This window comes from Odontesthes bonariensis, chromosome 5, assembly GCF_027942865.1.
Source record: "Odontesthes bonariensis isolate fOdoBon6 chromosome 5, fOdoBon6.hap1, whole genome shotgun sequence".
NCBI classification, from domain to species: Eukaryota; Metazoa; Chordata; class Actinopteri; order Atheriniformes; family Atherinopsidae; genus Odontesthes; species Odontesthes bonariensis.
The window spans coordinates 33,849,755-33,921,843 of record NC_134510.1 but is presented as its reverse complement, the minus strand read 5'-3'; the positions used below and the strand labels follow the sequence as shown (position 1 = coordinate 33,921,843).

The 72,089-nt window shown below is 40.8% G+C and overlaps 2 protein-coding genes across 2 annotated transcripts in view; both read right to left on the bottom strand.

Moving 5' to 3' along the window:
* Positions 1-15,929: 15,929 nt before the first annotated feature.
* Positions 15,930-70,204, bottom strand: crppa (CDP-L-ribitol pyrophosphorylase A). The gene is made up of 10 exons (XM_075466200.1): positions 69,809-70,204; positions 63,920-64,193; positions 60,361-60,510; positions 55,353-55,457; positions 54,360-54,405; positions 52,357-52,454; positions 45,376-45,453; positions 45,175-45,267; positions 38,595-38,726; positions 15,930-17,852 (listed from the first exon to the last, which is right to left on the bottom strand). Exons 1-10 carry the CDS (start codon positions 70,057-70,059, stop codon positions 17,748-17,750), a joined length of 1,332 nt encoding a protein of 443 aa, XP_075322315.1. The 5' UTR covers positions 70,060-70,204; the 3' UTR covers positions 15,930-17,747.
* Positions 70,205-71,190: 986 nt separating this feature from the next.
* Positions 71,191-72,089, bottom strand: part of sostdc1a (sclerostin domain containing 1a) — a 2,725-nt gene continuing 1,826 nt past the window's right edge. The window contains exon 2 of the mRNA XM_075466816.1: positions 71,191-72,089. This exon is cut by the window's right edge and continues 73 nt beyond it. Within this exon, the coding sequence (XP_075322931.1) occupies positions 71,717-72,089 (373 nt within the window). The 3' untranslated portion in view covers positions 71,191-71,716.

Sequence of the window (72,089 nt, the reverse complement as noted above, 5' to 3'; positions counted from 1 at the left end):
TGCTGTTGTTGTGTTTGAGGTTTTCGTTGTGGAGAAAATAGTTACAATCCTTCACCATGGTCCAGGGGGAGAAATGGCTTAGAACTCATGGCTAGCCATAGAGAATAGGGGGGGGGGTTGTCCTGGGGGGTCCTGAGTCGGAGAAACATGTTCATGGGAAAGATCAAGTGGGAATTTGTCTCCACGGTGTACTTAGTCTGTGAATGTGTTTGTGTGAGACAGACAGTGCAGCTGAGTTTGGAAATATTTTCACAGTAATTCCGATAACTTTAAAAAATCACTTTGGTTTTGACATCCATTCACACAGAACTGTCCTTTTTAACCCTGATGCCTTTGAAAGATGCTCTTCAGTTGAAGGGTCTTTGTTTTGTTTTGCTTTTAAAACAAATGGCAACTCATGCAGGCCATAAATCCTCTATGAAAAATGTGCCGAAAACAAAAATAAATATCAGTGGTGATGCAATGATGTTCACGCAAAATAGAGGGTCAAGATCCATATTTTACAGAAAAACGGTAAAAGAATAAATAAATGATAAGGAGAAAAATCAGCTGAGGTGCACAGAATTTAAATATAATATAATATAATATAATAAAGACTCAATTGGAAGGAGGTGAGTACACAGTAGGGCTAACAGCATTTCTGATTTCCACTACATGATTGTCATGGCCAATAGCATTCATGATACTGATATTATCTGGATATCACTTGGAAATATGTTACTATTAAATTAAATCATCAATTCAATTCTATTTTATTTATATAACGAGAAAACTACAACTAATTTCATCTCACAGCACTTTGAAGATACAATCCAATTAATTGCAATGCAATCATATCCATCCATTTTCTATACCCGCTGTATCTGTCGGTCAGGTCGCGGGGGGGCAGTCATTGGGCGAGAGACGGGTGACAGGCCGCCTGTCCATCCAGGGCCACACAGAGACAAACAACCAGACACACTCACACTCATTCCTAAGGACAATTTTTTAGAGACACCAATTAACCTAACATGCATGTTTTCAGACAGTGGGAGAAAGCCAGAGAGAACATGCGAACTCCACACAGAAAGGCCAGCTGGGAGTTGAACCTGGAACCTTCTTGCTGTGAGGCAACAGTGCTAACCACCACACCACCGTGCAGCCCACAATTAAATCCAATTACTTAACTTCCAAATCAGTCCACTTACATTTAAAGTCATAAAAATGTTTGGATTTTATCAATTGACCATGTGTGTATTATCAACAGAATACTGATATTACATTATTTTGATGTCACATTGATTGTCAATATCAGTTTATGGCAACATCATTTGCAAAGGTTTGAAAGATTGCAGGAAAGCAGGACAGGTGGGAGTATCGTTTTTTTTGGGGGGGGGCTTTTTATCCCTTTAATGATAGGACAGTTGGAGAGAGACAGGAATGCAAGGGACAGAGAGAGAGGGGAGACATGCAGCAAAGGGCTGTTTGGAGCAGGACTTGAACCGGGGCCAGCTGCAGCGAGGACTATAACCTCTGGACATGGGGCGGCTGCTTAACCTACTACGCCACCGACCACCCCGGGTGGGAGTATCTTGTCTGACGTGACAAAACACGAGAGCCACATGCAGACTGCAAACCTGAGAGAAAATATGTGTTGTTCAAAGCACTGATGGGCAGTTGGTGTCGTACCTGCAGCAGATGGCAGTCAGTGCAGTCTCTGTTTGGGGAGACTCAGGATCTGTGCAGGGTGAACCAAGTTGAAGAGCTAATTCCAGCCACATGAATTAAAAATTTAACCATGAGGACCAGAGTGGTTCGAGCAAATGCTTTTACCGTAAATTTTTTAACAATGGTTAACTTTTGCATGAGAAGGTTGTTTTCTTTGGCTTCGTTTCCTCCACCGAAGAACATAACTGCACCAATATAGTGGCTGCGCATGACTGACCGGAGAATATGACGACACGTTTTCAGTCAAACCCACAAAAGCCTACTTTCCACTAATTTTGAAGTAGCAGTTTTAAATAAGTTAGCTAACAATGAGAACAGAAAATCAAATCATATTGACAGGATGTCTGAGATGATAAAGTTTCTGTCCTGAAGAGCAATATCACCAGAAAATTCAGCCACAAAAGGTAAAAATTGGCTTACGTTTAGCATTTTGTCAGCTTGTCTTCACAGATGTTCTGCAGGTAAATAAGATCATATGATGTCATAATATATGTTACATTGTCAATTCCATTATTAACGTTTGACCCTGTTTACAGAAGGACAGGTGAAAGTCTGATCACCAGATTATCCACAGTCTAAGTGGCTGCACCTAGTTCCAATCCTATGGCACTCCTTTGAAAATCAAAGAATTTTTGTATACAACGCCACGTAACAACGTTCATTTCTTTGGGGAATAGAAATAATACCTCCCATTTACAAGCAAACAGGACGTCCCTGCAGTAAAGGGCAACAGCAGCCCTATTGGAGGCTCAGCACATAAATCAGGAATCTCTGCAGCAGGACCAGACTTCTTTGTGTACGGCAAAAGCAAGCGTAAAAGTTGGGTTGGGTTGGTTATATCCGTAACCAATCAGATTAGAGCAAGAAATAAACAGTAGCCTCCGATGTCGAATGTTTCATTGACTCATCCACCCCCCACCCCACCCCACCCGCTTCCGGCTATGATGGATTTTGTAGCTCATTAACTGTCCCCTGAGTCGCTCCTTTCTTTCCAGACACCAATATGATCTATTACAGTTGCTGTTGGAGCTTTTGGTTGAATGACTGATGCTAGAGTTTGACAATAAAATGTAACAATACTTTCTATCAATCTGCCTGTACCAAAAACACCTGTTGGGCCATTTTTCTTAGTGTCTTCAATCATATTTAGTTGATTCTGGCACATCCTCTCAAGGAAAGATTGTCCCTCACTGATTAAAAAAAGATAATTGGACAATAAGAAACTGGAGTTATTGATTATTATTTGATGGTATGAATGAGGGTCGCTGGCCAGTTTGCGACGTCCTTACAGAAGCTTGTGTTCCCATGTCTGCATACGTAGGAGTGATCTGTTATGGATGGACTTCCTGTCTCGCCCACTGAAGGTGGGCTTGATGGAAATCTTTCAGCTGAGTTGATGAGCAAAGGAAGCAGCCAGGAGATGGATGCAGAGAGGAGACATTGACCCTGCTGGTATTTCATCGTCTGAATCATGAGGGGAGCTGCAACATGGCTGTCAGCATGATGGAGATCCTGTCAAGGAGGGGGGTTGGCTTGCAGCACGGACGGGTCAAAGGCACAGCTGCTTCTAACTAAGTCTGCTCTCCCTCAGCCTCAGCTCAATTCACTGAACTTTATTGGCACCAAAGTAAAAAGAAATATTTTGTCATGCAAGATAGGACATCTTTTTGTACTAAATCTTATTTTACTCTTCTATCAGCAAGTTGTTCGGTAGCAGAGTTATTTCGCATCTGTTCTCTCCCCTTTCTTCTTTTCAACCCTCATTTCTATTTTTCTCTCCTTCTGTCATTTCTTTTCCACAGTTTTTCCTTTATTAATTTCTGTAATATCTCCCTGTTTCCTCCTTTCTTTGCTGAAATCTTTCATTTCCTGTTTCTTTATTCTTTCTTCCCTTGCCTTATCCCTCTTTCCTTCATCCCACCTTTCTTCCAAATTTCTTTCATTTCCTCGTGTCTTTATGTCATTCAAACTTTATTTATGTTATTATTTCTTTTTGTATGTCCTTCTTTTCCTTTTTTTGACTTTCTTTGTTTAATCTCCTGCTCACTTTCTTTAATTTATTCGTTTTCTTCTTTCTCATCTTCCCAACTTTCTTACTGCTGCCATTTTCCCATCCTTTATTCTTTTAACTTCTCCTTCCTCACATCTCTTATCTTCTTTCTTTGCCCTTGTCTATATTTGAGTCCCTATTTTCTTCCTTTTCTCTATACATTACTAACTTTTTATTTTTTCTATTGCTCCCTCCTTTTTTCCATATTTCCTTTTTTCTTTCTTTGCTTCAACTTGTTTATTTCTTCCTTGAAATTCCTCCTGTCTTTTCATCCTCTTTCCATTTTTCTATGATTTTCCCTTTTTTTCTTTGATGTTTTCTCTCAGCATCTTTTCACTCCCCCTTTCCTTCTCTCTTTTATGTGTGCTTGTTGTTCTTTTTTCTTTACATTTTGTGGTTCCTTTCATTGTTCCCCTATTCTCAAGATTTACTGCTCTTCTCCTCTAAGTCCAATTATTACCATCTTTCATTGCTTCCCTCTTGTCTTTGTTCCATCCATCCAGCCATCATGTCTCTTGTTTTTAATATTTTCTGCCCTCTCTCACATTTCCCCACAGATCTCTGGTCATGTCCTGTAAATAAACGATTTTCATATTCTATCAGCTGTGACATTTCACGTGTTTGCCATTTTGGACATCCTCTCTGACGGCAGAACCAAAAGAAAACCTCTGAGAACAGATGAGTCATTCAGTCCTGCTCTCCACCTCTGATGGAGCACCCATTAACCCACCGGCCATCTCCAAACACAAATAACCAACACTGATGTGAAATCTTGTCCTCCAAACACTATAATTGTAGATAATTGTTCAACATAATTTGGACCAATTCGCCATGTTTCTACACTCTTGTTTGGGTCTCAGTGCAGCTGACTGACAAAATCTGCAAAGATTACACAAACATGAACATTAGACAAAGAAAGTAGAAAGAAAGCTCAAATATATTATTCAGATCTGGAGCTTTAGACTTGACAAATCTGCACAATCATTACCAAAAATCAGCAGCTTTACAGAGCTTTTAAAACCTGATCTCATGACAGAATGCACAGTATTGTGTAAAAGTCTCGAACAATAGCACATCTTTATATTTTCCTTCCAAGAAGCCAGTCTTTACTGTAATCTTTTAAAGTGGTTTTGAGCAATAGTACGTTTTTCTTTGGACCGTGGCTGCTTTTTGAATCATTTTAAGTCCAGTCCTTGTACCTGCCATGTTTTGATTTTCTTGTTGGTTAAGAATGTATGGCCCAGAATTGTGCTGCCCGAGAGGCAGGCAGCCTGCTGCGGCAGCTCTGAGCATGTTGTATCTTTTTCTGTGAAAATGCAGCTTTCTGGAACATTTTTCTGTTCTGGTTTGGATGCTGTGCTGCTGGAAGGACCTCTGTTGGTAACTCTGGCCATTTTTTAAACATCTGTAATGATGCATAACCACGGCAACGGGAAAATTGTTAACCTCTTGGAGTAGCTAACTAAGCTTTCCAAAGTAATATCTGGAAAAAGACCTCAAATCACGATGAGTTGAAGAGGAGACGTCTCGAATGCAGAGCGTGAGCAGAATTCTGAAAAAGGTGGAAGAGGGTTAAACCATTTCTGTTCTTGATCACCGTGGGAAGTGTGAGTTAATTGGCAGATAAAATGAACAAGCTTGGATCCCTGATGAGGACAGGATCAGGAAGGTAATGTTAATGAAGGTGATGTTTTCATTGAGATATGGCTAGAACAACTCTAACACCTCGCTGCTCGGCTTTAAGACTACAGAGGCAGACAGAGACTGCAGACTGAGCTGTAACAGCAAAGGAGGAGGAATTACAGTTTATTGACAACAGATGGTGTAATCCTGGTCATTTCACTGAGAAGGAGCTTCTCTGCACCCCAGATGTTGAACTATTGGCTGTGAGCTCCACAGATTCACCGGTTCACCTGTGTTACCAGTCAATGTAACTTTGCTAAGATACAAAAACACCACCACAACCCACTGGTGGTGACCACACCTTCTTTTCTGCTACAACTTTCTACATGTTTACCAACTGATTTATATTTTATTTTATCTGTCTATAACAATAGCATATGTTTTATAATCAGTAATACTGCAGCAATATAATTTCCCTTTGGGGATTAATAAAGTATTATTTGATTTAACTGAATTGAATTAAACCACTTGACACTGACCTATGAACTCTTTAAGTAGAAAAAAGGCACCAAACTCAAGGGATGAACCAGTGTTTTGTCATGTTTAGATCCTTGAAAATAATTCCCAGTTTACAGGAAATGCATAAAGAAATGAGAAATTATACCCACTTATTGCAAATTCAGGGTTGCAGGGGGGCTGGAGCCAGATAAATGAGACAAACGACCATGCATACTCACATTCACTCCAATGGTTCATTATGATTCACCAACTAACCTAACATGCATGTTTTTGGACAGTGGAAGCCCGAGTACCTGGAGAGAATCCATGCATGCAACGGGACAACATGCAAACTCCAAATAGGCTCCAGCTGGGATTTGTAGCAGGAACCTTCTTACTGCGAGCTGGCAGTGTTTGGGGTAACAGGCACTATCTAAAAAGCTAAATCCTAAGAGTTGAGTTGCATCATGTTGTGAAAACAGTCATTAAAGTTTAGCTGGATAAGAAAGTACATCTCCCAGCTAAAAAAACTGCTTATTTACTCATGCGTAGGTATAAAGAGGAGGGAAGTTTGGACTTCATACACTGGACAGTCATCAACTATGGCAACATAAATACACCCTAACATGGCTGAAAGGATTATAAACCAACTAAACAACAATACTGCATTTCCAAATGCTCGGTTAGTTGTGCGTGGGTGCATATGATGTAAAGTTTTTTATCTGTGCAGCTTAACTGTGGCACACGGGGACCACCCCTGGGTGCACGCATATGGCAGTAAGTTTGCTGCTGCAAAACAAAAAACTTGTAGATGAGGCTTCAGTTCTATGGGTTCATGATTGGGGAGCTTTTCGAAGTTTTTCAACTTTTTGTGGTATTTTTCTGCCCCCTAGTGGCCAAGAAAATGTCTCATTTGCAGTTACTTAATAAAAAAACCGTAAACTGCTGTTTTTATTTCTCAATAATCTAAAATGATGACCATCAAAGAAAAAAAAATCTCATACTTTTTATGTAAACTTTCCAGCATATTTTACAGAAAATCTCTTTTTACTTTAAGTTGGAATTTTCAAAAGAAGCCTTTTTCATCATGCCGTTCCCACGTTTATCCAAGTGTGGCCTTTAAATCACTACCCAAAGAATAAATCTGTAAAATGATTCCTTTTAGGGATAACTTTCTTTGCTGCATTTGATCTGAGTCTTGTTGATCGAAAGCTTTACCTCAAAGAAAAGCCTCGACTTCAGGCTCCTGCATAAAATCCTTCTCCAATGAGCTGTGGCAGATTTCTACTCAACAACAGGTTGCTCGCTACACAGTTGTGGTTCGCCACAGCACCACCACGGGGCCCAGGGCCTGCCTAAATTTGCATATGATGGGGGGCTTGTTGGGGCTGCAGTGAACAGAGCATCAGCTTTAGATTGACTGAATCTCCATATCCAGCAGGTTGCTTCAGACAGAGCTGTCAGCGAGGGATCCTATGTCCTGCTGAGTCTCATTTTTAAGGCGAGTCTCAGCTGTGTGTGGAGCATTGACAGCTTGGAGGGGGAGAAATATGGAATTCATTTGGCCCCCAGGAGCAGCAACTCAGAGGGATGGAGAAAGCATGTGGGAGTGGGTATGGAGGCTGGAGAAGACAGCACAATAAAAGAAGTACAATAGAGTGAAATCTGCCAATTTCTGCTGTTATATAGTAATCCAACACCAACGGCCAAGACCGACTGAAAGCTCGTCCCCCACATTGTTGATTCCTATCATCAGTTTTTAATGCAGCAGCATAAAACCATTTGGTTTCCAAGACCAACATGAAAAACACACAAACTATGTTTTTCAAGTGATGTGGTAGATGACTTACCATTATGATGAAAACGCGTTAATGATATGCTCATGGATTTTATGAGGTCGCCATCAAATACACAAAGTCCAGAAAGCTAAGTGTGGGGATAACCTGGGATTTTAAAGCATCTCATCTGCTGCTATTTGATTTGAACCTAATTTGTCACTCGCTGTCTGCAGCAACGCCACTTACATGATCTACATTTTAAAAGACAGAATCCATCACTAAAATATCTCGTTTCTACGAAGCCCCTCCGGTCATTTGAGTGGCATTTTTCACTAAAAGTCAGAGCAGAAAAATGAACGTGCAGCTGTTTATTTTAAAGAAACTACCTGCTTACGTTTCTAAGCTTCACCCACAAGGTTGATACTGCATCTTCTACTAATTTAAATGTTCCTAGGGTGCATTCAAAGCTGGGCAAAGCTACTTTCACCTTTCATGCTCCTTATACATGAAATGAACTCCTCTAATGGAAACTTGTTGCTGTTTTATATAGCTTTGACTACAGGAGAAAAGTATTGGATTTAGTTGATTTTGCGGTCTTTTTTTTTACCCCTCGTAACCCTTTGTTATATTTACATTTGAAGTAGTTTTTATAATAGTTTTATTTAAAAAATTTAAAATAAATTTAGTTTAATTCTGCCAACTTGACCAGGACTTCCCTGGAAGAATATTTCTTCTACCTCAATGGAAACTTCCTGTTTAGATAAAGGGTAGAACTGAATAAAAAAAATATATGCATTCATATATATGAGCATGGAAACTTACTAACACGTCTCCAGACCACCTTAATGACTATTTAAGCAGCCAATATGATTATGAACAGATGTTTCTGTACGTTGACATGTTGTTTCCTTGTCCAACTCTTACACCTGTTTGATGACTCTTTTGCAGAAGTAAAATCCTAATTTTACAGCAATGTCACAGCATTTGTTGTAAACCTGTCTTAAAGTTTCCACCAGATGGCACTACTGTCTGAGTTCAGGCGCTGGAAATGCTGCAAAATGTTTGTTACATTTACATTCGAATTGGTCAAATTGAAGCCAAAACGGCAAAATGTACCAGTAAGATTTATTTTTTTACCTGTGGCAGCACAAACAGACGCTGAATCCAACACATCAGAGTGATTTTTATACTCAGTGATGCCAGACATCGTGTGTTTGCCGTGACTTAACGAGGCCAAATACCCGAACACCCTCCCTTCTGTGTTCATGTCTGTATTATTGCACTTGGCATTCCCATCTCATTGAGCTTCCTGACCCAACTAAACTCCTCATACTCTCAGTCTGCTCTTTTCACCTCACTCTGTTTGTTTCCCGATCTCCAGGAAGAAGAACTTTTTTGTTGGCATGTCACTTGACAGTGCACAGAGTTGGCAAATTGGATTCAATTGGACTCAGAATCTTTTAGCTGAGATGGATCTAAATTTAGGTTCCAGGTGCCCCACAATGTGATTGTATGGAAAAGCAAAGGACAAGCTCCATGTGAATACCAAGGGAGTAATCAGAGCTGCGGTGGGCTGGCTGGGTGACGGTGTGGCCTGGCAGACCTGCAGACAGTCAAACTGTTAGATCTGGCTTTGGTCTGTTTGGAGGAGCTGTCTAATAGCATTAGCCAAGGTTTGGGACTCTGTTCAGCATAAAGCTAACGGTGCTCAGACAGAATACATTACAACAGCTATGCCGACCAGGACTGAACCATCTCAGAGCTTGGTCACAGACTAAAGAAACTATGTGTTTTTCTTCTCGGTTTTAAGAAAATATGGCGAATGTTTCCAAGGAAATTTTAAAAAAGTAATTATGGGCCAACTTGTCCCCATTTTCCACTCAATGACACACTTTTTTTCTGCCTGCACGGTAAAACATTTTCTCATGATTTTAGAGAGGAAACTGTGTAAAATGACACACAAATGACTTATTTGTGTTCCCATGGTAACGTTAAGTTCTCTTGAGTAAATATCACATTGTTCTGTTATTTGCTTTATTGAAGCTTGTTCTTTTCTTTTACACAATTAAATGCATTTGACTTTTTATTACTTCTTACAAAGCTGCATTTCACTGTATTGATCCACATTTTTTCACTGGTCTGTGGTTCCCGGCTCCACTTCATAGAGAACAGTATAATGCAGAGTTAAGTCATCTTCATAATTCCATTTATTTAAGGAACACACTCATTCATCAACACAGAAAAAAAAAGTAAGAGCTAATTTAGCCAAAAAAATGCTTCATTAGAATTTTTTTCATTTGGCTGAATTTAATTTAAGATAAAAACATGTAAAAGTAAAAAGAAAAAAAAAGAAAAAAATCTAACACAGTTCGTGTTGTACATACTAATATAATGCAGTACACTGAGAGAACAATGTAAAAAACATCATTTAAAACCACCAGTAATCCATGAAATAACATTTCTTGTGGACTTTAACAAGGTCCAATTCTGCTGCAGTTGCACAAAGTGTAAAAAGCTCTTTTAGTACCTTTATAACTCCTGCTTTATCAGACTTTATCAGAAGTCAGAGTTGCAGGTACACTTATACATTATTTGTGTGGACAGAAAAACAAATCTATTTTGGCCTCCAAGAGAAGGAACTATAACCGAGCAATCACTTTGAAGCAGCTCCAAAATATAACCCATCTGTCCAGCAGATGTCATCATACACAAAGAAATGTAGCATGTTCACATCTTCAGCAGCCTTTTCCTTTGCATTCAGTCTGAACTTTCCTGTTGGTTCAGTTGAGTAATCAGCCCCATTCCACAACTATAACCTGAAAATCCCTCTTTGCATGAGTCTGCCACTGCACCGGAACCAGTTGGGCTTCTCCTTAGTTTCCTCCTGCTGTTTAAAGATTTACCTGCAAAAAGAAAGACAGAAACATCCACTTTTCCCAGCTGCTGCCCTCTAACCCTGAAGGAGTCCAAGTGAATAAAAGAATGACAGGGATGTTAGGGACACAGGACAATGAAATATTACTCATGTGTAAAGTTTGGTTGATTTGAAAAAAAATGACAAAAATTTCACTTCATTAGAAATAAAGGATTTTATCTCTGGTCAATACTCAACAAATAAGGATATTATTCTAATATCCAAAAAGTTAAGCAGCTAAATGGAAACTGTGTCACTATGTTGATTGGTCCTTGTGACTTTTTTCTTTTTTTACTCCTTTGCCTATAAATGAAGTTGAAATTCAGCCAGAATTGAAAGGTTTTTGAGCAGCAAAACCAAAATAATTAGCTAAAAGATGCCAAAAGGCCCCACAGACCTTGAGGGCATCTGCTAAATCAGGTGATAATTCTCTGCAGTTTCATTTCCATAAGCAAAACATCCTAACCTGTTGCCTTAAACTAAATGATCATTTTGAGTCAGGACAGACAAGTTCATGCCCTAAACAAAACATTTATAGATGTGAGCCAATCAGGCACAACTTTTTAACCACCAGTCTCGTGTTAAATAGGCCCCCTCTTTGCTGAGATCTGGAGTATTTGTCGGCCAGGTCAAAATCTAAAACATTGGTTTCTTAAATCCCTCTAGAACCAATTTGCTGAATAATTAGGGTGAATTATCCTGCTGAAAGAGATGACCGTTAAAATAAAGGTGTTCACTCGGTCAGTGACAATGATTAGGTAGGTAAAACGTGTTAAATTAAATTCATGTGAATGGCAGGACCCAATATTACCCAGCAGAACATTACCCTGCTGCCATGTTTTCTCCTTATGAGTGACCCGGCCATACAGACGATGTAAAAGAAAAAGGGACTTATAACACTAGGCCATTGCGGGCACTTTAAACAGAGGATACGGGTCGGCATGGCCATCCTCACCAGTCCACAGCTACAAAGCTTCATACATGACAAGATGGGGCACATTCTGACATCTTTCTACTGGAACAAACATTAGCTCCTTTATTAAAGTGGACAAACACGAACCCATCGTAGCTGCCCTCGACCCTGTTGCTACATCACCCATTTTCCTTCCTTGGACCACTTTGGTAGTTCTGGGAACATCTTACAAGAACTCAGCTCTGAAGACATCACAATTTACCATACAGATAACAGATGAGCTGTGAACTACAGATAAAAGAACAAATCTACATATTAAGTCTACAAATATAAAATAACAGAGAAAGCAAGCAAAAGCTTGAGTCTATGGTATTTATGAAGGGTTTGAATGAGCTCTAACTGTCAGAGATGGAAGAAATTGATTTTAAGAACCTTATGGCTGTTGGATGAACTCTTTCATCCTATCTTAGTCTGTGAATAAATACTCACACGAGCGAATATTTATGAAGTGACTCTTGGCCATAGAAGTACAGTTTGCCGCCATCGATAACATAAAAAGAGCGTATTCATCTTATTTGTGTGTTGCAGAGATGTTTACTGGTGCAGAAGCTCTAATCACATGAGAACGTGGGTAACAATCACCGCAGAACTCCCTGACATGTAGGTATATGTTTTGGAGAGTTCATCACATGTGAGGAAGGAGCTTTTCTCGCCTCAGGCGGCACTCCATCATCAACTGGAATTCCAACGTGCCGCGGAGGACGGAGAAACACAGGAAACTGGAGATGCCCTGGAAGTGTGAGAGGTGTTCTCGAATCGGCGAGGCCTTTGTGGCGATCTTAGGAATGTTCCGTCATCAACACTTTTAAGGACTATTAGATGTCCATGGCTGCTTTTTTTCTTCTCCCCACTCTAGTGAAAAATAGATGTGCGAAGGACAGCAGCATTAACAGCAGAATTAACAAAGAAGAAACAAAACAAGAAAGAAAGTTTGACTGCATACTTTACCTCGTTTTTAACCTTCTGTAACAGCAGGTTAGGATTTAAAAACACTCACAGGTGAAGTTACGGATACAGATTATCTTGTTATATTAGCCAGCAAGTGAAGCTTCTATTCATCAGGTACTGGAGGAAGATGAAGGGTAAGTGTTAGGATCTGAACAACTGTGACAGCGATCAAACGCTGATTTCTGTGACAGGATAACAACTCCTTCAAGGGTTGCTATTCGTGTGTCTATAAATTTGGTCACAGTAGAACAACGAGTGTGCGAGACTAATTGATGCGCAAATTCTGGTCAAGAAGTTTGATCCCAAGGAAGAGAAGAAGAGCTACTTCTGCACAAATTGCTGAGATCTTTGATAGAAAGCAGACACATGTCCACCCGGCCCAGTTTCACAGGTGAACTGGTCACAGAAAGGAGGCATTTGTGCTGATTTATTTCCCCACCACAGCCAGTATGACTTTGACAGGGACACAATTCGATTAAAGTTTTCTTTGGTGTCTCCACCAAGTTTGATGGAGTGTCAAGCAAGCAGAATTCAGGCTTCTCTCTGTGCACCAGAAAATATTTTTATGTAATAGATGCTTAAAAAGTGTGTGTTTTAATGCAAACCGCGATATTTTCTTAATCCTGCTCAATTGGTTTTATTGCCTAAACCTAACTATATAGTTTGTTCTATGTCTAAACATAACCAAACTGTGACTGAAAGCACAAGTAAAAAGGAGGTTTTAAACTACCAGAAAGCACAAGGATGGGAGATGAACTGGGATCTTCTGGTTGACAGTCATGTGGCATAGCTCGACCACGGATTCAAACATAACCTTCTTTCCTGTTAAAGCTTAGAGAATATATCTTTATTTGTTGCTGTTTTTCCACATTTTGTTACAGTCTCACAAACTTGTGCAGAGCATAAGAACTGGACTTTTTTTGTGTTTCCTTTACCTGAGAAAGAGGTGGCATGGAGGTGAACTGTGGGAAGGAGGCGAGCCACGGGAGGCAGTGGTACCTAAACACACACAACAATATTGTTGTGGCAACAATATTCCTTGATGGCAATGGACTCTTTTAGCAGAATAATATGCCCTGCTACACTGCAAAAATGGGTCAGGAATATCCTTAGGAACATGAGTCATGGGTTCATCGTGTTGACTTGGCTTCCAAAGTCTACAGATCGCAATTTGACTGAGCATCTGTGGTATGTGCCGGGAAAACAAGCCTAAAACCATGAAAGCCCCATCTCACAACTTCAAGGACTTAGAGGATCTGCAGCAAATGTTTTTGGTGGTCTTGCAGAGTCCATGGTTTTGGCAGTATTAGGGTTAGCTCCACAAATAATGGTCACTGTTTTTCATGATTTGAAAGATCACTGTAAACTCCAGAGTAATTATTTCATCTTAGATGGAATTTAAACAACCGAGAAAATAGAGCAAAAATCCAGGTAGATTTCTAAATGTTTCACAGGAAGGTCAGAAAAACATGTGCACACAGCAACAGCTTGGCAGCGCAAAGAAACGTCTGAAGAGACGGACTGAAAGCTCCCCTCTGTAGAGATGGATTCGGCCTTATAGAGTAAATCTCTTGCTGCTGCGCAGACAGGTGAGCGATCAAGGAGGGAAACTCATGCAAAACACACTGTACTTGAACTTCTAAATGATTACAACCCTGAAGCCGTGTCATGTTTGAAATAGAAAAATCACTAAAAGAGACAGAAAATGAATGCATCTGTGGGTCCCTACAAGCAGGACCTCAATCTGCCTTTGATTTGTCATGAAGTGGAGAGCTCAGTGCTCTTATTGCTGCAAGTTGAGGATACACTCATCTGTCTCAGTCAGCAGTTTTGATAAATATATACACTGCACCAAATGTAACGGTCAGTTCAGTCCAACATTCATTTCTGTTCCAGGCTTCCTGTGTCTGCCAGGTCCAACTATTTCCATGATGTGTTGATGTACAAAGTATTATGCTTTGGAGTTTTCTTATCAGCATGGTTTTCAGAAGCAGTCTGCAGCTGTTTGTATCCTGTTCAGCACCAAATCAAATCAAAATCAAATCAAATTTGATTGTATAGCACATTTCATGTACAAAACAATTCAAAGTGCTTTACATAAAATAAAAGCATTGCAGCAGGGAGTGCAAGAAGCATTAAAAATACATAAAAGAATATAAAGAGAAACAAATAAAATAATTTAAATGAATTTAAAAACAAGCAACAGTCCAGATAAATTAAAAGATACTGTGCAGATTTCATGCATAGACACATGAGAAAAGAAGAGAAGAATAGACCAGATAGACATGCATGTTACAGTCATGCATTATCACTTTGTGCTGCTGAATTTGAGCGCAGCAAAGACGTTTCCCTCCTCAGTGTCATTAAATGAGACAAACCCAACTCCTGTAGTGCAGATTTTAGACAAAACTTATCTCTTGGCTCTTTAAAAATAGTAAACAAGTTCAATAAAATCCAACTACAGTCCAGTTCAATCTTATTCAATCCAAAAAATTATATCCCTATTCAGTGTATGCCATCATAATCATGTTCATATAATGCAGAGTTTATAAAGAGTTGCCTGGCTGAGGAAAGCCTCCATCCATCCCTCATCTTCTGCTTATCTGGGGTGGGCACCAGGTTCAGGAGATAAACTCAGATATCCCTTTCCCCCTCCTGAGGGATCCTGAGACGTTCACTCGCCTCCAGCGAGTTCTGGGTCTGCCTCCAGGGTTTCCTCCGACCTGGACATGCCAGGAGACATCATAATTAGACACCCAAACCACCTCAGCTGACTCCTTTCAACAGAGGAGTAGCAGCTCTATTCCAAGTTCCCTCCGGATATCAGAGCTCACCAATGGCTCTCATCTCCTCTTCACTTCAGTTCAATCCCCAGTTCTGAGCATGATTTTGGGTTCTTCTGCACCTTTATCATCCTAAAGGTCTGAGATGCTTTAAATGGATAAAATTCACTCTTTAGTGGTCCCCTTGTAGCTTTTCGCCCCATCAGCGTTCCACTGAAGGTCAGACACCGAATGTTGAATGAATGAATGAAAACAGAACGAGCTGAAACAACAGACTGATATCATGTAAAATTAGTTGGACCCGTCCAATTAAACTGAGACCCAGCCCTGGGTCCTGGGTTATATGTTTATTATAAATATTATAATAAACATATAACATATATAATATATAAATATAAATCTGAAACAACAGAAATGCTTCATGCTGAACCATTGAAAAAAGGCGCTGGTGCTCAGACAAAGGTGTCGTGAAGACACCCGCTCTTACATCAGATCAACCGGAAAGTCGCCCAACTTTGGTTACAAACAGAGAGATCGCTGAGGAAAAGTAGATGAACTGTTCAATAGCAAATAATAAACAACCCAATGAAGTGTTTTCTGAACTCAGCACAAGCACAGCAGAGGATGAAAAAAAAAAATCACAATTATTGTTCAAACAGATTTAATTTATTACAAAAACATATCTATGATGCATGCACAAGCATTTTTCAGCAGTATTTCCGGGTTTTCAAACAGATTGTGCAGCACTTTGATACATCGGTGTGACGTAGGCGGGCCGGTGACGTGGGCCCGCTGCAATAATCACTCCTGAAGTGATTACAGATCCAAACATGCGAAGAATACAGAGTCTGACAAAAGACTGACATATCGGTCGGTACCACACAGATCTGTTGATGTCCAGAACATGTTGAAAGCACATCAGCGAGCTGCGCTGTTGCGCGGGGCGATGACAGCTTCCTTCATTACACTGAACACACACCCTTCTGCTGCATTAATTACAGACACAATTAATCAGCTGCGGAAAATAGACCTTGTAAACACAGAAGGCTCAAACTAATGCATGGTACCGGCCTTTTTGTTCTAGAACAGCGTGTGATTATGATCGATATGCTTATGGCGTCCTGTTTCTCTTCAGAAATCAATGTGATTAAAAACCTTTAAACTTGTGTTAGCAAAGGCCAGCTTTTTTTTCTTTTTATTACTAGATCCTTGTTTAAGATACAGTGCCCTCCAAAACCATTTTATGATAAAAGCAGAGCGGGACCTTGACATTACGACACTGCTATTTGACACACCGATCAGCCAAAACATTAAAACCACTGAGTAACACAGAACATTTCTGCCATTCACATGGATATCACCCTGACTCCTAATCTATGGAACAACTTAATTAATCTAAGAGTTGCTAATAAACGTTCAAGACATTATTAGGACCCACCTTTTGTTTTTAGCATTCAACTTGGATAAAGTTTGACCATTTGGTTTTACTCACTGTGGGGCTTTTTTGGGTGTTTTATGACATTTTATTCATTTAGCTAATTTATTGATTTGTTTGAATGTGTTTCCATTTCTGTTTTATTGCAACTTGGTTTGGTTGAACTTTGTACTGTACAGCACTTTGGTTCAACTCTTGCTCTTTTAAATGCGGTTTGTAAATAAAGTTTTTAATAAAGACATTTCACATTGATATATTGTGACAGCAGCAACATCCCCCAGCAGGACAACTTAGGAAGGGCTCAAAGAACACAAAAGGTCCCCAGATGCAGATGCAGATCTGATGGAATCTGTGGGATGCAAACTAAATCCACAAAGACCCCATCCTACAACCCACAGGGATCTCAGTACCACACACCCCAGGGTGCCCTCAGATGCTCTTTGACCACACCCACACTGCTAAGAGCTCTTCCAATATTAGACAACTGGTCATAATGTTATGGCTGATCCGTGTGCTTTTGATAGATTTATAAATGTCTAAAAGTATGTTGATGTCGCAGTAAAATGTCTGCTTAGCTTTTTGTCCACAAGTTGTGTTTTGGTTGCTAATCAGACTCCATAAATGAGCTAACACAACTTTCAATGAGCTGTAAAACCTTTAGAAGCTAGTTTACGCCTCTTAACCTGTTAACCTGTTAACATCAGGATCACACTTTAACAAAAAAGATCTGCAGTACAGAAGTACAACAGCAACCTCAGAATAACGATGTGGGGTTTTTGCCAGGCAGAAGAAAACCTCCAACAAACGATGCCCCTGGGGTGCATTATGGGAAATGTAGGATTGTATTAAGTACATACATTTCTTTCTTTTTCGTCCATCCATTTCATTGTAGAAATATAAAATGTCTTTAATCTGCAATCATGCGAGGTTAAAGAGATTTAGGAGAAAGAAGAAAATTACTTCCACAAACTGTCTCATCCCTGCAGCTTTCCTGAGTCATCACTGAGGATTTTCTGCTGGCGCTGGCGCTGCGTCCGCTCAGGCCTGCAGAAGCTGTCCCACCAGGGCAGGGCTCCTTTCCTGGATCAAGGCGGACGCTATCTCAGCGACCCTCAGCACTGACCTTTCCCAGCGCTCGGTGTCCTGACGGAAAGAAAAAGAGACACGAAGCGAAAGAGTTAAACAACATAAAACAACACCAACGACACCTTGCTGTTGGGAGCAGAATCTGGCAGTAATAACTGAAAATATACCCATGCAGAGTCAGCTTCATCTTTGCTTTCATGAGTCCCGTCTCCATCTGAGCTATAAAACTTATTCTTTGCCAACATTTCAGCCAGCAGCATATTGTTAGGTCAAACGAGCTGCAATTATAGTTAAAACCATGTTTCACTTTTTGTAGGAAACAGTTCCGTTGAAAGGAGTTACAACATCGAAGGCTTGGTTTCACTTAAAGCCATACCACCAACAAAATGGCATGTCTTGAATATATATTTACATTTCCCACAAGTAAAGCTTCTGGTCAGCAGTCTGAGTCAGCTGTGAGGTCGAATAAACACTGTAGTAGTCGCTCGGCATTCTCAGTTGACCCGCTTGAATTTGATAGTAAGAATCCCAAATTCTGATGGAGGACTTTCCTGACTGCAGTGTTATTTTATGGTTTGTTCAATCGACACAAGGAAACAATTTTCCAAAAGGAGCAGAAGAAAAAGGGCACAGAATTAAAGCGCTTTCTTTTTTCCCCCCAGTTTGGAGTTCATTTCAACTCTTCTGAAGCTTGTGATTCAGAATGGCCTTCTTTGAAATTTATAGTGCATGATATTGGACAGATCTACTCTAAACCGCATGTTAAGACAAAACAAGACTGCACATTTAATTTTCTTAGACGGGCTCCACTGTTGTGGTTGTTTTGCCTTTGTGATTTTTCTCTTCTGTAGCTCTTTCTTCATTTCCCTCCCCTGCGGACCGGCTGCAAAATGCACTTTTAATAGTTTTCACTCCCCTGACTTCATTCTTTAGTCTGCAGCGACTCCCTGCTTTGATTTAGTTTCTTGATGAGGCCCAACAGTGAGCTGTTTTCCATTTTTTTTTCAAAGTAAATGCAGTTCAAGGAGCTTTGCTTTGTCCCAACCACGGCCTGGTTCCACACAGATTTATGCTTCATGCTCTACCTGCAGATTTTCATGAAAGTTATGTGGATTTTAAAAAGGACTTTTGATGTAGCAGCAAGCCAAAGGGATGAAATACACATATAAAAAATATATTTTCATTGCTTTAAACTTGTAAAGATGAAATACTGAGAACACCTAGGCACTACAGAGAAGATGAAAATGAAAGATAGATTTCAGTTTGCAGTGTTTTACATGCTTTAATTATGAATTAAGTTGCCATAACATTACTATTTAATTTTATATTTGTTATTCACAAACAGGTACCGCCTCTGTAAATCACTTGCTATATGTTTCCCATTGATAAAATATCAGAAACCAATCAGAAATGCATATTTTGGCTACAATACGACATTACTTGGATGTAGTGGATTTAAAAGAGGAGTATCATCCTGTTCATGAGGATGTCTAAAGACAGAGAAGGACACCGTGGGGCAACTACATCATTTTAATGCAGGCAAGCAGCTACAGCAGAGACAGAAAAGATTGTCATCAGTTCTTTTCAGACACTCACTGACTTACAAAGTTCATCGACATGCCCCTGTGAGTCCCTCGATGGTCAGCCTACTCTTGCTTTTCCTGATCAGAGCACCTTGACGCTAATTTTGCCGCAGAGGGAAACTCGCCTTAATGTTCTGGCCTGCTGTCAGAAATAGTTAAACAAAGTATGGAGCCTGCACGTGAACAAAGCTGCACCATAACGCACGAATATAAAGCTGTTCTTACTCACAAACATGGACATCTCTCTCACCTTTGCTCACTGAACACTTGAAAAAATAAATAAATAAAAAAGGACATGTTTGGACTCAGTTTCATATATAATAAAAACCTTTGAGGGTTCATTAAATCTTAGCGTCTCATTTATAACACAAAGCAAGTAATAGTTGGCTCAGACGTGCCTTGATTTATTTATTTTGCTACTCCTGAAAAGCTTTCCCTTCTCATCTGACAAACTGGGAATCTACAGTGATGATAGTGGCCAAAATACTATTTAAATCAAGTGTTGTGTAAAAACAGTGGATGCAGCCTTAGTGTCTGTTAGCCGTCGACATGCAGACTTTCTTGAGCTACAGCTGAAGCACCAAGTGGGGATTGATCTGATTAAGAACCGGAGGACATGACGACCACTGGGAAGCAGCCACAGTGCTCCTGTCTCTCAAACTGGGTGTAAATCTTCAGTTATCACACTATTTGATCTGTCGCCAATTCCTCAAGTCAAAACAACTGAATTGGATTCTGCCTGCTGTAGAACGCCATGGGAGTCTGGTGACATTAAAGAGACTGTTTTCCTGTCCACGTCCTGCCTGCCACTCACTGAACAGACAACCCATTTAGACAAAAGTGTGACCCTTTTCCTTCTGAAATAATAATATTTGGATTTGGTTTGGTTTAAATTAAACTACCAACTAACCAGTAGACAACAAACTTCTATGCAGAGTACAGCTGTTATTATGCAGCTGTGACATACTGAATAAACAACTGACAAATCCGCCATATTTCACAGGTAAAACATTACCTGTTTTAACATGATCAGTCCTACTTGTGCTTTTCCTTCTATAAGAAGTCCAAACATCTGCAGTGAAAAAGACCTTAAACTTTGATGAGTACAATGTTGTCAGACAAAAACAATGATTAAACCAACAAAAGTGGGATTATCCTCTGGAATAGTATCAAATCTGACTTGTTTTATCGAACCAGAAGAACAACAATCCGTCTTACTTTCTCCTTCAATAAATATTATAATTATTATTATTTTTTTTTTTATAAAGCAGAGCTTTGACAAAAAAACATCGCGCTCCAATTCTTAATTGGAGGAGATTCACAATAAATCAAAAACATATAATCCTAAAAGTTTAATGTGACAGCTGGCATTTTAGCTACATCTTGGAATCAGCAGTTTTACATGTTTTTAATCAGATTTATTTATGTTATTCCAAATCATAACATTTCAAGGCACATAACATTATGAGGTCAAGATTATTCAAATTATAGAGGGAAACCTCCCAGTTCCAAACACGGAGCAGAAAATAAACCTTTGCTCTCTTCTTTGTCCTTTCTTGACTCCATCGCCTAACTCACCCAGCGGAGCCAGCCTGTAAAAGGATTGGACAGGAGTGTGACGAGGTGTGAGAGCGATGAGCGTGGAATCGGGCCTGACTGTGGTTGATGGGAGCAAGAACCCCGGGATCCAATACTCCTGGAGCACTTTTGCCTAATCAGCACCAGCAGAGGGGGAATCAGATGACAGTGATTTTCCACACTAACAGACTCGAAGGCGCTGCAGTACAGATCAGCAGGTACACAACAGCACAGATTAGCTGCTTCACTGATTAAACTTTTCCAGGTTTAATCAATATATGACAGTTTTGAATGGGCTTTGGAGGCATTCTGTACCAGTATATACTGTCATTTATTATAAAGCAGGGCTTTTAAAAAGCATGTTAACAGGTTGGGACAGAATCAGTTTCTCAAACTGGACTAACACATCCAGATAATGCAGTGGATTGAATCACTACTTTATTTACACGCTAAACTATACTCAAACGGGCCAAAACACTCCAAATATGCTCCAAAGTTGCATATTTTTGCATTTTTCTATAAAAACGCTAGAGCGTACGAGTCTATCACAGCAGCCGAGTTCCCAATAAAGCTGCTCTCATTCACAGGTTTTTCTTTCTCTTTTGTCAGACGGCTGAACAAACTGACAGAAATTGAACCCATTGAGACAAACTTATGAACTTATGGTCATTTAAAGCATTTCCAGAATGTCGCTCTGCTCTAATAAGAATGAGATTTTATAACTGCAGCATCATCAGACTAAACTTAAAGACAACATCAGTGCAGTGAATTCAGCTATAATTACGTGTAGGATGATCTCCTCTGAACCTCCTTAACTCACAAAGTCTGCAGTGTTAGGGGGTCATTCATAAGATGGTAAATAACTTTTGTATTAATAACTATTATTAATTATTATGTAAATAACCTGATTCGTCTCTCATGTATGTATACACAGTTCAATTCAATGTTGAACTGGAACTGCAGCTCGACTCAGCTGTGTATTAGGTGCTGCACAATCAATTACATTTTAATCTCAATCACGATTTTGGCTTCCCATAATTAAATGAATATGTTTGACCGACACTGAAAATGCTAATCCTCTGCTAATAAATCCAGCACTCCCTAAATCACTGTACGGCCCAAAAGTTACACTAGACTTTATTTCTGTCCATCAAAATATCCGAGATGCTTGTAAAAATTCCATGTTATTAACGGCTAATTTTCTTTTTCCATTTTCATTTTATAGGACATAGCTTAGCTGCCTAATATCAGCTCCAACAAACAACAAAACAGCTCCGTTATGACAACTATTAAAATAGGACAAACTACTCATGACCTTAACCATAAATCAGACAAGTTTTGGAGGATCTGGGAACCATTGAATTCCTTCTTACAGAAACTTTAACTGATCATCTGTCCCTGGAAGAGGAGGGCTGACTGCTTTTCACTTTGTTTCATTTTGTTTATTTCAAACACGCAATTCACTTACATATCTCCTGTCATCTTGCTGATTTTGTGTATGTATGTGTATATATTGGTGTATGCATGGATATATATATTTATATATATGTAGAGATACAAACTTACTTACATCATTAATTCTAAAGGTCACTGGAGAAATATGAACAGGGACACTAATAGTTCTCCCTCTCTCTGCCAACATGACGCGGAGCAGATGAATGAGACACGTATTAGTTTGTTCCCTGCAGTGACAGCAGAGGGTTCGACATCAGTACGGTTATTATTATGACGCTGCAAGCCCACATTTAAGCGGAAGGTGTACCTCAGCACACGAATAGTGCCTAATAACAGCTAATGGGTAACGCACACTCATCCCAAACCAGACAGGGGTCTGCTACAGGTGACCTGGGTGTGGGTGATGACATCATTACATGACACTACAGGGTCTTTCAGACGGATGAGTTTTTCTTTTTTTTTAATAAAACAATTTACATGATTAGGGATGCACTGTTTTATTTGTACTTTAACAGGAATGTGAGAGCAGTTGTACAACAGCACAATAATAAAGTTTCTTCAATCAAATAGGCCTACTGGTGGACCTGAAACATCCCATAGTTAAGCTGCTATAGGCCTAGACTGCTGGGGGAGCTCATCTGTCACACCTTTCCTCACTTTACTCTCTTTTTCCCCTGTTTAATTTATCAAATGATATTATGTACATGCGACATTATTGTGGTCATTAACTTGTGTTTCCCTGTTCCAACAGATATCCTTTGAATGGTGTTACAGTGGTCCTCCCTCCCCTTTTCTGTCTTCTCAAACCGCAGCTGGTCGAGGCGGATGGCCACCCTTCCTGAGTCTGGTTCTGGTTCTAGTTCTCCACAGTCGCCTCAGGCATGCTCAGGACGGGAGACTGGACTGAAGACAAGTTTCAGTGCAATCTGTTGGTTTCCTTAGCTAGGGAATTGTTTTTGAATTGGCTCTATATGAATGAATTGGATTATTTTGTAAATAATTATGATTACAATGAATTGAATTCCAATTTTCTTGAATTGGACTTTATTATTTAAGTGCCTTGAGATGACATTTGTTGTATTTGGCTCTATATGAATAAAAATGAATTGAATTGAATTGGTACAGGGCAGCGAGGAGATGGGCCAGTACATCTGTGAGCAGTCAACAGAATGAATCTGATGGCCCAACATTGTCCACATACCCAGTCGGGAGCTCAGAAACATAAAATCAAAGCTTCCTAGTAAATCTGATTGCATCTTTACACTGTTTATCAGATCAAAGCGTTGCCTGAGTCGTTATCTAAAAGCTGTCACATCTTCACACGGGAAGCGTTTGAAATGGTACATGTGTTTGGAGCAGCTAAAAGGCTGCTGTTATGATAAATGTGATGAGCACGGTCATCAGTCGGTTACCACCCAAGCACGCTGACGGAGAACGTGGGAAAGTCACGACAACCGCGGGTGTCTCGGGCATATTGAAGACAGGCACAGCCATTAAACCACAACTAATGACTCTAATATAGAAGCCTGTTTCCTGATAGGTAGAAGAAAGACACTGAACTTTGCACATGAAAAAAAATACGAAGCAAATCAAGATCACCAAGTAGGATCAAAGTTTTAAGCCTGTCTGAGCTCCAGCAGGGAATATTTTCCACTCCAGAAATGAAGCTTTTGATATATGAATCATGCTTCATAAAACAGCATATTAAATCAAGTAGTTGCTTGCACAGTGGAACACAAATACGACTTTAGTTCTTCATTGACTTGTGGCACAGCTTAAAGTAGTCATAACTGCCACTCAGACTTCAAATGTGGTCAAAAACAAAGCACGAGAAAAGGGTAGAATTACTTCAGAACAACAAACTGAGTCCTCAGAAACGTCTGCATTCAGGCTGAAATTTATATGACTTCAATATGAGGAACTAGCAAACTTATTAGAAAATTAACTCAAGACAGTAGATGGCCTTGACACGCTGGAGCTGGTACCGCTCATGACCCGCTGCTGTTGGCGGGGGTGTCACTGCATCCAGCTCCCGTCTCCTCTTCCTGGAGAGGACCATCCCGGATGAGTAAAGAAGCTTCCTAAGGAACGGCTCGCTGCCGCTTTGCTTTGGTCACGCAAACATCCATGAGAGGGAAACATGTGTTGGGACAAGGCATCCGAAAGAGGGAACACATGCACAGACCGCACCGACACTTGGTTGTGTGCAAACATATGCACGCACCCACTCACAAACAAAGAGGTGGAATGTGATCCTGGAGGATTTGCGTGTCTCCAGAGCTTCATCACCATCATCATCATCATCAGGCCCTGTGTCCTGGAGCGCTGACTGAGATGATTTTCCACCGTCTCTGTCCCGGCGTATGGAGGTGAAGAAGCCAGCCAGCTTGAGGCTGAATATTTCTCACTGTGGCAGGACTGAGACAAAGAGAACTGGAGAGGGGCATTTGGACAGACATGAGATAGAACCTAAAGTAAAGCCCCTAACTGAGCCTTTAAAAGGAAACCCGCAATCAAATTAGTCTGATTGATAGTCCTATTTAAGCTAATAGGCTCTGTTCGCTTGTTTACAATGTGGAATTAACCGTCACATGCTCCAAAAAATTCCTTGTGTGCCAACTTGTAAGTGCAGTCAGCAGGAGAGTATTTGACTTCATTCTAAAAGAGCCTGTTTTTATAAGATTCACTTTACTATTATTAGACATGAGGGACTCTCACTTTCCACTTCACGATGATTAACTCCCACAAATCCGCACTTAAAGGATTTCCCAGCCAGATGTATAATAATTTATTCACATTAGTGGAAGGACTATCACCAGCAGTGAGGGATATATTAAATTGGACAGCGACACGTTCAAACGCTGAAACTAAATGCTCTTTTCCACTGACAGCAGAGCGTCTGCTACATCCATTTATGATGGAGCAAATCTCCCGTCGGCCTGATGGAGTTCATGTAGTTCTCCCTGACAGAAGAGAACTCGCATGACAAATGAACTGCATTGTTTTAAGATACAAACAATGCCGTGGATAATCCTCTGTCTGGAAGCAAAATGTTCTCCATCACCGCCATGTGTAGAAATGCACAAACACATGCAGCGGCCTTGTTATTCCACTCTGTGAGCGCAGACTTAGGGAATGGAACTTCGGTCATTAGCTTCTATTTTTGCTTACTGTTTAAAGAGAAGATTTCTGGCAAATTGTGAGGCGACAGGTCTTTGAAACACAGAGCAGAGGGGGGGAAAGCGGGGGGAGCGGATCAACGGGGGACCACACAATAAGCAAACCTCCAACTTTCTACTCTTAAATGCCACAGATGCAATCAACCTTTCCATCTAAGAGGAGCATGCAGCAGCACTTCTGCCTCTCAAGAAGGGTCGGCTTTGAAGCTGACAATTAGGACCTTTAGTCGTGGCAATTTGCACGTCTCTTCTGAGAGCCTAAGCCCTCAGGACTGCTTGCTATTGCTGAGCACTCCTTCTTCTCCTGCTCCGCTCGTGAAATACCAACCACCTGGTCCCAACATAAAAACAGCTTATGGAAAAGCTTGGCACAAACCCTGAGCCAAGAATATTGGAAAGAGCTGTAAGAGTCGCACCAGCTACTATAACTAAAGCGGCCAAGAACATTCAGAATTTTTATCGCCTCATTTCATCATCCTTATATTTTACCGGCACAGCACTAATGGTTGTAGCATCCACTTGAGGGCAGTATCATTACTAGCACTGGAGCCAGACAGCATTCTCCACTCTGGGAGTCTTAAAAGCAAAAGCCACCACCTAACGTGAACTTCACTGAGCGTTACTCTGACTTCTGCTCTTTAATGGATGAATCAATTTCTCAGGCAAACTCTCCCTAAATGACCTGCGTGCTGAAACCCAGTGATACAACACCACTAAAAACATCCATTGCGTCGGTCTGAGAGAGGATAGAGTTTCAGGCCCCATGACAGCTCGTCCCTGAGTGGGTATTGTGGTCATTGTACCCTCCCTCCCTTCAGTGTATCACTGAGGACAGGCAGTAGCTGGGGGCTAAACTGAGAGAAGGGGATCGCAGGTTCAATTACTGGTCAGTCCAAAAGTCTGATTAAAGCCCTGCAGACGCTCATTAGACAGAAGACTCAGGTTTACGTACTGGATATGTTTTGAAATGTTGGGATCTCCACCAGAATGAAATTAAGTTTGGTTGGTCTGTTCAGTGTTTGGCAGCATAACATGAGCCAGCAGGATTAAAAAAGTTAAAGGAACTTAACGCTCCTTTAAAAGCATGATGTGAAGACATTTGTAATTGTACGCACAAACAGAACTAAAGTTGTGTACTTACTCTGTATGGCTGTACTCGTATTACCCGTCTTACTGCGAGTTATTCATACATCCGGATACATTGTTTATCTCCCACATTAAACACGTCTTGGGAACTGCCTTCTTTCACCTGCAATCATGTCAAAATCAAGAAACAACCTGTTTCAGATTCTTGCTGAAAAGCTAGTCCATGAATCCGTCACGCTGAGGCTGAGACTTGTGCCATTTGCCATCAGGCTGTCCCAGAAGCCCTCTGAAAACCTCAAGCCGATCCAAAACGATGAAGTGCGAGTTCTGACGGGAACCAATAAAAGAGATCTGTTTCTTCCATATTAGTTTCTCATCACTTGCTCCCTGTAAAATACAGAATGCCCTCAATGACCAAATTCAATTATTCCAACAGAGCACTTCACTGTCAGGGAGCAGGCCTACTGGTGGTTCTTTACAGCCCTGTTTACACAGGTCGAAAACCCACCAACAGCCGCTAACATTTGGCCTGTCCGTTTTATTGGCACTTCGTCATTATCGGCATCCACTTCAGTATCAAATATCTCTGTAGCTTTCGTGCGCATTTATCAGCTCCAGCGCCAATCAGCATTAAAAAGCGAGTTTTTCCTCCTCAGTGCTGCAAAGTGCTTGTTCTAAGAGGAAGTCGCTTTGACAGAAGTGTCTTAAAATGGCCTGATATGGCAGATCAGTACAAGGTCAAATTAAATTTAATGCTGAAAACAGTTGAAACCTACTAAAAGTGGATTAACATTGGCAACAGGGTCACGAGTACTCAAAGCTCACTGATATATGATATAAAGGTGGAAGGAAACAGAGTGCATAGCAGCTCTGCCCATAATGAATATGAGGGTTTCTAGTTAGAGATGGGTTAATGTCACCTAATCCTAACCCATCCAGAAGCACCTACAATGTGCACGTGAGCATCAGAACTGGACCATGGTGCAAAGAAAGAAGATGGCCTGACCTAATCATGTTTTCTTCTGTATCATGTGGACACTCAAGCACATATTTACCAGAGATGACAGCACAAGAGCCATTATGGGAAACAGGCAGGCCAGCAGACGCAGTCTGAAGTGTTGGCAACATTTTCCTGGGAAACCTCGGGTCCTGCCATTCACATGGACCTTGCGTTGTCATCTGCCACCTACCTCAACTTTTTTTTTTGCACACCAAGCACATCCCTTCATGCTAATAGTATTTCCTGATGGCAAAAACATACTCTCTGCCACACTGCAAAAATTTTTCAGGATTGGCTCGAGGAACGTCGTGAAGAGTTCTCAGTGCAGTCTTGGCTTTGAGACTCCTCAGATCTCAGTTTCTTTGAGTATCTGTAGGACGTGCTGATGAAACAAGTCTGATCCATGGAGGCCACAAGACACCTTCAGGGGTCCTGAAGAGACCGTGCCTGGACAGGTATGAGATGTTTTGGCAGCACATCATTTACATTAAGTGAGATTTATGCCTGTTGTTCTTAAAGAATTCTTTACTTTTTATTTGCTGTCACCTAAAGGTGAAACGCACATAAGAAACCTCTGTCTCACTACAGCAGCAGGATCTGACCAAACAAAACTTCATCTCATGCTGTCTCTGGTTTTATCTCTGTCTTCATGGGAGGTTTACATGCCGCAGAAAGTGGTTTATGTTGTGAATAAAAATCTGGAAAGTCTCCTGCTCTGACCTGCATGGAAGGGACTCTTGCACTAATGTGCATTTGGCCTATCACACCCCGATAACATATGGCAGAGAAGTTTGTATTACAGCAGAAAGAGGAAGGCAAGGACACAATCCTGCCCCTGGAAATAGTTGTTTTATTATTGATTATATAAAAGTGTAGTTACCCTTCAAAGGCATTTACAGATATCAAAAGTTTGTTATTGACAAGAAATATGATAAAAAAAAGACCATGTTCATGAAGTATTTTAACTTGCATCCAATATAACAATGGAAAAATACTCTCCTTAAAGTAAAAGCCCTTTGTTAACACAAACAAACCAGCAGCTCTTCTTCTCTGCGACACCTTCGTGTGCAGCTTTTCTTAAGCGACTGCATTACATCTACTTCTGGCAACGTGCACAGCAGGACAAAGCCAAGCCTCTGTGCCGATACAAAAAGCAAATCCTTGGATATTTATCTTCAGAGTTCTAGTTGGAGCCTTTTCGGTCTTTCGGATCAGTTGAAGGTAAGATTACAAAAATAAATAAATGAACTTTGGTTCACACAATGATCAGAGGAAAGGGCTAGAAACACATCAGTAAATACATTCATTGGGTTCCCACCTGATAATAAGTGGGACATGGACTGAGGAACGTAATGAGACAAGCAGAGGCTCCATCACTGCTCTGCTAAGAAGGAATAAATCAAAGCTGACAGCGCCAAACTTAAGTCAGGCGCTCCAGGTACATTACAGAGAAAACCTCCAAACACTTATATCCAAATTGTTTTAACATTTACTGCTGAGTCTCCGCTCTAAACAACCATCAAAGTAAACATCAGACTTGCACAGAAAGTTCAGCCATAAACATAGAAGCTGCTTGGATCCAAATGTAGAGACAGAGAGCTGAAGTTGACATGAGATGACAGCGACATAACCATTATTTCATACTTCTTAGAGATGAAGTGTCTCCAAGGAATGTGTTTCATTGAATTTTGCCAAGGCATTTAGTGATGTTGCCTGAATGTCTGTGCTTTAGATATCTATGTTGTTCCTACTCTGCTTCACTTCATCTGAAAGGGATTGTAATGTAGGAAAATGTCTGTATCCTATCCTACTTTTGTCCAGCGTTCTCAGAATTTCCAAAAGTCTCAGAGAGACTTACAGAGCTCAAAGCTTTAAAAAAAGACAACTTTTGTATTGACAACTGCTTTTCAAACCCATTGAGGAAACAACTGCTGCCACACAGCCCTTTCATGGTACACCGGTTAAGCTCTTTCAACATGGGTTTCCAAAATATCCTGTCTGAGGGCGTCTATCGGGCAAACAAAGCAGTTTGTTAGTCACGTCTAATGCGACTTCTCATTCTGTATACCCTCTTCGGAGAAGGCAAACCTTGCTAAGAAAGGGACACTGAGGGGGTCTGTATTTCCACTGGATCCCTTCAGTGAGAACTTTTTAAACAAGCACTGGTGAAAGATGACTTTGTTTAAATTCAGATCACTGAAAGACAAACCTCCAAACAGTGTGCGGAACAATGGAACCTTAGTTGAAGAGGTATGAAAGCATGAAGGCATGGGTGGGATTTATGAGCAGGGACATACCAAATCCTACTTGTGCTGAGAGAGACCCACAAGAACACACACTCGCTGCAGATGCTTCATTTACTTATCACACTGTATCACTTACAGAATCCCAGGGAAGCCAAAAACACTCCGTATCGCAGGGCATCTGAGGTCAGCTGCAGGTGCAGGAATATTTTACAAAACAAGACATTTATTACTGCCCGGGTTTTCAGCAGCACACATCCTGGCCAAGGATTAGTGCCCTCACTTCCATCCATAATACAAGCAAGAGATTGTCATCACAGCAGGCTGTAAGCCAAGCTCACAAACATAGGTGCAACACTGTGTTTTTGTAGCGCTGTCAAAATATCGCCATCCCACAGACTAAACACAAGAGAGCTGAAGCCTACCGTGTGGCTTGACGAATGCAGTGTGAGAATGAGAAAAATCATTTTACATGAGAAATGAGAAGCTACTGCCTGTAAAGGGACTTCATTTTACCTAATAAATGCTTAACTGTGGTTTCCATGAAAGCAGGAGAGTCAAATCTAAAGACTCAACTCACGCCCTTTTTACCTGTTGGGGTTAAATACCTCCAAAAACCTTTGCTGCCCATTACTAAATCCACCAAAGATAGACTTATATATATATATATATATATATATATATATATATAAATATATATATATATGTAATTCCTTTCAGATAAAGAGCTATATTGTTTTCCAATGTAGAATGTGAGTTCATGAGCAAGGAAATGAATGCTGGCACAGGTACAGCGGGCACAGGTACAGCGTGCACAGGTACAGCGTGCACAGGTACAGCGTGCACAGGAACAGCGTGCACAGGTACAGCGTGCACAGGAACAGCGTGCACAGGTACAGCGTGCACAGGTACAGCGTGCACAGGTACAGCGTGCACAGGAACAGCGTGCACAGGAACAGCGTGCACAGGTACAGCGTGCAAAGGTGCGAAGGAAGCGGGCAACACGATTGCTGGGCATTTACATGGAGCTGAAATGCTAATAGTAACAGCTTAAGAGCTAATAGCTAATTAGTAATTCAACAAGATTACAAAACAGCTTTGTTCAGGAAACTCTAAATATTGGCGAGAACACCCGTATCTCTGATGTTCCATACACATCAGAGAGAAGTTGTGGACACTTTCTCTTCATCAGTTACAACAATTAAAAACGCTCAACACGCACAATACCAATATCACAAAGACAATTTGACTTGAAATATCACAATCACAGTTGTAATAATGAGGTCTGCTTTTCCACCTGTACTACCACTGACCAGCATGCACAGGTGCAGGGGTGGAATGCAGCCCTCGGTAGCACACCGGAGGTTGGCACCAGCCACTGAAGCAGTATTTTGTATGTCATAAGCCGTCTGCAATTCAAGTGAAATAACATACAAAGTTCTTTTTAGGATTTTAGATAATTCTAACTAATTCAGATGTTGATCCAAATGCACTTTACAAACCTTTGTCCAAAAACATCCAACAACTCAATTTCCTGCTGTGACATGCATTTATTTGCATCTCGGGGTATAGCCGCTATCTGTTTTTCCACCACACCCGTCCAGATAAGGATGTGCACTGAGACGTCCCGGCGTATAAAAGCACTGGCAGAGCAGGAAGGTGAAAAGCACGAAAACAATCCCAGCTGAGGCCTGTTAAATCAAGCATAATCTCTGCAGAACTGTGCCTCCCTGCAACATAACTTTAAGGAAACTCAAACCAAAACTACTGTGGGTGGTCAGAAACAGCTCAAAATCAAGTGGCAAAATAAATACACATGAATGTTTGCCCATAATTTGTGTGATTAAATGTTTACAAACTAATTGTGAAGAACTTGCCTACATCAATCTTCCACAGGCACACACTGTCTGTTTGAAATACAAGTTCTCTCTTGAAATGTCGTCTTCCACTTGTCTATGAGAGCTTGAATCAAGTCACATCAGCCCAAACAGAGTGCTTGCTGGTCTTTTTAATCTACGAAATCAAAGCTGAGTAAACACAGCTCTGGTATGTCTAATTCCTTGAGCCAAACTCCAGCGGTCAAGTTTCACACATACCAAAACACATCTGGAGCTTTCTCAGCATGGTAGATCAAGCTTGATATCCTGCACATGTCAAGGCAGAGCAAGTCTCTCCCAAGGCTCCAGACATAACTCTATAAATACGTTACTAAGGAGAGGAGTGATCCCCAGGCTTCTGCCTGTGTGAAGATGGAAGGTTTCCACCGAGGGAGCCAAGTGTTTTTCTGGGGGATCTCAGATAAAATTGTCAGAACAAAGACACAAAGTTAGCCAAATAACTTTAAAAGAAAAAACGTGTGAAGACGCAGGAGCAGGGAGGACACTAGACTTGTGTTCCAATGTTAGAGGTGGTGAACCCTCAGAAAAGTCTGTCTCAGAGATGTTGCTATAGAAACCAAAAACAATCCCTTTCTGTGCCTTTTCCTTCAATGTTTTGATGAACTTGTTGAGTGTTTGTTCAGTTAACAGCTATCAATTTACCCCTATTAGTCAAAAAGACTAATAGAGGTCATTTAAACACCACATGAGTTTCACGATGAGGCTAATTTCACATTTTTAGAAAACAGAACGAATGCTCATTCATCAGAAAAACCGGTTAGCTATTCATCTGAGGATAATTGTTGGATTCAGGGGGAAAGGTGAGGAGTGTGCTAAGACAGCAGTCATCCTTAATCTCTCCTGACCCCACCTGCATGGAAACACATGGGTGTCACAGTGGGAGCTTCGGTTGCCTGTGTTGGGTTTCACCTGTCTGCCTTGTTGGTCTTAAAGGGATAGTTCGCCTCTTTTGACATGAAGTTGTATGACATCCCATATTAGCAATATCATTTATGAACAATGACTTACCCCCCGCTGCGTCCTGTGAGCGGAGTTCCAGCCTCGTTTTGGGGTCCACGAAGCTAGTCCGGCTAGTTGGCTGGGGCTTGAAAAATAAAGCGTTTTGCTTCTCAAAAAAATATGCGTTCAAAAGAGTAATACATTTTTGCATCACAAAATCGTTCTCGATGAAAAAGTCAGACCTCACTTCGCTTGGCGCTATTTTTGCCTCCCTTGATATCAATGCGTCCAATGTAAAACTGTGCAGACCGAAGAGCAGACCGAGCACTCCCTAGCCACCTAGCGATAGCCGCACCTGTTACGGTGTTTGCTGCTCGGAAGCAGGGGAGTGCTCGGTCTGCTCTTCGGTCTGCACAGTTTTACATTGGACGCATTGATATCAAGGGAGGCAAAAATAGCGCCAAGCGAAGTGAGGTCTGACTTTTTCATCGAGAACGATTTTGTGATGCAAAAATGTATTACTCTTTTGAACGCATATTTTTTTGAGAAGCAAAACGCTTTATTTTTCAAGCCCCAGCCAACTAGCCGGACTAGCTTCGTGGACCCCAAAACGAGGCTGGAACTCTGCTCACAGGACGCAGCGGGGGGTAAGTCAATGTTCATAAATGATATTGCTAATATGGGATGTCATACAGCTTCATGTCAAAAGAGGCGAACTATCCCTTTAAACAGGATTATCCCAACACACGCAGTGTGAGAAAAAGTGTGGACAAGGACCTCTGTGGAAGTCGTTTTCCCTCGGTTCACCATTTAGAAAACACTCCTGAAGTGTTTAATTCCTCTTGAAGGTAGTAAAGTGAAGAACACACTCCACTCATGGTGGGGAATTCTGCCTGCAAATGTTTTTAGAGGGTATTTCTATGCATGCCCAAGGTCAGAGAGAACAGCGATTATTGAGCCTCTTTTCCTCTAATATCCCTAGAATCGTTAAATCTATGATATGGTTTGTATTCCCACTGATATGCATGAATATCTGATGAGTTTTTCTTAATGTGGCAACTATGTCGTACTGTGACCTGCGGTTGGATCGTCCAACTCAGCTCACAGAAGACAGTAGAAAGATTTCTCTAGATGAATCTGACTGTCCACCACAGCTCTTTTATGCAGTGCATCCCCTTTAGAGATCATTCGTTGATTCAACCGAGGACAATGGTTGGGTTTAGCCTGAGAACAGCTGGGAGTGTGCTGAAGCCACAGAGGCGACAGACTTCCCTGATCTCCCTTGACCCCAACGAGGGTACGACTCCATGTTTGTCACAGCAGCATCTTCATTAAGTCGTGTATGGTTTCACCTGTCTGCCTTTCAGACCTAGATCAGAACAGGTAGAGGAGAATAGGCCTATAGAGTCCTCTCCTTTTCTTCCTCTCTCCCTCCCTCCCTCTCTCCCCTCACTCCTTTTCTTCCTGGCCGGCTAATCTCTTCTCAGGTTTAGGTTTCCAGGTCCGGGCTCTTTGAGGAGGAGGAAATATGGGGCTGGGTAAACATCAGGGCTCTCACTGCAGGGATTACAACACCCATATATCAGGGTGACATCCCTTTTCAGGAGATGACAAGTCACCAAGGCCCTGCACTAGAAGGGATCTTATGACACTTCCTATCACAGCAGGGGACACTGATAGTATATACCGTCAGCGTTTTCACAACATTGTCTCAGTTTATGAGGATCCAGTGTCTAAGTAGTCTCAGCCAACATCTTTAGAGTTTCACACATTGCCGCACCTGATGTTTGGCTTGTGGGCATCTTCAGAGAGGTAACAACACATGGAAAAAGACTCGAGAGAAGTGCTTTGATCACACATCCTTTCAGAGAGACTGCTTTTCATTGCCCGTGACTCCATTTCACTTTCTCCCCTTGACAAAACGACGTGGAATGCATTGCGACTCACCGCTGGGTGCACCGTGCATGAGCGGCTGGATATTGCTCTGAAAATGTGAAACCACAGTCAAGCCTCATTTGAGAAAAATCCACTTTTTTGTCCAGACAGACATCGCTAAGAGTCAACGAGATAGATCACTTTCCCAAACTCTCTGGGATCGACACAATTCCATGAGCTCATAGATTTTAATTGTCAAAAAGACTGAATTAAATTAACCAAATGGTATTCTTTCCTAAACCATTGGGTTTGTCCAATAATCCTTCAGAAATACATAAAACACAAGGACCTTTAGTAGCAATCTGGAGCTCTTTCTACATTTAGAATGTCACTGATTTCAGAATATCTCCAGTGAGGTGCAGCTCACTTTGTAATCAGGAATTTTGTATACTAGCAACATATCCTGGCCAACAGTACTCTTAGTTATGCTGTTTAATTCTAAAAAGCCAGCTTGTCTGACTGCATTATTCTACTCAGTAAGTGGCTTTACTCCAGTTTACCAGGCAGCGATGTTGTTTTTAGACAGCTGAGGATTTCTTCTCCTGAACTTTAACATACCTCTGTGCTCCTTTGAGGACTTTTACAGACTTTTGCAAAGTCTTGAGCTCTTTGGAGAAGAACTTTCCTGCACCATCAACTCTTTTTCTGAAATCTCTTTTGTCCATGTCACCTCACACTTCAACAAATGTGTTGTGAAGCTCAGACATTGATATTCCCCTGTTCTTCAAATGAGACCAGAAGCCACTCATACTCATATTTTTATCCTTTAAACTGAGAAAGCATGACTTTAATTTCTCCTTCAAATGATATGCTAATCACAGAGGTTCACATAGTTTAGACACTCGTGTAAAATCTGTGAAATATGCACTTATCAGCACTGACAATAAAACTACTGGCAGGTAAAATGAGCTAGCGCTGCTCATCTTGTTATAACACAAAGTTCTGATGGGAAACCTGTATCCTGGCATTCACATATACGTTATCTTCTTTTTTTTTTTTAAGTCAGCCTGGCCCTCAGCACTCCTCTACAGTGGAAACACCCTCAGACTATGAGCAGACTACTCAATATTCGACAGATGGTCATAATATTATGAATGAAGTGTCATCTAATGGTGTCTGGGTGCTGCGTTTTTATCCACTTCATGTAAAAAATTTATGTTTTAGGCCAGATGTTTACAGAAAAACATTCAAAAGTCCCACAGTATACAAGCTCAACTGAAGAAAAATGAATGAACAAGTCAACAGAGAGGAAATTGACAACAGCTGCACATTAACTGGAGAGCTTCAGATGGCATATCTGCTTATTTTCAATATGATAAGATATTTATCAGCAGATCTGTGAGTAAAGGGCGATGATAAGTTGATTAGTCCATCATAAGATGTAATCACAAGTCACAGGTGGATGCAAAATGCTCAAAATGAGCTCCACTTTGACGAACAGCTGATTTCTCCTTTATATCACATCAATAGATGAGTAATAATGATCTAATGGTGTAACTTCTGTACCAATCACTGATATCTTTTTGGCATTGAAGCCTATAAGTTTTAATACTGTAAATACATTCTCATCATAATGTACTTTTGTACTTTAACCTGTAACAGGGTGCGTTTACAGTTTCTTATGAAGTTACTCCAAATATGTGAATCCTCCCTGCATGACCAAACCTGAAACTATGTGTGAGATACGAATGGAAACGTTAGATCAGCCAATAATTCACAAGCTTCGCATAGCCCGGTTAATAATTCTCTGGTTTTAGTTTCATATACAACCCACAAACATGAGAGTAGTTTCAAACAACTAATTTAAACTCATTCTAGTTGCCACGTTAATTATTCAGCCTTCAGAAACAGACATTTACTCAGTGGGAGCTGCTCATCACAAACCTCTGAGCAGCACAGCAGATGACAGCTTGAACTCCTGCATCTTTTCTGACGGACCGGTGCATCTCTGATGACGCACCAAGTGAAGTCTGATTCAAAACAAAACTGTATAACTACCAATTTAGCTTTTATAGGAGCAGAGCTAAAGATTTTATTCATGCAAAAGTGATAACCTCCATTAGTTTAGAGCATGTTTGGTAAGATGGTGAACCATAGAAACCAGAATGCTAAATGTTAAGATCTTACCCAGATAAAGGTGAACGTGGAGCGGCTTTATACAGAACAGACAAAGGTCTCTAAAGTGTGATGTGGTGCTGAAAGCGGTGTACACACACGAGCGTACAAAGCAAAATAATGCCTTCACAGTGAAGGCGTATGAACAAACCTCCGGACAGCAGCGCAACTAATTATTTTCAGTCTGCACTGGCTTCTCTTGCAGAGATATGCTGAGATGTTTTTTGTTAGGAACAGAAAATGTAATCCAGACTGTGTTGTCATGGGGAAAACACAACATGCTAGTCCTCTTTAAAGCAAACTGAAAAGGTCATTTTCTGGGGACAGAACAAGCTCTTAGTTAAGATACATCGTGACTTTCAATACAGCGGGCAGTAGAACATTCGTACGGTTTAAATGCATCGTTATCGTGCTTTAATGAAGAAAAAAGATAATAAACATTGAACACATCTCCCCCCCAAATAAAAAATTGATAATAAATAAAATCAAATAAAAAATAAAACAAGCTTCATTAGCAGTATTTTTATATGAACTGAACGGCTGAAAGAAGAAGTTGAAGCAGGTATTCCAACAAAGATGAAAACGGCCATGTGGAAAGAATTATCCTCATTATAACGAAAGGCTAACAGTGATTTATATGAGGCTGCATTCTGCTGTTCCTCTATCACACAAGGCTGAGCATTTTATCACGGGGAAACATGCATTATCTCCATCCACTCCCTTCCTCTTTCCTCCGTTTCTCAGAGGACTGGAACAAGATGACAAATTAACAGCATTAGCCTCAATAATTCAGAGGGAAGCCATGATGTCCAACATCCGATAGCAGAATCAAACTCATATGCGGGACTGCGGCGTACTGCACGCCTCACTATTGAGAAAACAAAACATCTCTTTTTAATTACACCGCCCTGTGATGTGAAGGCCCGATGCACCTCACGCTCTCGCTGACCCAACAAAACCTGGCCTCCTTAAGCTCATCATTCACTTTTCTTTTTTTTTTTCTGTGAATGAGAGATTAAACCCAACCTGCTCAAACATCCCCTCGCCTGAGGCACACAGGCTTTTACCACTGATTTGTGAAGTGATGCAGCTGCCAAGAAACCTCATTTGTCACAGTGCTGCAGTCAGCCATGAACATAAATCATGATGGACGTCATATTTAAGGCCAACAGCGGCATGAATATTCAACATTTGTCTTGGGTTTGCTGCACACATCTGGCCCAAAAAACATGATCTGATTTGATAGTTTGGGCAGCGCGATTCTTGACTTTTCTCACTGTGCAAAATGAATAATTCAACTTGATGTAATCCTGTAATTACTAAGCAGTAAGTTAAGGATTTCAGGTCAACCGCATCCACCATAATGACTCCAGTGCACATTTGGCTGGTGTAGCAGAAGATTCCCATGACACGCGGCTCAACTGAATCGACTCGGTCTACACATGTGTCGGTTGAGCTGCGTTTTACACCTTAAGCACCTCTGCATCCTTTTCATCCCTCTGGCATTCAGTTCAAACAATGCAGCTCAACACATGTGGGAGGAGAAAAAAAGTTGATATCCTGTTCTTTTAATCACAGTAGTGGGTATACTACTTTTCCCACTTGCACACAAAAGATCGGCGGTAAAAGACAGCTACCTTGCCTGAAGCAAAAAACTCTGACAAGACGTTGAATCAAGACTCTTAAAAGACGTTTCCCTTTTTTCTTTTTTAATGTGCATGCCTCAGGAACTCTTAAGCTCTGAAACAGAAAACAAGAGAGGAGACGTAGCGAAGACAAAGCCTTTACCTGAGACTGATGAAGCTGGATGCCATAGAGGAGGATACCGCAGAGCTTGGCTGCTGAGGCCAGCTTCATGATTGGAGCAGGCTCTGCCACGCTCCCGCTGGTCGACAGCTCATCTGAACTCCTCAGGTGCACCTATCAAAACAAAGTCCACCGCACACAATCACAAAACACTTGCCAATAGTAATATCTTTTACCAGAATGCCAATTGGGCCCCTGTTTGCAGCAATTACGGCACATTTTTCAAGCAGTTGTTAAAACATGTCGCAAACAAAAAGGCCCGTTTCGTTCAGTAAGGCGGCGTTTAGGGAGGACGAGGGAAGCGTGAGCTCGCCTGTGTTAAGAGTAAACAGAGTTTGTTTTATACATTGTCCCAACTTAGGACAAAATGACTCCCTTTAGGGCCTTTGAGGTTTGTTTTCTTCAATTAGGGAAACATATCTGAGATACGCCGGTTAAGGTTATTGTGTCACCTTATGCAAAGGTTTAGTTTTTCCAAAGCATACCACTGACAGACACTTAAAGTGAGATGAATCCAGTGCAATTATTCTGTCATCTCCTTAAAAACCACGGCAGTGAGGTGTGATTATCAGGACATTCGACTCAAAGGCATCAACAAATCTTCCCTTAATGTACAATTATTCCACTTTATGTGGCTATCAATCAGATGTTTGCTGTAATCCGAGAAAGTTCAACTTGAAGACTGATTATTCAGCATATTGGAAGGAGTTGAACCCCAAATTAAATTCCTTCCTTAAAGGAGAAGTTTGTTTTTTTTAAACGAGTATTCAAATGTGCCAGACTGCCTTTTTAAGGCGAATAGTGCACAAAAATTAGTGTCAGTGTCAAAAGTTATGAGGTCATTTTCCTAACAAATATTGGGAGGGAAAAGGGTCCAATCCCTGGATAGATGGGTCATTAATCTTGGGAACAGCTGTGACACCATTGTGACTTTTAGCAGCAAAGAGCCTTATGTGCAATGTTACATTTTTGTAAAGCAGTAAATTAACACTTCCTGATTAATTGAAAGCCCAAAGAAAACCTTATTTCACCGAGGTTACAGTTCCAGAGCTGAGGATACCTCTAAGGATAACCGCACATAAAGTTATGTTAAAAAGAAAGCACATCCTTATTCAGTTTTATACTTTTATGTGACAAGACATCACAGATTACCTGTCTTTACATAAAGTAAATGGTAAATCATCTGCACTTCTATGCTACTTTTAACCTGAATTACATCCAGCAAAGAACTTTACAGGGTGTTTCTCATTCAGCCATTCACACACAAAGCCACAAACACATGACGGCAGAGCTTTGTATCAGGTGCTGACCTGGAATGGAGCCGGTGGGAATCAAACCCCTCACTTTGAGAGGTTATTTAAAGGGATAATCCGGAGTAAAATGCACTTTAGATCAATTTACGGGATGTTGGGAGTACATACGTTGAGTTGACATCAAAATCATATCAGTCGGATGTGTTTTGAGAATTTCGATTTGACCGTTTTTAGCCAAAAGTCGTTAGCCTGGAAGTGACGGGGGCATATCATGTCGCCGCTACAAAACGCTATTTTCATACCTCTTCTACAGCTCCAAACAACATAACACTTACGTGGTAGTGAGTAGAGGGTCCCTAAAGCCAAACCGAGGTGTCCCGAGGTCTTCATGTGGTCGGATATAGAGTCCAGAATGAATTTAATCAAGCCAGTACCTGCTCTCAATCAGAGCCTCTTCCGTCAACATGAGGCTATCTCACGCGAGACATCACGTCACGTGAGTCCGTAGTTGATTGCTGAGTGAGGAGTAACTCGCTCTAGAAAGTCACAATTTCGTTGCCGTTTTTTTACAAATATAGTCTAGTATTTCTTTCGAAAGTGAAATGAAGTTGTATGCAACAGCAAAGCCTAGCTTACTAACAGGTTGGAATTTTGAAATGTCACGTGACGTGATGTCTCGCGTGAGATAGCCTCATGTTGACGGAAGAGCTCTGATTGAGAGCAGGTACTGGCTTGATTAAATTCATTCTGGACTCTATATCCGACCACATGAAGACCTCGGGACACTTCGGTTTGGCTTTAGGGACCCTCTACTCACTACCACGTAAGTGTTATGTTGTTTGGAGCTGTAGAAGAGGTATAAAAATAGCGTTTTGTAGCGGTGACATGATATGCCCGCGTCACCTCCAGGCTAACGACTTTTGGCTAAAAACGGTCAAATCGAAATTCTCAAAACACATCCGAATGACATGATTTTGATGTCAACTCAACGTATGTACTCCCAACATCCCGTAAATTGATCTAAAGTGCATTTTACTCCGGATTATCCATTTAAGAGCTGATCGGAAACTACTTCTCTGCCCTCGACGCGCACTCGATCCTAAAGTGACCATCCACATAAAAATCCCTAAAAAAATCCTTGAAACCCCACTAACATGTGATAAAGCCTGAAACAAATAATGGGCGGTGTGTGCAGCGTCATAAAAGGCTCACATGTTGGACTAAACCAGATTATTAAGGGGCTGCGTCACCTTCCCCGTAATCACAACTTCCAAGACTGAGTTCGCGCACGTTTAAAAGTGACCAAGAAATCAGGTTAAGCAGAACGGGAAGTAAACTTTGTGTGACCAGCAGATGGGAGTCGCTCAACTTGTTAAAAACGTGCTTTGCTCTATAAACTGTATCACTTCTGAATTTGTTTTTGACCGATAAAACCTCTCATGTAGAAAATATTTCTTTGTATTTTAGCAACATTTCACCATGAAAAAAAAAAACATGAGGGAAGGCAAAGTGTGCAAACTTATCTGAGATTATTCTGGTTGTTTCAGTCTAAATGCAACAAAAAATAGTGACGCAATGTTTCCCAACGTGTTGACAAGTTATTTACCATTCACTGCTGAGTAATTTACTGAGTATCAAAAACAGGGAATGCAGCCATTTTTCCAGCTGTGTTGTCATGGAAACCAGCTTCTGCAGTTTTATTTACTTTTCTCTGATTATCTGAGATTGTTTCTGGACTGGTTCTGTGTGTCAGACTAAGAGCTAATGTTTGTAAAATTAAAAAACGAACCTGTGAATGTTTCTGGCTTCAGTTTATTTTGGTATTCCTCTCTGTGAGCTCTCCAAATAGAAAACGTCAGTGTTAGAAGAAGCTGTAAGTAAAGGTAGAGCTTCAATCCAAGTATGTGCAAAGCTTCCAGACAGCTAAGCTCCTCATGGCAGCTCGATGGGCTACGGGGGACGTTTTTACCTTTACAACAAATAACAAAAACAGCTACAAACAACTAAAACCAAAAGTTCTGAGCATGTCTTTCCAACATTAGCATCTCTTCACTGGCTCCCAGGTAAAGAAATAATTGTGTTTAAAGATGTAAACAGTCTGACTCCCTTCTACATAGTTGAAATGCTCCCTGAATGCTCACTGCCGACAAGTTGTGTAGTTATGGGATATTTTATTTCTGTATAACTTTATAAATGAAACCTGCCAAGAGACTGCAGACGCAAGTTAGCTTAAAGCTAACTGCTACAATCCATCTATATTTGATATTGTACACGGTCCCTTTTCAAATAAAATCCTCTTTGTTAGATTTAGAAGAAACTCTACATCAGCTGATGGTGCTCTCAGCCATCACGGTCCTGTTCTCTGGAACTCTTGACTGAAAACACGTCTTTTCTCTCAAACATTCAGTTCGGCTTTAATTCAATCTATATCTTTGTTCTGTTTTCAAATGTGTGGTTTCTGTGCGGCTTCATAAGTCGGAGGAATTCATCTACTAACATTTCTATGATCAGTACTTGATATTTCATCTGTTTTAAAGCACACTGAGTTTGCAGTCGGCTGATGAAATGTGCTCTACGAATAAACCTGACTCGACTTATGGATGTACGCCTCCGTTAAAGAGTGAAGCTGGAGTTTAAATGAGGCCCCATTTACCTCCACCTTTGACTACAAAAATCAAATCAGTTCATGATTGCTCTAATCGAATGTTTGTGTTAAATCTAAAGACATTCCCTCAAGGCGTTCCTGTGACGTCATGTCGCCACACAAACCAGAAGGATGGATGAAACCACCATCCACAGCGCTCACTGTTACTCGGTGCAAAACATCAGCGCAGCCTGGCTTCATTGGCTTTTTTGACATGTTTTGACAGGGGACATTTGATATTAAGTAGTAAACGGTAACAACAGCTGCTTCTGCAACATGATCTCTCATATCAAAGCGTTTCTGTTACCTTTACTGAGCAGAAACAGGTTTGTGTGTTAAATTTACTTTCACACAATCAAAATTACATAGATATGTATATTTGTCTATCAATCTAACTGACATTTTCAGTCAATTTCATCACATTATAACTATTAATGAGAGTGAATAATGATGCTGGAGTGTGGAAAACATTTTTGATTTAGTGACAAACTGAATGAATAACTGCTGATTTTTAGTTTATGAACATGATGGTGAACAAATGGCAAACTTATGCACCGTGGACAAGCCTGTACCACTGATTGTTGATGCAATGAAAACCGAACGAGGAGCATTCTTCTATTCTACCCACACTGCATGCACGGTTACCCCGAACTCCGCATTAAATGATCTAATTTATGCAGTTTATATCGAACCAAAAAAGATTTTTTGTTCTACTATCTTAATAAATTCTATCTACACACTATGTGTTGTTCCACTGAGGCTTCGCCTGCATCTCCTTCAGTTTTAGCCCATTAAGACTTGTGGCAACGTAAGGCAAACACCTGGCCTGTTTATAGACAACCTCCTACCATCTGTGGGTTATCCAAGAAGCCTGACAGACGTCCACTAAAACCATCTCCTCTCAGGAAAGTAGAAACATAAAATAAAGACAACTTGAGAGCTTAAACTTAGTGTTTTTATTGTTAATAGTTGCATTTTTCCCTCATGTTCATCAATATTTTTAGAAGAATCCTTTTTCACGTGTCTTCATAATGACATAATATACAATGTGGTCAAAGTCACATGACCCTGGGAAGGGAAAGGTTTCTGCAACCACAGGCAAAACCGATGGAGTCGCCACACTTGGGGGACGTTCACTCAGCTTTTTTAGTTTGTTAAATAAAAAAATAAAAACAGATATTGCTCAAAACAATCTTTTTAATACCTAAACTTTCTGGTTTTGTAAAAAAGCTAAAAATTTATAACAGAATTGTAACTTTTTCCTATTTCCTTTTTTTTTTTTTTTTTTTTAGATGAAGCCGAGGCAAAAATGAACCACTCAAATGTAAGGAAAGAAGGATGATCATCACAAGAATAAATATGCAAATGAGTGTGAAGTTAACTGGCATGAAACATGGCCAAAGCAAAAAAGTGTGGAAAGAGATGTTGATTGTTCGCTGTTCACTGAGTAAAATCAAAATGGAGAGGTCTTAAAAGGCAAACATACAGGTCGACCAGGGAAGACATCAGAGCATCAGGAAAGAAAACTAAAAGCAATACGCCTAAATAGTAGAAAGTGCACAATAAAAGAAACAGAATTCAGTGTTTGTAACCAAATTCTAAGAAAACAGCCGGAGGAAATGGAAATTACATCCAGAAAAGCCAAACAGAATCAAACAAGGTCACAGTGGGAAGTGAGAAGCAGTCATGGACTGTGGACGGTTGGATGGAAGTGATATTCAGAGATGGATCACTAATCTGCGTTGGACGAGGAGAGGATGCCGGAACATTAGTTTGGTGCAGGTCCAATGAAACATAGAAAGAGGACTGAAGTCATTTCCACAGTCACTGGTGATATGAGGTTGATGTGAGGTAAAGGACCAGGGACGATGGCAGCCATTACCTCTACAGAAAGCGCACATGTGGACACTCAAACTTTGGACACTTTTCTCATTCCATCAATCAAAAGGAGTTTTGGCGAAGCTGAGGTCATTTTTCAGGATGATGATACGTATCAACTTAATGACACGGCCCACAAACAGTCCAAATCTCAATCAGATTGAACATTTAAGGTGGATTTGTGCTGATCTGCAAACTGGACCCGACTGCTGAAGAGTACTGTTTCTCATTTTAGTGAAGTCCTCAAAGTTTTTAAGCTGTCAGAAAAGACAGGAGGCGGTTCACGAAAGTACAAACTGCCATTGTTGCTGCTTTGGTCAATAACTCCATAATTTCTTCCTCTACTTCATCTGGGAAACAAAAAAAAAAAAATCTATATAATGTTTACGAGGTACGTTTCCTAAAACCAGAATGTTCACATGTATATTATAAAAAAAAAACTGTTTTGTGTTATGTCTGTGTTTAGTTTATTTTATCCATAAATAAAAAAGCTGAATGAATATCTTCCAAGTGTGGTAATTCTGTCATTTCTGCCAGGATTTGTACATCCATCTTTCTGATGACAGTGATAAAAACACACCTGTCTACAGCAGGGGGTTGAAAACAGTCAGGCATCTGGTCAGAAATTCCAATCTCACCAGTATTTACGAGCAAAACTACAATGTTGCACATGGGATTACAGACTGAGAATCCCCTTGTGGGGACTGTCAGTGTGTGGATGTAAGCGAGCATCTCGAAGCAACTCAGTGTCTGCTAGCATGGCTGTAGAACCCATGTGTGAACTCACCCAAATGACGACCAGTGGGTGGAGAGGAGCTCGATTTGCTGCCTCTAGAGCCGCAAGTAAAGCCTCCACCTCAGACAGGCAAGAACCAGTGACCTGGAGACCAAGCAAATCCAAAATGATATAAAGCAAACACCTGCCTGAACTTTTTAAATGAACATGTTTTCACTTTCACAAAAGTTGACCTTAAAAGTGGGAACTTACAGAAACCTGGATGAAGTTCCACTCCTTTAATGAATGCCTGGCGTTGTCTCCCATCAGGTCTGGGATGACGTCCAGCTCCTTTAACAGACAGATATTTGAAGTATTCAGCTGATATATTTTGGTTGAGTGATGGCATATAAGGCAGGTGCTGCTGTTCCAGAGTCCTAATGCATTTTCAGGTCAAGTGACGGATGGACTGCAGCGCCAAAGGTCAGGAGCACTCTGGCTTTTGTTTCAGCCACTTCTTCAGTCATTTCACGTGAAAGCACAGCCACCTGCTTTCCTGCCATGAATCATTAAAGTCACATGAAAAGCAAGAAGCTTATTTCCATTAATTGTTGTCAGAAATGTATTGAACAAATGGAAGTGAGTAAAAAAAAGTACATTTATTCTCCTTTTTACTCCTGAACTGGCAGGAGAACTTGTATGCAAAAGACAGGAACAGCGATCGCACATAAGCCAAGTTAAATTTCATTACGATGCAAAATTGAATCAAACGACAAGGTGCAGCCAAGAACTGTAAAAGCTTTTTCGCTTAAGGAACCAGGACATTTAGGTTGTGATCTTTCCACTGAGTTTTGCCTTGGCATTCGTACACGAGGCCAGCAGATAGCTCTCCAGGTCCACCGTCTCCATATAACAATCTTCTTTTGTCTTTAAACGTCTAATAACAGCCTAGTACAACAATATATCCCCAAAAACAGGAAATAAACACTGAAACAAACATCCAGAGGCTGCGCTTGGCACCGTCATCCTGTTTGTTCCACCCCATTAAAGCAACAGAAAGTAACTGAAAATGTGAAATGGTTATTGGAAACACATGTCGGGGGGTTAATTGATCTTGAAATAAAACTGCCCCTGGCTTTGGGAGGAAAATCATTTAAGTTTGACGTGTAGATTTGCAGGCTTTGAAAAAAAGAAAAAAAAAAAAAAAAGTTGACATGATCTAAACCAGGCTGGCAGTGAAATCCCAGAGTAGATGTGTTTATTTTAGTTTAAACCCGGAGCGCCAAGAAACCGCAGAGGCTGAACGAAAGGACCACTCTGAGGACAGCAGAGAAACTCTCAGACCTCAACACTGTAATGCTGTTAATGAGAATTTTAAATGTGTTAAGCAGGAACAAATTTCAGTTGTTCCAGCTTCGACGTTCAAATCTTTATTAAAAACACAACGGGAGGGGGGATCTTTTCTTTAGCAGGGAAGAGGTGGAAATAAACTAGCAATGACATAAGCTGTAATGGAAAACTTGTTGGTAAAATGTGGCTTATCCAGCGCATGGGTTTGTGGCTCCTGGCTCCCTGACAAATTAAAGTCCAAATGTCACTGTGGTTTCTATCAACTCTTGAGAAATATTTCTTCCTCCTGAGCTGCTCAGTGTTCAACTCGGTTTACCTCACTGTGTGTTGGAGCAGAGCTGGTAACCGTAATCCATGTTTTTGTTAAAAGACAATTAAATATAGAGCTAAAAGTTCATGTCCTGTGCATTAAAGTCTGACTCCAGCAACTTACTGTGGCGTATCAGGGCTCCACACTGCCAACATTCAGTGGCATTTTGCGACCATTTTTGGAGACAAAGCAATTAATTTTACAACTAGGTTCACCAGTGCCGTTAGAGATCATACACCCCAGATATTTGTTCTTTTCAATCATAACGATTAGGGCTGGGTGAGTTAACTCGTTAATTATTTAACGCCAATAAATATTTTATCGCGCATTAACGCAGTTTTGTTTTTTTTAATTAAAAAAATGTAAAAAAAAAAAAAGATTTGGGGGGCTTTTGTGCCTTTAGTGGATAGGAAAGTTCAGAGAGACAGGAAGCAAGGGGCAGAGAGAGGGGGAACGACATGCAGCACAGGGCCATCCGATGCGGGACTCGAACCGGAGCCAGCTGCAGCGAGGACTATAGCCTCTGTACATGGGACGCCTGCTCAACCCACTTCGCCACGGAGCACCTCTTATTGTTTATTTTATTATTGTAAAAGTCTGTTGCTCACAGGCTTTTATTTTGTAAAAGTCTGTTGCTTTCTGCTGCGGAACCGGAAAAGAAAGTAATCGGCGGATCCACCAAACATGGAGAAGGGTACGGAACTTTTACTCGGCCATTTTCATTTTAAAGTTCTTCCAGACGGCGGAGTTGACAGAACCAAAGTCATCTGTAAACACTGCCAAGTTGAATTGTCTTCTCAGCGTAGTAGTTCCAGTCTAAAATATCACTTAAAGGCAAAACACACAACTGATAGCAGCAAGTCATTCAAGGAAACAGACAGTGGAGCGAGGCTTCTACATAAAAACTACAGAAAGATGCTGATGTTAAAAGTGTGTTTGCACAACAAATGTTATGGCACTTTCATTCATATGGCAGCACATTTAAAATAAAACTAAATACTAAAAGCTAAAAGCTATACGCTACTTTTTGGATTTTGCGTACAAATGCGATTAATCGTGATTAATCAGGGAAATCATGCGATTAATGAGATTAAAAATTTGAATCGTTGCCCAGCCCTAATTACGGTACATCTTTTGAAACCTCCAGAAGGAGCGAGAATATTTGTGTGCACCCATGTGGCTACTTTGAGCCATCACAACATCTACCTGTGTGAAGTCACTCAGCTGCTTACTGTGGCTCTCACTTCACTCAATCCTCCAAAGCATCAGTTAATTTTCCAAAAGAAACAAGCATGCAGCCTCTTCTGTGACACGACAGTCCCACATTTCAGCAGGTGGTGTCAGTTTAGAGGGGCAAAGATCTACCCTTTTACAAAGAAATGAATGTCGTTACTGCTCTTGGTTGAAACTTGGAACATGAAAACCTCAGGAGGCACAGCGACAGCGTGATGCATAAACGATGGAAGAACTGCTCCAGGACTGCGGGCAGCATTTTAAAAGCAGGATCAACTCATCTGTCTGAAGGAGAGACTGACATGAAAGCATAATCTACTACATCCACCATGCTGCGAGGGAGGAGCTGCCATTCACTACATTTATGGGGAACATTTAACTGTCAAAATGAAAATATAGTTTGAAGGGGAACTCTTGACACTCAGTAAAGACAGTTATATTCAGCTAAATAGAGGGAAATGACACCGGTGTGTCAACCAAATGACTTAACTTATGCAAAACAACACGTTAATATACCGTCTGTCCAAAAACAGTCTAATATTTTTGCTGGACCACCTTTAGCTTTGATTGCTGCACACATTCGCTATGACATCATTTCAATGTTCTTATGCAATGGCACTAAAGTCAAATCCATTTTGAGCATTTTGATCGACGAGGGGAGAGTCAGACCTCAGCTTAAAGTCTTCTCCAGCACATCCCAAACATTCTCAATGGAGTTACAATCTGGACTCTGTGGTGGCCAATCCATGTGTGGAGATGGTGCCTCACGGTCCCTCAACCACTGATGAATCCTGGCAGGCTTATTCCTGTGCCATCAGGGACGAGTATACGCCAGTCGTCAGCTAACTTTAATTTTTGGGCGGATAGCGCTGCTGAACCGAGGCCTGACCAACTGAAGCGACCCCCGATTATCTATTCTATGTTAATGTTATTATTGCCAAACACTTGTTTTAAAGAACAAGCCTCCAAAAATATAAAACTGCTTATTTATTAGAAGGAAAAAAAAAAGTGTAACATAGTGAGTATTTTTTGATGATTTTCCTGGACTTGACTGACTGAACATGTCCTGACTGGCTGGAAGTTTCAGGCTGATAAGCTGATGCTCCCACTTTTAGACTCACCTGTGACTCGTTTACCTGCCTCACAAAACACGTAGTGGTCACAAGATTTACAATCTTTTAATAATTATTTCCTGACAGCAAAAGAATGTCCCTCAGTGACATTTTTACAGTTAAAATAAAACTCCTGTTTGTAGCCAAATCGTTTATTTATGCAATCAAGATGTAAAAATGTGACAGAGTTGCTTTAAATTCAATATAAGTGCTGCAAACATTACACAAGAGATTACTTTAAAAAGAAAAAAGCTGGTGGTGCTGTGTTTGCTCAATACGTCCTGCTTTCTGCGTGCTGTAAATCTTCTAACAGGTTAAGGGTGACCATTGGGGGAAAAAAACTTCATTAAGTTAATAAATGAGTCTAAGATTGTTGTTGACTGCTCACAGAAAATTCATACATCAAGATAAAAGTATTAATGATGAGTGCACGCACGCAGAGGAGATGCTTTCACTCATTCATGTGTTTTTATTCCAATAAAATATCCATTTATCTGAGTTAGTCTTTCTTCTGAACTCACTTAAACTATATATGGAATAACTGATGCGCTTTTCAAATCACTCACATCTTTGAACTCATTTACATTTCTTTAGTTGTTTGATTATTTTTAACTTCGACTACTGCAGCAACCTGGAGAAAACAGGTTGTTATTTTATAAATAATATATTCCAACACGGGATAAAATGTCTGCTGAGAAGATGTTTACATTGATAGTGGCCAAAGCAACACTGTGAGGTCTGTAGCCGAGTCCGATAACAAGATTTTAACTTTAAAACACTGACATGCGCTCGCTCCCAGAGACTAAAAACACTGTCCTCCGGTCATGTGGTGTGTTCAGGAGGTAACATGACAAATTCCTTTTAGTATACATTATAAATCAACCGGTCTTTTTTTTGCCTTTAAACCTGGATTTAAACTGGATTAAATGTATCTCTCCGATAACATTCTTCTGAAAGAATCCCTAATCGTGCCTTTGCTCTGAGTGTCTTCCTCTCTCACACACACACACACACACGTTGCCAAATCCTCCACCTGCGCATACACTCACACTGCTTATCCCTGTATTAGATTCATGTAATGGCACTGTTACAAAGGTAATTCTTCATCGTCAGTCTTTTCCAGTTGCCTTTCATCTCCCCCATTATTCTTCCTCCTTCACAAACTCAGAGAAAAGGATGTATCTGGTTCCGAGCAGGCGCACCGGAAAAAACACGGCCCCTCTGGCCACCTGAGTACAGGCGGGAATGACTCCAATCGGACAATCCAAAGGCCCCGACACAGACCCCAATCCCTCTCTGGGGCCCGGTCCAGCAACAAACAGTGCTCGTTCTGACACGGGCTGATGAATGACTTGGAGCGAGTTTCAAGGATGACAAACTGTTTGGATCACTGCGGAACATGAAACGCAGCGTTCTCTGCCACTGACCTCCGCTGTCAGCAGATGCACACAGAGAATACACCGTATGTACGCATCAGGATGATCCAGGAGAAATGTCTCTATACATAGAGAAGTCCTTGGGGTGTTGTCAGCCTGGGTTTCTGCTCTAAAGAGGAGCAACAATGATAAATGTAAAAATATAGTAGAAACTTTTGGAACTTTATATGATCCAATACAAGGGCTGCAGGGTGTGTGTGGTGGTTAGCACCGTCGCCTTACCGTCGTTCTCTTCGGGTACTCCGGCTTCCTCCCACACCCCAAAAACTTGCGTGTTAGGTTCATTGGTGACTCTAAATTGTCCCTAGGCGTCCAGCCACCGGGGAGCATGGGCCAGTGTATTTGGTCCCAAGCCTGGATATATGGTGAGGGTTGCATCAGGAAGGGCGTCCGGTGGAAAACATGTACCAAATCAATGATGCGAGATCGACTGATAAAGGGAGAGGCCGAAAGAAGAAGGAGAAGATATAATCCAATACAAAAAAATCCTACCTTGATTCTTGCAGCAAATAATGTCCTTATAATTTTGTTAAAGGGGTGTTTCTTCAGGTCTTTACACTTTTCTGAACCTCATTCTGAAAGAATAATCTGCTTGAAGGCTTCTGAGATCAGCAACTTGTTCTGGGAAAATTCTGGGAACTTGGGTTGCTCTGCAGATTCTGTATGTTGAGTTTTCAGCGTCACAAAGGTCGGTCTCTTTTAACCTCGTTAGATCACCATGGTAACTAAGGCTGAATAGATAGCCTGCTCAAGAGCAGTTTTTGTTCCCGATTAAATCGAATATTTTACTGATAATATCCCAGATATCGAAATCAAACTGAAAGTGAAAGATCAAGACTTTTGAGCAGAAGTCAGCTGACAGAGTACGTTAAATGTGAAACCTGTTGTGGTACAAACACCACAACAAAAAAGAAAATCAAATCAAAAATCTAATTTATTTATATAGCACATATAAATAAATTTGATTTTGGGTTGCATGAAAGAAAGGGAAAGCTAAATGCGCCTGTTGTCTTTCAAACAAGCTGCTCCTGTCAGACGATCTGAGTATTCTGTGTGTAAGAACAGCCAAACGTGGCATAAAACGCTCACTTTGACCCTGAATCAGGTTTTAGGCTTTAGCCAGAAAGCCTGCTGTGTTGGACTCGTGTATTCAAACTCGTCTTTGTAACTTTGCACTGATTTTTTTCAAATTTCTCTGAGAGGAACTTTATATGTAAATATTACCATGCCCTGAAAAAAACAAGCTTTAAAAAGCAGACGCTGTATGTGGTCTGTGCAGTCAGATTTCCCTTCTTTGCTGTTTTGCATATGGACAATGTTTTCCATTGTCTGTAAAGAAGAATTTTACCAATTAAGTGGAGGATGTCTGCAACATTGGCTTATGGCAACATGGGAATTTGATGTGCCAAACAAAAGATTACGTAAAGGGGAGGGACATGAGCTGTTGTGGAAACTGGGAGATTGTCAAGTCTGACTGAGCTGAGGCAGGAGGACGATGATGATCAGGAGGAGGTTAGGATTCATCATTAAACAGTCTATTAATCAAGCAAACTCCCACTGCTCTAGAAATTTGACTGCCATCTGCTCTCCTGTGAACATGGGAATGGCAGGAAAATGAGGAGCTGGAAAAGCCGCAGAGTGTGGACATCCTTACAGGCTCCGTCAGAGGTCTGATTGCAGAGAGCGAGAGTCACCACTGGGTCACCCATGTGGAGCTCGCACTGAGTTTGCACGGGGATTTGAAATACACAACAAAAGACAGGAGGAGTTATAGGAAAGTGGTAAAGAGGTTCTTTGACAATAATACACGCACCATGTCCAGAGCTCCAACAGCCTTTTGGAGGGCATCAGCCAGAGTGACAGCAGGTAGCGATCCTCCTGTGATCAGGCAGGCAGACTGAGATAGAGTCGCTGAAAGACAAGGTTTTAAAAGTATGAATCAGTTCATTGAAAAGTGAGATTGAGAAGAAGTATTTGAAAACACGATTACTTGCTGTCTGAGTGGCACAATTAAAAAGTTTTTAAGTTCCCTGTCACATGACTAAATATAACTAAAGAACAAGTGTTCAGTACTGAGCTTTACTCTAACTTCAGTTAAACCAGCCAGCTCCGGTACTCTTGTGTCGTTACGCATTTCTTTATATTTTGCCAGGATAATAAATAACAGTACATCAGTCAAAAACAGAGTTTGTACATTTCTAACGAGCTCTAAAGTGAATATCTGCTCTGAGCTCCTTTATCCTCCAGCACAGCCTGAACCCTCTCAGACGAGCTTTCTGTCCTCTCTTTAAGGAGTCTTCAGGAATAGTTCTCCAGGCTTCTTGAAGGACATCCCAAAGCTCTTCTTTGGATGTGGGCTGCCTTTTGTTCCATTTTCTGCCAACATGATCCCACACTGCTTCAGTAATGTTGAGCTCCGGGCTCTGGGGAGGATTCATCCCTCCATCAGACATCTCTCAGGTCTTTGTTAGATTTATACCTAATTGTCAAGGACATCACTTTCAGATACTGTTCATCTGTTATACTTCATTGTTTACGCCTGCCACTTCCACTTGTCCAGTTTCCTCATATTTTGTCTGTAATGTGTAATTGCATCAACTCTTAGATGGGGATTTTCTTCTGTGTGAAGGACTTACGGGTCAAGGTTGAGTGGCTTATTAACGAAGAAAATTTGTCAGGTAAAAGCATGGACTGAAAATTAGCTTTTAAAAAATGCATTCCGTGTCCAAAGAAAAACTTTTAAGTCCTTAAGATGGCATGGAGAACTATTGAAAAGATAACCGAAGTCTGGCTTCTTGAAAGAAAATCTACTGGCTGGCTCCAAACTCCTGCACAGCACTGCACATTGTGCTGTAAATTAATGGTATACTTTCAAAATGTAATGGTCTGATATTACTCTTGCAGCTCGTTGGGGCAGTGAGGCAGCCAGGATTTCTGTAAACATCAGTCTCATCTGCTGATTAACATACAAATTGAGCCATTTCATGGGAAGAGTTGGCTGATACAACGCTATGACTCACCAGCTGGCACACACTCAAATACCGCTGGTACAATTAAAGGTGTGCAGACAAAAACATCACAGTTACTGATGACAATCGGCTCACTGCAGACTGCCTCAGACCTCCTATGTGGCCGTCTCGCTTGAGACAACCACTGAGAAATCAAGTCGTAAATGTCTGCGCAAACACACGCCTGGAACTGGCACACACACAAACCACGCACACACAGCGGTGCCTGTACATGTGCGCACACAGAAATGCAAACACACACAAACCGAGCAACTTAGCAGTTACTCAAACTGACAGATGTGAGAACTTCCTTCCACATCTTTTCTAAAAATCCCACAAAGAATTCATTCTCTTCGGAGGCTCTGGGAATTACCGCTGTGCACCTTATGTCATCATCAAACAGGTACTTGTTGGTCCAGGTGCTGGCAGAGTAAAATATGGGGCTGTGTTTATTTCCACTGCTCCGATTGTGATGGTCTCCCTTGTCCTGACTTGCTCTCCCCAGTATTCACCGACTGCTTACACCCGCCCTGTTCGTATCAGGCCAAACAATGCTACAAAGAATGTCTCCTTCTGAGAACGGCGGCAGGATATTTTAGCTCAATGTCACCTATTCACGTCCAACTCTCGACCACAAAAAAAAAAGACTAAACACACTTGGACTGCTCATTTGTGACCATTTCACCCGTCTGACAGAACCTATACATGTACAGAAATATTTTAAAACGTAAAAATATACAAAAGTCCTCTGTGTACAATACATACCACAAGTTACGCAGCAGTAAATGTACGAGGATGGTAAACTCACCTTTGATAATAGACTCTGCAGCAGCTAAATCCCGTTTGTAGGTCACCTGAGGGTCAAACAACTTTTCATTTAAAACAGAAACACAGGACAGATCCACGCAGACAGCCTCAGGTTAATGAGTGGAGATTGTGAGATATGTGCCTCTGAACAATCACCTACAATCTTAATGGAATTTTGCCTTTGAGCTGAACAAGTTAGCGTTTGAGCTGATGATGATGATAGTTAAAGGATCGTCCAAATCCCTGGCGTCCCAGTTATCCTGCTTCAATAATTCGACACACACATTTGGAATTTGTTTAAGGATGTATTGTGCCTAAGTTTTTAAAGGCAACTTTTCCATGGAACCTGGAGCCATCTTATGTACTCAATAACAGTTTGACTGGAAGAAACAGGGACTGACTTTGGGTTATCAACCCGTTGCTCCGGATGCCAGACAAAGTTTCTGCTTCTGGGGAAAGATCGCACCGCTCCCACACAACGATTCATCAAAGATGAACATTTAATCTGAAGCATTAATGTCATTAACCCAGTCGTTTTGGTTTAGATCTCATAACTTGACAGATAAATTTGTTTTTGGAAAAAATGTAGTTTTCAAAGCCGAATATTCTCCCTGGACTTCTGCTGCAGAAAGGGTTGGGCCTCCTATATGTTCGCTAAACATTATCACTTATAGACAGTTCTGGTCTGAAGTCAGACCAGTTTAGCCCCCGAACCCTTTTACCAATATAACCTTAGACTTGGCCAAAGAAAAAAGGCATTTTCTCAAATGGAAGCAATCTTTTATGGTTAACATTAGATGAGAACCAAACATTTGGATTAAGGTTGCTTTCTACACGCTAAAGGCACTGTCACGTGTGCCAGCATACCTCACTTTTGATTCAGGGGATTTCTTTCTGTCCGTTTGATAAATCAGTGGTGGGCCTGCAGCTGTACAAGTCAAAATGTCAATGAATGCAAAATTCCAAACCCAAAGCAGGCCCCTGGCGAGCTCACCTTCCACAGCGTTGGCGGGCCCTCGATGAGCTTGGCATTCGTGCCACAGTATTGCAGAGCCAGATGGAGACACTCGGTGCCAAACTCAAAGTCTGACTCAGTGCACTGCAGAGGGGACACGACAGAGCACAGCAGCTGTGAAAGATTGCTGACAACAATGTATTTTCATCGTGCTTAATGGAATTATAGCACAGCACGTTGACTGACTGGGCGGATGTCTTCCCGCACATTGAGTACGTCCGTTGTGACAGATCTGTATACAAGGTGGACGTTTTATTGGATTCAGAGTCTATAAAGAGCATGAAAAAGAAAAATAGTTGGTTAAATTTGTGTTTGCACACAGAGGAAATTCTGTCCTGATGGTGGGACCCCGAGTCAATGTGGGCCGGATTTATAAAATGTGGCCAACTTCACCATATTCAAACACTTCACATACTCGAACAAATCTCAGCAGAAGCGCCAGCACAGAATGATCTGTTTGTGACCAAATACTGCAATACTGGGAGTTTTAGAAGAAAAAAAACAGGGCACGATTTGATGAAGGTTAAAACCATTTCCATCTTTAAAAGTCACGACTGAGTCGTACCGGTAGTTGAACTGTTACGACCAGCAGTCGTATCTTCTCCAAACTTGGTACAAATCATGTTTGGAAGACCCCAAATACTCTCATCGTAGTTTACATAAAATATCACAGAAATATTTATAAATATACTTAGATGCCACATTAGTCACCGGTTCATACGTCTACGGAGCCGCCATATTGGCCTTGGCAAGTTCAGCAGAACTCCGTGGAGGACAGTTCTTTCTAAATGAATGAGTCATGTGTTCTGACCTGGAGCACAAGAGAAAATAAAAAGATGCAGAGACTGAAATAAACAATTTCGTGATGTCAAAAAAACCACGTTTGATGCACTTTAAATGAAGCTGACTTACTCTATAAAGGGACATCCCTAAAAGTAGGACCTGGGAAAAACAGCTGGTTTTGCACTTCCCCTTTGCAGCCATTTATTTTCTAACCACAGATGTATGAATCTAACACTGATAAACCCCAACTTGCACTTCAACAGAAGACCTGAGTGTTTTGGTACAATGTAAACTTTTGAATAAACAAACTGAATTCTGTTTGTGTGACTGCCTGTTGGTGCAGCGGCCAGCATCACGAACACGATGACGCATCGCAGCAACGGGACGAGTCAGCCAATGCGGCGTCTCTGTAAAATATTGCATTTCTGGGGCAGGCTGGAAGTCTTTTGTGGAATCAGTTCAACTTAAACAATAATAACTCTTGAAGACTTGATTCCAGAAACTTTAGAAAACCCCTTTAGAAGTCACATGAGCAATTTTTTCGCTTTCTAGAGATGTTATATTTCATGAGATGTTCGACATCATTAGCGAGGCAGTTCGTCTTTTAGGAGCTTTTATCTGGCTGTCTGTGTTCGGTGGTAATGCTTACAAAGACGAGGCTCGTAACACCACATTTTTCAGCCGACGCTTCAGAGAATGTTGTTTTCTTTAGCTGATCGACTGTCTGCCCTCTAACACTCTTATCTTCCTGAATTAAGATTTAATATATCCAAGACTGGCTTCGTCAGGGCCAAAAGACATTGTTCTGCACAACAAGTGAAAGCTTTTATTATGGGACTATATGGTTCTTCTTGTCAGTTATACACAGGAAAGTATCAGCCAAGTCTAACCCAAAAGTTCTGGCCCGTCTGCAAACTTCTCTCAGTTTGGTTGCTAATGAAGAACGATTAAACAATCAGTAAAATATCCCTGGAGGGAAACAAAACAAGCCGACTGCCCTCGCCGTTCCATTAGTTACGTTAAAGTGTTGGTGAGTGCAGGCTTAAGAAAAGGCCTGACCAGCTGCTCCTCTGATGGGTTATTGGGTCAAAACAAAAAAACATATTCATGAGTCAAACATATCCTTTTAGATGTTGGACCAAAATAAAAAAACATATCAGGCCTGAGCTGCTCATAATGCATCCAGGAGATATGAGGCAACATTAGCATTCATGTGGAGTTGTGTATATATTTAGGGCTGGGTAACGATTAAAAATTTTAATCTAATTAATCACATGATTTCCCTGATTAATCACGATTAATCGCATTTGTACGCAAAATCCAAAAATGAATTCAAAAGTAGTGTATAGCTTTTAGCATTTAGTTTTATTTTAAATGTGCTGCCATATGAATGAAAGTGCCATAACATTTGTTGTGCAAACTCACTTTTAACATCAGCATCTTTCTGTAGTTTTTATGTAGAAGCCTCGCTCCACTGTCTGTTTCCTTGAATGACTTGCTGCTATCAGTTGTGTGTTTTGCCTTTAAGTGATATTTTAGACTGGAACTACTGCGGTGAGAAAACAATTCAACTTGGCAGTGTTTACAGATGACTTTGGTTCTTTCAACTCCGCCGTCTGGAAGAACTTTAACATGAAAATGGCCGAGTAAAAGTTCCGTACCCTTCTCCATGTTTGGTGGATCCGCCGATTACTTTCTTTTTCGGTTCCATAGCAGACAGCAGCAGACTTTTACAAAGTAAAAGCCTGTGAGCAACAGACTTTTACAATAATAAAATCAATAAAAAAATTTAATTTTTAAAGAAAAACTGCGTTAATGCGCGATAAAATATTTAGCGGCGTTAAATAATTAGCGAATTAACACAATAATAATAACGAGTTAACACGCCCAGCCCTAGTATATATATGTCTAATTTTCACTCTCCTTTCAGCTCCTTTTAAGCTTCCTCTTTAGCAGCTCAATGCTCCACGAGGTTCAACAGCTCGTTGCTGACTGTGTGCTCTTGCTGTTCGGTCTTCAGTGAGTTTATCAGAGCCTTTTTTGGAGCCTGAATCAGAAAAGCATGACGATAAAAGCTACGAGACCGAACCAAAACAGTTAAGATCCATTATGTTCCAATGTCCTCGTGTCTGTGAATTATTTCTCTGCCTGAACTTATCTTAATTAAGATGAGTCTACGCTGTCATCTGCACAAATGATTATCTAATTTATGAGTTCTTTGAAAGTTCAGTTTGTGGGGATAGAGGCAAAGACCCTCTCTCTGAACTACAAAGACAAATTCAGGCTTTCTTTGATTATACCAAAGTAATATTTTATGGAGCTATAAAAAAAAGAGGGGCCTTTTATAAAAGATAGTGTGGGACTACAGGGAGAAATTGAAGTAGAAATATGCTCTTGGTCTTGAGGTAATATAACCTTTAGCGATTTCTCCCAATACAAAAGCCCTCACCGGGGACTGGATAAAGTGTCTCCTCTTTTGTCTTTTCAGCCCTTAGTTCTTCTGCTCTCAATGGATGTCAAGCAACAAATATGAAGCTCTCAGAATTTTTTTCATGAGGATGTCCTAGAGTCCTAACCTGACAGATACCTTACACTTTCCCCTCTTTAGAAAGCCTGAAAAGAAGGAGAGGGAGACACACTCTCAGTCGACCTCCCCAGCATGCCTTCTTTTGCAACTTGACTAACCTTGACACTGCAGCGCAACAGTGAGCTCATTCTCCGAAAAAGGCCAAAGCCAACAGGGCTCTCAAAGCAATCTGTAGATCCATATGAGCCAAGAACAAAAATAACTTCAGACAAATGGCGCTCCAGATGAAGGCTTGCTTCAACTCTTTGCTCAAATTTTGCTGCATCACTCAAAAAAACGCGGCTATCAAAGAGGCATCTAATGAAATCAAGGCTGAAATAGCAAATTCAAAGTGTCTGAAAAATAAATAAGGTCAGCTTGTGCATCTCCCGTTTCACATTCAGTTGGCCTCCCATGTTTTAAAAAGAAATAAGCTTCTGCTTTCAGCACATTTACGTCAGCCTACAAATTCTTTCCGTTCTCCAGGTTCGGATATTAAAGCTCGCTTAACTGCTGAGACAATTAATCTGAGCTCACCTAAATGTGAAGTGTGAGTTCAGAGTTCCTTAATCATTTTTCCAACTGGGCTTTTGTTAACTTTTGTTCCACAGACTAATCTGCTACAGAGTGGTAGAATACAGCAACATGTCATTTCTTTCCCAGCCGCAGAAGAGGCCACGGGAAAATGATAGCACCCACGCCACAAGTTGTTCAGAGTGAAACCCTGCAGGTTCTGGCACACCAGCCGAACAATGAGGGACTGTAAAGACCTGTTATGATGTATGAGAATCAGAAAGCTTTTTGTCATCCAAGTCGTGTAATTTTCACAGCATAAATCTCAACACTTCACAAGACCTTTAAAAGTCCTTTTTTGACACCAAGAGTAAACGGCACATGCCTACGGGACCTAATGTTTCTGATGTGCTGGGCTTTTTTTTAATCTCTTACAAATGCAACTGTGAAATTGGACTTTTGGATGCATGTGCTCAGGACAAATACGGCAAAAATACCAGGCTCAGGAACTTTTAGTAAAACAAATGTGCACATGCAGGTCTGATTAACAGAGACTCTTAATTTGTTCCGACATACAAAACAAAAAGTCTGTTTAGATGCTCAGAGGAGGGACTTTTTCAGCAGTTAAAACGCTGTTTCACCTGCGCAAAACCAAAACAGATCGTTTAAAGATTCAACAGAAACTATTACAGACACTTAACATCAAATGTTGAAAGTGAGAAACTTTGTTTTTTACTTTTGAATCGAAGTTGATTTTGAAATTGATCTCTGATGAGAAAAATAAGGCTTCAGTTTCTCTGATCTGTACTTTTAGATCTTAGTCGATTAATGCAACAAGGAAAAATGTCCATTTTATTCATTTATACTTGGTCATACATGCGCCAAAGGAAAGCACAAGACTCCCGTGTTTTTAGGCGGGCATGTGTACAAATAACAGAGAGAAGAAAGCGTGCAAAACAAAGTTAAAAGTGTTTGTAGTTTTCCCCAAAAAGCCAAATTTACAGGAGTAGTGACGAGCCGGCCATCACAGAGATGGACAACATATAGGTATCATCATATAGGAAACTGAAGCTCCGCATGCTTTCTGACACGCTTGCGATGTGTCGGATGGCAGTGCGGTCCTACCCTCTGATAGGCTTGATAGATGACATCAAATGTAAATCCCTGAGGCATCTCGCTGGCTCTGTACTTGGCTCGCTCAAGAGAATGATCCAGGTAGCCCTCCGATGTGGTGGCTATCACCGTGGAAACGAGAGGTCGGATAGCTCCGGCAGCCTGCATGAAAAAATATAAAAGGATTTGGAATTTCATTATCAAGACATTACTGCAGTTCACATACTCCTTAAAGTCTCTGAGAGGAGGAAATTGAAGGGTTTGATGTACATAATATTCTAACAAACTGTGGAATTTAAACTAAAACGGCAGAAATCTCCTAATAGGAAAATTATTCTGAGAGCTAATGGCTAAACCAAATATAATGTAGACCTAAATGTAGACAGGATGTCCGTTTGTGCACAACACACTGATCTCTGAGATTTTTTCTTTGACCCAATTCCTGCTTTGACTCTTCTTCATCATTTCACCAAACGCAGCAAAGCAGTTTAAGCCCTTCCAGTCTGAAGGCATGTTTTCTAGCACATGGGTGCATAAAGCGTTTGCAAAAACATTCCTCGGGCTGTAAAATGTTTAACCAGGCACATACAAGTCAATCGTCGACATGTATTCTGAATTAAGATCAAGGCTTCAGACATTGTGTATGCAAAACTGTTTCTAACAGTGTTGTTGTGTTCTTTAATGAAAATCCAAAAGACCAGACGTGGAAATTTAAATTTGCTTGCTGGGAGGCAAGCTGCCGGCTCACCTGACCCTTCCAGGTCATGTCATGTCATGGCAGGGATTTCTGGTGCAAGACTATAAACAGAGAGATGAGTAAGTCCTGAGCAGCAACTTGCATTTCTAAAAGTCAGGAGCAACTGAATCCAAACGTTTAGGCCGAATGTGACTGGATAGATATACAAACAGTGGGGAATTAGCAGGGAGGTGATATACAGACACTGCCAGAGGCAAAAACTGGAAAACTGGAGGCTCTGCTCACATTGTTAATGTTTGCAGAGACAGAAAATATGCAGTCAGAATAGAAAACCACCCCTCGTGGCAAAAGTTTGGCTGCCCCTGTAGAAGAAAATTGCAAAAATGTTGTAAAAAGGTGGTGTTTTGGCTTCTAATCTACAAGAACACAACACTGTGTCTTTGTACTAGCATTTGAAATCATTTTTATGTGATATTGTGTCTCCCAAGAAGAAGAATAAAATAAACTTGTGTCTCAAAAAAGAAAATGCATCATGTTGCAGCCATGATTGCAGACTAACAATTAATCCATCTTAACATGACGGCCGGAGCACCACATGAAAATTAAAGTAATCAATATTTCTGAGATAATATTTTCAGCTGAGGACAGCTTCCAGGCGATAAGAACGAAAGGAAGACAAACGAGTACTGCACATTGCACACGTGTGGACAGGCTTTCTGTCATGAGCAGTGAGAGTTCGTCCTGCGGAGGGGAGCTCCGTCCACAGGCTGCACAACCCGCACCCAGCACGGTCTCCTCTCAGCCCGCGAGCCTGAACCAGGATTCAGTTTGTTGGGCAGACCGTCCGTGGCTTCGCTCCAGATGTTTTCTGTATGTTGCTGACATACAGAGGAGCGATGAGGGTGCCAGTATAATAAACAGTATTTAAGAGTTGGATCAATCTTGTTACAGGGCGGGTGAATCACAGAACGTGTTAGTTTGCTTTGGTCTGAACGTGCCTGGAAAACTCGACTTTCCTGTATTTTGGTGTCTGGTTTATTTATGTTTACATTGCCAGGTGAGAAATAAACCTCACAACACAGACATACCTTCACTTTTAGTGAGCCGTTTCCCCACCAGATGAAATATTTCACTCCAGCTGCAGTTAAGCGTGTTAGATTTGTTTATACTCAGTTCTGTAATTGACCTTCTCTGGTTTTCAGCTGAAGGCTCAAGAAAAGATGAAGTATGAGCTCCATTCAAGAATCAATTTAGCTACGCTTCGCTTTCCAAGCATGAGAAGCGAGTGGCTTTTAGGGTTATTACTCTATTTGTATGGGGATTACGATCCTTCTCTGTGCTGCTTTTCCCCTGAAAGTAGACATTTCCTGCCTCATAAGTAAAGAAGTTTTTCCACGTCGTGACATTTTATGAACTTTTAACACAGAACAACCGTTAGACTACAAAGTGAAGACGTGCAGTGAAGACATTCGTTACACGGTTCGGACACGTTTGCACAATCTAATCGTGTTTCAAATCACCTTTATTTTATACGGATTGAGTTTTCATTCAGTCTCAAATGTCTTGAGACAAATGTGCATCTTATATAGCTGCAACAATAATAGTTTTCTTTCATGATTTTCCTGATTAAGTTTATTAAAAAAATGTACAAAATCGACTCACGAGTTTAAAAAAACAAATAAATCACATGTCAAAATGGTCAATGAACAAATGTCTTTGGTCTTTATGTCACAAAGATTCAATCAAACGATTGCTGGTAAACCTGTTCAATAACTAATTCCTTATCAAAGCCATTTTAAGCGAATCATGCTGTTACGTAATTTGTCTTGTTGCCGTACATCTGGCAGCAGTGAGTCATGCCATGTTTATCTATTAATACAACTCCAAAGCATTCGCCATTTATTTTCAACATAAATAAATCAGGAAAAGAAAATAAGATCAAGTAAATGAGATGTGACTGAAGCTGCTCATTCCTACATAAAGTATCACTAAGTAATTCAATATTCAGCTCCGCGACAAGGCCAAACGATTTCTCCCTGATTAACGTTGGCTCCACAGACGCAGCATTAATCAGGCTGGAAAAGTCACTGGCAGATTACAACAAAAGGGATATTTGGAGATTCTGGAGAAGATCACTTCATGTTTGGAGAGAATATTCCTAATCCAGTGAGAGGATGTGAGCAGTGCAGCATCCGTCTGACTCAAAGGTAGCTGGTGATGTGACAAAGAGACGATTTGCTCCAAATTAGATTTGCATTACACCATGAAATGCTTATCAAACATCTGTGGGACACGTACTTACACATTTTATGGAATTGCAGAAAATTAAAGGATTCCTGACAGAGCACATTCGACATGTGTGTAAACAGCAAACTGATGTGCTTTTAGGTAAAAAGTATAATGAGACCAACCAAGCGCATCCAGGTCCCTGCATCAAACACGATGAAGCGCTTTCCACACTCCCTGTGCAGAGTCACAACTATTCTCACTGCAGATGAAACAGTTTTCCTGATACTGTCTGCTACTTATTAAAGGATCACAGTGATCCATGTTTCCAATTAACCGAGATGAAAACTTGATAAAAGATGATCTGATAATGAAAACAGCCTCTTGGATTTACTGAACAGGAAATGGGTTCAGTTCAGTATGACTAAAGTCATACAGAAGGTTTGGTGTTTTTGGGTGAAAAATGACTCGGCCTGGAAATACACGGTCAGTATTTCACCTTAACCTGTGGTGCAAGTAGGTGGTTCCATTAAAAAAAATACTAAAATATTCAATCTGTTATCAAGATAAAGAACAGAAAACTAACATAAACTCTAGCTTAAAAAGTTATTTTAATTCCTTATCGTTATTTAAATCAAATGTACTGACCCCTTGTTGCTTAGCAGCCATTGCTATCTTGTGCAGAAAGTCCTCCTCCACAAAAGGCCGCACAGCATCATGTATGATGACCACCTGGGGTCTGACAGCTGCTGGCGTCTCCTCCTCGCCCAGAGCCAAGACCCCGTTGCATATGGACCTGTGGCGCGTCGAGCCACCTGACACCACTCGAACCCTCTTGTGCTGGAACCTCTGTGTGATGTCCATCATCAGGTCCACGTTCTCTTTAGCAACAACAACCACGATGCTTTGGATCCACGACACCCTGCAAGAACACAACATCTGCTCAGCCATGCAAGGAGAGACCTCTTACTTATATTCGGGGCTTCGAGTATTCTTTATTATTGCGTATTATTATAGAATAATACGGCGGTAGTTCCAGACACAAAGTGTCAAATAAACAGGGGTGGAAAGTAACGAATTACATTTACTCACGTTACTGTAATTGAGCACTTTTTATGAGTAATTTGTAATTTTCTGAGTAGTTTCTGAAATGTGTAATTTTTACTTTTACTCGAGTACATTTTGACCCAAGTACTTTTACTTTGCTACATTTGAAACCTTTCACGTTACTGAGTAAAACAAATATTGATGGTGAAAAATTAAATGCGGGCGGAAATTTAAACAGCTGTCCCGGAACTGAAAGTCAATTGCGTGGCCTTGCCTTGCGCGCGCCCTTTCCATTGTTAAATAATCTGGTGTGGTGGATCTAGTAGGCTACCTGCGCTTTGGAAGAGGGCTGTTGCTAACCTAGACATGGAGACTTTGGAGGAGGAAGGGTCCGAAGACGAAGAGGATACACATTCTGGAGGAGGCAAAAGCCAGAAAAACACGTGGCCAAATTTAGAAAAATTATTTGTTTTCAAACGCACGAAAGGCAATAATGTGATTATGCAGTGCAAGATGTGCCTGCCTAGCCTGACTACGTCATACTCACGATTCTAGTCAGAATGTGAGTCTGATACCGCTCAATAGAGATTCGGGTATGGGGCGTGTTTCAACCGAACCAGGAGAAAAAATGCCTCTTCGCTCAAGTGGATAGACCTATAACCAATCAGAGCAACGTAGTATGTGACGTAGATTAAGCGACACACACTTGTTGTAGGAAGGACGGAAAAAACATCTTTTCTATCGATAAAAGCCTTTATCGCGTTCCTCTGTTCGTCTTTCAAAATTAATGCAATGTGGAGATCCTGTAGAACAGACTGGATGGCAGAATCTACACGCCCTAGCTCTCCAGCGGCAGCCGTGTTCAGCTCTTTAGTGACGTAGTCGATAATGTCCCTGTTGACCATCTGTCCATCATCGTATAAAGCCCGCCCTGGCAATCTGATTGGTCCGACCAATTCTTGGTCGGGCATAATGATTTCCCAACTGAGCAGAGCCAGACCGAACTTCCCGACCAAAACTTTTATGGGCGGGGCTAAGTTCGGCTGGCACCCAGGCTAGTGCCTGCCAGCCAAAACGGAGCTTTCGGCTTTCAGAACATCGACTTCAAACTTACTTCTTTAATACACCTCGAAATCGATAAAAACAACTTGTACTGAATTTGATTCATGACTCATCCTTTGTTGCATTAAGAAACTGAAAGTAATTAAGTAACTTTTACTCAAATTACATTTTAAATGAAGTAATTTTGTACTTTTACTCAAGTAAATTTTGAGATGGGTAATTTTACTTTTACTCTGAGTAGAATTTAGGCAAAGTAAAGATACTTTTACTTAATTACAATTTTTCAGTACTCTTTCCACTACAAATAAATGATTTTAACTGATGAGTAACTGAAAAATTCTTATTTATGTCCAATTTACAGACTATAAAAAAACAGAGAAAAGTACCACATTGATTTCAATGCTAAACCCAGTATATGTTTGCTTCTTTTAAGGTATAACTTTGAAGATATGCTGTGCTTTAGCCAAGAGCTTACATCAAACATACTCACGAGTGAGGTAACCCAGGAGACAATGATCTTCGTTTAACTTAAAGAATGGAAGCAGGGGCATTAGCTGTCAGTAAGAGGTTTGGAAATCTCCCAATTCTAAGACGCATCGCAATGTGGAAGTGGAAGGTCATGTATTTTTGGCCAGTTTTCATATTTAATAAACTTAGAGGAAAGGACAGAGTAAATAAGGCCCGCGCAGTGTGTAGAATCTACCTTAAATTTACCATAATCTAAATTAAATACTTTGGTAATAAAACCACGAGGAACCACATTAGCGGTTTTCACCCTCACCCAACATCTGCATCATAAAGGAACATAGACAGCTGAAAGAATCAGCCAAGAATCAAGGGGCTACTGTCAACTTTGCCCCCATCGCTAACTTAGAGAAACAGCAATACCTGCGCTCTGCAGCCAAACATAAAGCTCGGGTAAAGAACTTTGTGAGTGAAGCTTGTCGTGCAGCCATTACTTATGGATGCATATACTCTTAAAAATAAACAAATACATTTCTTATTATAAATGACTATTTCATTCAATTGTTCATTTTTTACAAGACGGTGGGAAGATTTAGGAAATGATCACTTTGAAAATGTTCCTTCTTTCAGGACTTCAAACCATGACACATCAGTGCAAAAACTCAACACTGTGTACAAAAAGTGACCAGGTTGGGATTTTTAGGGTCGAAACACTGATGACCTCTGACCTTCCTCTACGGGGAGCCTCCCTGCAACCACTGGGCCACACAGGCTGCTTCTCTGTTCATTTCCTGTCAAGCAAACACACCCATCAAGCTAACGAGACACATCTGATCATAAACACCAGTTGTTGTTGTTGAAATAACTTGCAATGACGCTCAGGAAGAGATCAAAACTTAATAAACATCCGCTTTCTCATCTCTAAGTTATGGAGCCTGAAATGTGCGGAAAATATGTCTGTGTGTCTGCCAAAGAGAAATGCTCGAATATTTCAGGGAAAATCACAGCGTGATGAAACAAAAGCGTTCACAATTACAAAAAATGAACAAGATAAACAGACATTATCACGTACCAACAAGTCAATTAAGCCCCCAAAAATAATCAAAGAATGTCTCTGGTTTAATCAGGTCATTGTAGGCAATGGCTGCATTATCCATAAAATAAAACTCTCCATTTATTTTAACTGGAACGGCTTAACACCTGCTTTACACATTAAAATCTGTTTGGAGCCTGTACGTATGACAGGAAATATTTCAGTTTTAATCCTGTGAGCCACGCGGCACTCGTGTAATTAACAAAGGCAGCCCCACGACAGCAGACCTCCGCAGAGGCTGAAGAAAAAACAACCAGGATCCAGATCCAGCTCTGGATCAACATGAAAAGTCTTTCACTTTTAAACTGGGCGATGTCTTACCTCTGGTACATTTTTCATGCAAATCCCAGTAATCCAGCTATCAAACAGACAGAAAAACTGAACTAACCACATGAGCATTTTGGAAGTCTATAAAAACTGATTCTGTCCGCTGATGAAGACCAAGAGATGCAGCTGAAAGCTAAAAAAAAAATAAAGCGAGTTTGTGGACATTCGTTTTTTGGTTAAATTCTCTCATTTTTTGGGAATATATTTAATTGAATGGAAATTGTTCAGAAAATATGTGCACCAAAAACACAAGACCCTAACGCACGAGGATAGGAGTCCTGTGTTGCCAATTTCCTGCCGTCACCCCACAAATATGGCACCATGGTCGTTGTTATCCCAGTCCAGAAGAGGAACTCTAGATAAACAGAGTAGACTAGACAGAACTGAGGAGAGAAAGTGACGGTTGCATGTTGGGATGACTAACAGTTGCTACCTGGAAAGCTTTGGTTTTGTTTGACTTAAATGTTACCTGAAATTGTCAAATTTGGTGGAAAAGAAAACAGAGGGAGACAGGTAAAGAGAAAGAAAATGGAGAAGAAGAACTGGATGGTGTTGCGAATGAACAAGATAAGCAACATATATCCACACACTGGACTACATTAGTGACAGTGATACACAACCTCAACTCAAGTAGGTGCACTTTGAGAGACTTAAAAACTTACAAAAGTGAGGAAGCTTATAAACAGCTGAGCTGTGTGTTGATAGTGTGTAAGATCTGCATTGTGCAAAAATCTGATTCACTGCTAAATCTAACCTTCATTTTTGTCTCATTTATCAATGTGAAGCAATGACAGCACTTTTGGGAAAACTGTACTTGTTTTTCAGTTTCGCCATTGGACAATTCACTGTTTTGACCCAAGGATAATTAGCTCACTAAGCATGCTCCGAAAGTTCTTCACTTGTATTCTGATACGTTGTTAATTTAGACCTTATCACCAATGACTGGCCCAGCTTGAGTAACTCCGCATTAGTGGGAATTTCTGCATTCCCATGTGGATCGATATTCTTTTGAAAAAGGGGGAAAACAAACATCCATTACAAAATATATATGTATTGCGTGGTCAAGGTCTTGAAGGTTAGTCTTCCTGTATGTGCAAATAAACATTACAATCAAGTTCAGTATGAAGGGTTCATGCACATAAAAGACAGCGTTAGTGCTAATGGTATCCTTACCAGACATCCCAAGTTCCAAAAACTCATTTCAGGGAGATGCTTATCGAACCCCCCTCCCCCCGCCTATTTAATTTTGGGGGTCTCTAATTTTGCCTATATATCAACATATTAAATTGGGCATTTTTTAAAAGGCTTAGACAAGCTGGATATAGATAGTTAGATACTGTAGCTGGCTAGTTAGATATAGGCCTACACAATTTAGTAACAAAATGTGTATTGATACTTTAAATAAGTCTTTGATACGTTTTGCTTTATTTTATAACAGCATTTAACCTACAGAAATAAAATGCAGATGATGGCGCGTTCAACTTAGCCTACCTCCACATGTTTTACAGTCATTAAGTCCGCCGTGGGCAATACTGAAGTCACTATTGCATACAGTGCACCTCGCAACGGTGTCATCATTCTTCACCTTCACTAGATATGGATATACTTTAGTATATATTCTACTGTAAAATGAGTCTAATATTTTCGTTTTTTACTCGCGGATTCACCCTGTGCCATTTCACAGGATGCACAGTTTTGAGTGGTAACTTAGGTGACTGCCAGAGAGTAAATTGAAGCCCTCCCACACCGAACGTTATTGGCTTATTTTGCGCCCTCTGACAAGCAGTCGCCTTGAACGCTCGTTGAACAGAGCATCGCTTTGGACAGATACGCACAGGTTTCACACCTCTCCCCACACCCCTCTCTCTCTCGTGCCTGCGCAGTCCAAACGCGCATGGTGCACGAGTTATTGTATTGCCTGCACACTCTCACTGGCATTAAAAAAAAAAAAAAAAACACTCCCTCGCATAGTCTAAAATCCGGGATATTTTATCCGACTTGCGGGCAACCGTGATTAACTATCAATATCAGGGAGACTCCCGGAACTTCCGGGAGACTTGGGATGTCTGCCTTACAGTGGTGCAAACAAACCCAAAATTCAACATGATGTGAGAGCAACTTTGCAATTATTATTGATCCTCAAAGGGAAATAGTTTAGCCTAAACACTTCAATATTTTCATTATTATCTCCGATGCCCAAGATAACTAACTGATAACTAAAACTTTGCAATTCTTAATCTGTAATCATAAGGAACCGGCATGTTCACCTCTAAGAAGGTGATATCTGAGAATATTTAGTGCAATTACTTAGATGTGTTTTTTATAAATCAGCTCTAATAAGTTTGTGGATATCTGAGGAAAAAAAATGTATATGTGAGTTAGTGGGGGCCCAGCACGATCATTGTTTACCCGGGACCTTTTAATCTAGTTATTACGGCCCTGGAAACACAGAGTGGGTTAAGAGTTAATTTCACTTCCTGTTCTCCATCTACCTGAATATTTTCTACAAACAGGATGTTTTTTTCTGATTTATCTTCTCCTACCTCTCGAAAGCTTGGATAGTGTAGCTTATAAGCGGTCTTCCCAGAAACGAGCAGAACTGTTTTGGCGTTTGCAGTCCGGTTCTCTCTCCGGTGCCGCCGGCAGGAAGAACCACCGACACCGGGAAGTCCACGTAGTGTCCCGCCGGGTGGTGGTCGCTCTTCCGGGCTTCGCCGGATGGGAAAACCGCGGGATGAGCGGGCCTCTCCGGTTCAATGTCATCGTTCTGCACATTTGTATGACTGACCTCCATCAGCTCATGAATGGGGGTGTGTAGGGGATGTCAAAGTAGGAATTTCCTAAAACTATTCATTCCTAGCTATTGGGCGGTGTGTGTTGTGTGTGTGTGTGCGTGTACGGTTAGCAACGTGGATGGATAACTCACGAGAAACACAGCTGTGAAGCTAACAGAGTAGCCACTGCACTTCCGGTTACGGCTTTAAAAATAAACCACCCTGAGACCGGATTTGAACAAAAATTCCCTAAATTCCCTTAATTCCCTTATTCGTTTTAAGAACAACCCAATTTTAGTAGAGCACTTGTGAGTCTGCAACCTTAAGTAAACTGCTTTATTACTGTTTTCCAAGCACGCAGCGTGTCTTTTATTATAGGGCAAAATGGAAATACTCCACAAGATCCTGTGGAAGTGATTATATTAGTCCTTATTTTGATTCCACAAAAATAGTTTTTCATTTGCAAAATAAGTAAATACAACTAACAACTTCCCTTTCTTGTGGGAAAAAGGTTTTGTGGACAGTGTCTATCAGTTTTCTTAACTAATTTTATGATGACTCTCTGACAGTTGGATAAGAATCGAATGAAACATTGAAAGTTAAGGTGATATTTTATCTTTAAACTAAATTAGTTAAATAAATGATCAAGGGGCTTCTTGAGTATTTTTTAATGCAATTTTGAAAAAACGTTTTGCTCTTAACTTTCTCTTATCCTCAAGTTTTGATTTCATTTTAGTGTTTGGCATTTTCAACTACTTTGAAAAGAAGTAATTAACAGCTACTTGATGCAGTTTATGAACTAATCTGCTGCTTGAGACAGATGTACAGGTAAACAACTTGTGACACTGTTGTTCTAACATTGCTTCGCTTTTATCAAGCTCGGCTGATAAAAGATTTGTGCAAATCATGTTTGTGGAAATCTATTTGAATGAAAAAAAAGGGTGGAATGAATTTGTTATTGTGTCGGACATCTGGACAGCCGTATTCTGGCCTGGTTTAAGTCTTAATGTCAGACCTCCAGTGTTGACTGAGTCTTTAAGCCTCCATTTTTCACTGGGAACAACACGGGATAAAAAAGAAAGTTTTATTTATTTCATACAAAGTTATTACAAGGATGATTAATGACAAAGCTTTTCAGGACTTCACCCAAAGACTAAGGCCACTTGAGCAAAATTTATCAGGTATGTTGCCAAAGGAAATATATTACATCATACATCATAAATCTTACATAGTAAAATCTTATACACACGGCCATATTTCAAAACAGTAAACTTTAATATATGTACAAATATTTACACAGGACATTTTTTTGTTTGTTTTTTAAGATATGTGGTGTTTTGTACTGGTGTTGGTGCCTAGTTGGCTGCAGATCTCATCAGTATACTGAAAAAGATTATTGAAACGCATGCACAGCCCTACAGCTAGGTCATAGTTTGTCTGCTCCAGAGAGCACTTCAGACTGTACACCTCAGTCCTGTTCACATTACTTTTAACCAAATGGATTTAAAAATGCCAAAATGGAGTCATTAGTGTGCCCATTGCAGTCTTCGTCATAGTGAGGAACCAGCTTCACATAAATCAAGTCCCAGTCACAGAGAGATAATCCACAACTGCAACCTCTGGATGCCACTGGGAGAAAAACTCCTGAGGGTTTCAAGTCTGTCTGTCTCCCAGCTCTCAGGGTTCAGTCTCATGCCGGTTCTCACCAAGCCGGCTCTTGCCCAACCTCCTCTTGCTCTTGGATTTGTGTTTGTGCAAGAGCTGTGGCGGCAACAGAACAGGCTCCTCAAACTTGTGACCTGACTCGTTGTGCTGCCTCGAGTACCTCTTGCACTTGCAGGAGGTGACCACCGTGATTTTGTATGTTCTTGTGCTGCCATCCTGGCATTGCAGCTGGATGCGCTGAGTTCGGGTCTTGTCGTTGACGCACCGCCAGTCGTGGTTACCGCTCCGGCGAGCCCAGAACTTCCTGCCTTGGGCCCCACCGATCCAGTTTTCAAGCATCTGAGCCGGGAGACACTCGCCTGCACACACCAGCTCCTTGATGGGG

Excerpts from the sequence above, each read along its gene's own strand:
- crppa (XM_075466200.1), bottom strand. The coding sequence starts at position 70,059 with ATGGAGGTCAGTCATACAAATGTGCAGAACGATGACATTGAACCGGAG. Across the intron at positions 52,455-54,359 it reads TGCAGAGTCTATTATCAAAG|CGACTCTATCTCAGTCTGCC; the intron begins GTGAGTTTACCA and ends CTTGTCTTTCAG. Across the intron at positions 38,727-45,174 it reads ACCCACTGGTCGTCATTTGG|GTGCACCTGAGGAGTTCAGA; the intron begins GTGAGTTCACAC and ends TTGTTTTGATAG.